Source organism: Homo sapiens, chromosome 6, assembly GCF_000001405.40.
Source record: "Homo sapiens chromosome 6, GRCh38.p14 Primary Assembly".
Lineage (NCBI taxonomy): Eukaryota > Metazoa > Chordata > Mammalia > Primates > Hominidae > Homo > Homo sapiens.
The window spans coordinates 66,849,908-66,921,996 of record NC_000006.12 but is presented as its reverse complement, the minus strand read 5'-3'; the positions used below and the strand labels follow the sequence as shown (position 1 = coordinate 66,921,996).

The 72,089-nt window shown below is 33.8% G+C and overlaps 1 long non-coding RNA gene across 1 annotated transcript; it reads right to left on the bottom strand.

The window, feature by feature from the left end:
* Window positions 1–32,285: 32,285 nt before the first annotated feature.
* LOC107986540 (uncharacterized) lies at window positions 32,286–69,737 on the bottom strand. The gene is made up of 3 exons (XR_001743881.1): window positions 69,542–69,737; window positions 67,574–67,681; window positions 32,286–32,592 (listed from the first exon to the last, which is right to left on the bottom strand). It is a non-coding gene; the product is annotated as an uncharacterized LOC107986540 (long non-coding RNA).
* Between the last annotated feature and the right edge of the window lie 2,352 nt (window positions 69,738–72,089).

The following is a 72,089-nucleotide window of genomic DNA, read 5'->3' as shown; positions in this document are numbered from 1 at the left end:
AGGGCAGAGAGCAAGCAGGTGCAGGGTCTACAGAACTCACTTTGGTGTCTTATCTACAAGGTGGCTGAGCTGGCACCATTGCAGGCAGAGCTACATTGTAAAGTGGCCATCTTGTCGAGATATTCTCCAGGTAGGAGAAAGTTTTCTCACCAGTACACTTTAGGTATTTAACTGACTATTGTTTCTTGAGGCAATCTCCTGGTAGGGGAGGTTCCCAGCCCTGGAGCTTCTAAGTAAGCACATGGTTAGATAAGCTTGCCCTGTAAGGAATGTCTGGTGAAAAGAAGGTAAAGGTTATAATTGCTCTCTAAAGATCTAAGTTAGTGGGAGAACAGGGGAAAGGAGGAGAGAAAAAATAGAAAAAATAGTAATTATTTCTCTTTCTCTTCCAAAAATGGGGTACTCAGTTACACTATTACTGAGAAAGAAAGAACAAATTAGATTTTGGCTAACTCATTCTGATTCGTATTTTAAAGACATGGTTCTCTCTCTCTTTCAAAACATGTATGCAAAATCATGTAACAAAGTACTCATATGTTTCTCTTTCTTTGTTTCTTTTGAATGTATGTTGAATTTAAAAATAATTTTGAGTTATATTAAATAGTGCATTTATGGATTTGTTTTTCATTTCTTTGCGTGTGTGTGTGTGTGTGTGTGTGTGTGTGTGTGTGTGTCACCTTATTGGGGTAAAAGGAACTTTCTTCCTACATCCCAAAGGTTTGAGAATTTGAGTCTATAAGCAAACTGACAACAGACAGATCAGCAAACTTACTAATGTGCAAGTGTATGTGAGTTATACAAATATAAAATTCAAAGAAGGGCCAGATGAGTGAAGCTTAAACACCCTCTTCATATGAGAGAGAGAAGTAGGGAATATAGACAATTTTAAAGAAAAAGTAAGTAATTTTTAGGGGACACGAGTGGGCCTGAAGATCATACAAGAGCCTGGCACAAGGTTTTTCTGGGCTCTGGAAGAGGTGGTGACAATTTATGGGAAGGTGAGTGGTGGAAGTGTGCTGAGAACAAAGATTGTCTGACACAGATAAAGCCTCTCAGGTAACAGCCCTCAGAATAATAGATGGAAAGTTTGTCTGGCTGGGTATAGTGACAATCTTTAGTTTCTTCATATTTAATTAATGTCCCCTCTTTAATGAGGTATCAGACAGGGGATGAAAGGCAATTGTGTTTCTTTTGGAAGAACTTCCTTCATTCCTATAAGGGAAATTCAGAGAGAGCCCCACCCTTCCACTGGGGAGGAAGAAAGGGAAGGTCAGAGACCTTGATTCTGAGGCAGCTTCTAAGGCCTTCCAACTTTCTTTAATTCGTAGTGTTCAGCACGACAAAGTGCCATACTTTGGGGTGTCGTTTTCTATGGGGTGTCATTTTCTGAGCCACAACAACTTTACATACTTATCAATTATTTGTTGTGAAAACACTTAAAATCTCTCTCAGCAATTTTCAAATTCACAACACATTATTATCAACTATAGTCATCATGTTGTACACTAGATCTTTTGAATTTATTCCCCTGAAATTTCACATCCTTTAACCAACATCTCCCCAATTACCCTTGTGGTCCTCAGCCACTGCTAACCACAGTTCAATTCTCTGCTTCTATGAGTTCAGCTTTTTTGGATTCCAAATATAAGTGAGATCATGCAGTATTTGTCTTTGTGTATCTGGCTTATTTCACTGACCATAATTTTATATATATAATGATTTTCAGCTTTTTAAAAGTGTGCTAAATTTGTGTATGGTTTTTATGATGGCATTATATTTTCTTACGACTATATAGCTATTACAAAGTACAAACATTTATTACCTTGAGCAAGAACGAATGTGTTATTTTTAAAATTTAATAGAAGTATTTTCCTCCACATTGTGAAATTCAACCGTTTTAAATTGGCGTTTCTCAAACTTCAATATGAATTTGAATCACTCATGTATGTTATTAAAATATAGACTCTGAGTCAGTATTTCTGAAGTAGAGCCTGAGATTTTTGCATGTTTAACAAGATGCCAGGTGATGCTAATGCAGCTGTTTATGGGCCACACTTTAAACAACAAAAGTGCTAAATAATAACAATTATTTATGAAAAGGTTTAATTTGCACTAGTATCATTTCTGTGTCAAATGTACTATATAATATAAAGATTTTAAGACCCCTTTTCTCATCTAATTCTCTCTGCAATACAATAAATATTTAGTATGTCATTATAATACTATTTTACAGATTAAGAAAATGAGGCTCAGGAACATGAGATGGTTTAAACAAAATCACAGTATAAAATGCGTACGTTGTTAGTTTATAAGAATTGGCTGTGTCCCCACCCAAATCTCATCTTGAATTGTCATCCTCGTAATTCCCATGGGTCAAGGGAGAGATCTGGTGGGAGGTGATTGGTATGGGACGGTTTCTCCAATGCTGTTCTCATGATATTGAGTGAGTTCTCATGAGATCTGATTGTTTTATAAGTGTTTGACTGTTCCTCCTTCATAAACTCACTCTCTCTCCTGAGGCCTTGTGAAGAAGGTGACTTCTTTCCCTTCTGCCATGATTGTAAGTTTCCTGAAGCCTCCCCAGCCACGTGGAATTGTGAGTCAATTAAACCTCTTTTGTTTATAAATTACCCAGTCTCAGGTAGAATCTTTATAGCCATGTGAAAACAGATTTATGTACTATTGATTTTCTAATTGTAATCTATCTCATTCTAGCAAGCAAAAATTATAAGCAAATGAAAATCATGCCACATATTAAAATGTGTTTATTTATGCCAGTATTTTTCTGGTATAATTAATATCTGGTATAATTAATCTCATGTTCCTTCATACCAGGATGGCCTTGAATAATTTTCTTCTATGTTCAAAGAATAAAAATATATTATTTCAGCCTTTAGTAGAACAATATGTGGGTATAGGTAAATATCTCATATATGTATATATACCAGATTTTATGTGTGTATACATATGGAAAAATTATTTTAAATTCTGATATATAACTTAAAATCTTCAATGACTATTGCTGTGCATAATGTAGCAAATAAGACAGAACAATGTATAAAAGAGAGGGGTGAGGGGTTAAAAGCAATCAATGCTAGATCAAGCATGCTGACTGGGCATTGTCTGAAAATAGAGATTCTGTACCTAACATTATTTTTATACATTGGAATTTTAGGATTTTTTCTAATTAATTCTTATCTACTCATTGAGGAAAATGATTTATAAAAGGAATAAGCTTTCAAAGTTAAGTGAATATGCAAGAGCAGAACGACAAATACTTGTGGAACCAAAATTAAAGGCTCACAATAGGGTTAAATTAGAGCTAAATTAGAAAGTTTAAAAATATTTGAATGGCACTATTTTTTTAATCTGGTAATAAAATGAATAGAAAGTAAGTAACAAATGTACATTAATTACTACATATCACTAGAATTAAGACTCTGATAGTGTTTGTCACATTTTTGGGGACAATACTGTCCAGCGTGACATTACTAGGCAACCTGTGTACAAATGGCATCTTACGTGAAATATGGGATCCTGGCTCCCCTTCCATTTTCTCTGCAACATCGCATATCGGTTCTAGGCATCGGAACCTGCCAAATCAGCAGGAACTATGCGTTTATTCGCAAAAGATATGTGTAAAGAAGAAGAGAAAGACAAGTGGGTTGTGTAATCAGCTTTGAAAAGTCTGAACATTTCTAGAGTGGCTGTAGCCACTCTGCAATGAAAGAGAAAATATGATTAAAATTGTCAGCAAAACTATTTTTTGTGGTAAAAGGCTTTCCTTTATTTTTTCTTAATAAAAGACAGTGCAATGAAATAAATAGTTTTAGTATTATATTAGATTTTCAAAATATGACAGTTATATTATACCATTTAAAAGTTGTGCTCCTGGAAATGGGGACTTTTGGATTACAGAATTTTCATTTTTAAAAAATTTCATTTCAGATAGAGTTTATTTTTAAAATTCATACTTTATGTTTCTGACACATGCAGTATTTGAGTTTTGTAGCAGACTTTTAGGTACTGGATAAGTAAGAAATAAGCAGATAAAGAGAACTTTATGTTTAATTTCAAACTATAGATAAACAAGTATCCATAATCAAGTGGACTTATGGACTCACCATTTGTTTATATATACATATGTAAACAAATATATATGTATGTGTATGTAGGTGTGCACATATATTTTAATGTAATTTAATATTACTAATATCATAATTTAACAAACATAAGTTCAGAAACAACTCACTTTACATTAAGATGCAATCTTCAGTATAAAAAATTAAAATATATGTATGTGATATCAGAATACAAGAATTAATGAGGATTATAAATAATAAAAGCCAGGTTTAACATCAGTTTCTAAGTCTTGAGGGGAAAAAAAAGGCTTTTTCCTCTGCTATGAAGGACCTCAACCTATAAATTAGTTCTAAAGCCAGAGAGAATTTCATCTATTTCTTGATACACTGTATAAAATAAATACTAACGCTGTTAATTGTTGAAATCAATCTGGATTTTTGTATTTTTGTATAAATTTGCTTTCTTCTAAGAACATGGATGATATAATTGCATTATAGCACTTTAGGATATTTATTTTCTTTAGAAGAGGTTCTAATCACTCTCTTAATAAGTATTCTAGTTGTTTCCAATTTTGTTCCTGAGGGGTTTTTCTAAATAACTAGCCTATTACATATTTAATTAAATATGTTGGTCCTCAATCTTTAAGTATCTTCACTAAGAATGTATTATTAAATTCTATACATTTGGTTGTACTGATACATTTCAAAAAACTTTTTATTTTAGGTAACATTTTCTTCTTAACTTTCACTAGTTCCACCAATATTCTTCTTACATTTCTGTTTGACATTAGAGATTTCAGTTGATAAGCAGTTTCCTCCTTTCAAATCAGGCAATACTCTCTTTATACATAGATGCACTTCAAATGACCAATTAAATTAAGAACTCATTCTGGGAAATTGGGTGGAACTATTATATAGTGTGGGAGGTTAATACTATGTCGTTGCTGAGAAAATGTCAGAGTTGAGCACATTGTGCTACAACCCTTATTTTGATCAGCAGCTCCGCATGCAAATCTAGGTAATGCTAATGAATATTTACAGGTGATGGGCAAAGGAACATTGGCACTGGGGTAGAAAAGAGACAAAATTGATCTTCACTGTTATTATGAAGAAAATAATACCTGCAACTTAAGGGGAATGAATATAGTGATTCATCTATTCATTCAAAAATATTTGTTTAATATATATATATGCTTCTAAATAATACATGCTTGACCAGGTAATTCTACATCTTAAATCTTAGAAAATATATAAATATTATGTAATAATATAATATGACAAAAATATAGTGTTCATACAATTTCAACCTTAAAGGGACTTTTTTTTTTTTTTTTTTTGACAGAGTCTTACTGTCTCCCAGGCTGCAGGGCAATAACACGATCTAGACTAATTGCAACCTCTGCCTTCCAGGTTCAAGTGATTCTTGTGCCTCAGCCTCCTGAGTAGCTGGAATTATTGGCGTGTGCCACCACACTCTGCTAATTTTTGTATTTTTAATAGAGATGGGGTTTCACTATGTTGGCCAGGCTAGTCTCAAACTCCTGACCTCAAGTGATTCACTCGCCTTGACCTCCCAAAGTGCTGGGATTACAGGCGTGAGCTACTGTGCCCAACGTAAAAGGGGCTTTAAAACAGCAGTCTAATTTAATAGTTTCTTAGGCAGTTGAACAACAAATACCTGAGCAACTCAATAATATTTGTTCAAAGACAGAAAAAGAGGTAAAACTAGTTTTGTCATTTGGGAATAGTCTATACTGCTTTTTTCTCACACTTATTCTCCATGTCTCTGCTTGTGTTTTCAGCATTATCAATTAAAATATTTTACCAACTTTTTTTGTTGTTTATGTCTTTGATTTTACTTGCTTAACTCTTACTCTCACTCTCTATATCATAAACTCCTGTGTAACTTCTCATTCCATTTGTTATCAAAACAGCACATTTTAATTACTTGGACATTTGAAACAAGTTTTTAGTTGAGTAATTTTTCTTTTATTAGTAATATCTTCTAATATTAGAGAAATTATGACATCATATAGGGGAAAAGTTATCTTGTTTATTCTATAAAGGCTTTACTAGAAGCTGACATAAATTTTAATAAAAAGCCTAATCTGGCCAAATTAGTCTATAGTAATCTATTCTACTAATTTTAGATATGATTACACAGGTATTGAATGACTAGTGCTCTTTTTAGCAATCAGATATTTTAATTTCTCATATGAATTTTTAACAACCATGGATGCTTGAGTGAACTCATTTAAAAATATATGAAAGAAAGAGATGCAATTTTTAATGAAATGATAGCCGGTAAAAATGATGGCACTCCTTTTATGTCTGTTATGCAAGGTTAAGTAAGACTGTCAACATATAAAAGTAATGGCCTCAGCAGATTGTGAAAATGGAATGTTAATGCAAGCTTACTCAAATTGTTAAACTAGAAGACTAAGTGCAATTAATTTGAGTGAGTTCTTACCCCAAAAGTGAATAGGATTTCTTGTTTAAAAAAAAAAAAACTGTGCTCCCTGGAGTTTATGCCAACCTTCCAGATTTTGCATATCCAACTGATCATTTTGAATGCACATGACGTGAACTTTTACCCTTACACTTTGTAAAAATATTGGCTTTTCTCAGTCCTAAATCAAGTATAAAATACATTCTTAGAGGATTCAACAAATTATAAAAGTAGCCTCATATGTTTTCCTTATTGGTCTATTTGATCTTTGGCAAAATATTATCTTCTATTAATAATTAGCAGAATTTTAACTTTCTTTGCCAAAGTTGGCATTAGAACATATAAATTATAAATACACAAGGGTGTTTTATGGAGAAGTGTGCAGAAACAAATAGAGAAGTCACATAGGAAACAAGAGAATACCCAGGAAAATAGAAAACAGAAACATTGGGCAAATGTGAAGCAATATTAGTATTAGAGGAACTCATACACCAAAGACTCATAATTCCAGGGCACATCAGTGAGATCTGATAAAAATCCTGTGTTTCAATATACAAAAAAGATGGTCCCACCATAGAATATCTCACTGTGTCTTTTTATGCAATTTTTCTTTTTAGAAATTTAACTATCCATATCGTTAATTGATAAAATCTTAGACCTAATATTTTAAATATTAGTTGAAGAACTTAATAAAAAGAGAAGAATATCTGAAGATTTTACAAGACTATATAATTCATACAATAGCCATTAAAATGTAATGAAATTCTAAACATATTTTTAATTAATTATTCTCTATTGTGTATAATTGATTTCCTCAGGAATGTGCATTAAATATATTACACATAATGTATAATCCAAATAAATATAGACTGTCTACTAATTTTTTACTCTATGTAGGCTAAGACCAGCACCAATAAAATGATACAATAATAATAACTAATGTTTGTTGATTATCCCAGATCTCAAATGTACTAACATTATAAATCTTGACAATGACTTTTGGAAGTTAAGTGGTATTATGTTCTCTGTTTTTTAGATAAAGAAAGAGAGCTATGTAAAGTTTAAGTAACATTTGCATAACTATTATAGTATTATGTCCTAGTAATGGGATATAATCACAAACTAATCCATGCAATAACTACAATATTCTCTCTCCCTCTTCACACACACACACACACACACACACACACACACACACACACATTCTCCTACACAGTGTCTCATCAAAGCAAAAAGCAAATACAATTTCAAGATTGTATTAGTCAAGATAGAATTTACTCAGAGTTTTCATAGTTTTTTTAAAGCTAAAAATAAAGAGAAAAATAACATTTCTTGTGGACAAACATTAAGAAAAATATTAAGTACTATAAATCAAATCAGAAATTAAAAAATTGTTGGTTTATTTCCATTATTCAGGGGGTGAGAATCAGGAAAGAAAGAGAGATGATTCAAAGTAAGAAGTATTAATTCTGATTTTGTACAGACAAGTAATGTTACACTTTTATGTAATTACAATACATTGACTTCCAAATAAAAGGAATGCAAAAATACTAACTGCTACATTGAATTACTTAATAAAGTTTTGAATTGTTTAGCTGTGCTGAGTGGACAAAAAATTTACTCAGAGAAAGCGGATGGCAGAATCAGAAGAAATTGCCACAAGGCAGTTTGGTAGGTCATAGCATATTATCAAATAATCATGTTGCCTTTCCAATGTTTGAAAATAACACGAGTCTGCAGAAAGCATTTTTTGTTTGTTTTTCAAAATTTTATACAAAAGCCAGAAAGACATTTGAGGTGGATATTAGGAAAACCACAAGGGGCAAAATTATTTGAAGCAGGAATAAAACACCTTTAGGAGGGTTCTTATTTCACAATATAGTTTCCTTTCCTCCAAACAACCCCAGGTTGCTGTTGTCCCCATCTGAACTGGACGATTTCCAGAGATTAAATGCTTTTCATTTATTTCCTGATAAGTCTCCCTGAAAGATTCATCTCTGAGTTTGCAGGTGCCAGCTGAAAGCAACAAAATTCCAAGCTGTGGGTAAACCTGAATTACACGGAAATCTCTTCCCTTAATCTCTGTCATCTTTGAACTAGCATTTTTGCCAAATCTGAAGAACCTGTTTCCAAAGATGGCTTCTTCCATATAGTGTAACCAGTTCTATCACATAAAAACTAAAACATGGTCTCTCATTTTCTAATATGGTGAAAAGTAAACATAATGACTATTTTGCTATGAGTTTTCAATGCACACTTTCTCTTAAGGGAGAAAAAATATTAATGTCTTAAAGTAAGCATGAATGTATTTTATATACCATAAGTAGCAGTGAAGTCTTCATTTCCTGTCGAGTTGAAATTTTATTTGACTCTGTCATTTATAAGCTAAATGATTTATAATCATTTATTTCAATTAATTATTTCTTTACTCACCAACAGTTTATTTCCCTATAACACAGATAGAAGAAAAAAACCTTTATTTTAGTTCAAAATCTTTAATAGACATACATTGAGTCAAGTTTTCAAATATGCAACTTGCATCCTTGCAGTTGCTGAGTTCCATAACCAGACATGAGTGATAGCTTTCCAATGTAGTTTTAAAAATGTGAGTTGTTCAAACTGTGGCCTCAGTTATGAGGAGTTTCCCTTGATAATTCTTTCAGATATTAAACCACACTGTTACAATGTCAAGAGATGGTTCTACAATGGATTGCTTTGAGAACAAGAGAAGGAAATGGAAAAATAGAAAATAATTCAAGAGACAAAAGCATGAAACTAAAAGATAAGGAAAACAAGAATATATAGCAGGTACAAAAAAACCTGTTAATAATTGTTATTTTATTTGTTAGTCCATAATTTATAACCACACAATAAACATCTTCTTGCAATTTAGTATGTTTCGGATCTGTAGAACACATTAGAGAAATAAATACATTAAACTGAGAGTTATTTATAAATACTAACTCTATCTTATTACATTTGGAATCAGCATATTATCATTATCACCCTACTGGCATTTAAGTATCCATGTAAACTTACAAATAATTCATCACCCGCAAAACATTCCCCAAAGAACCTATTACTAGCAGCAACTTACAGATGATTATCCTAAGTTTTAATTACTCAGGGTAGTGTCAAAATATACATCAACTTTAATTTAAATGTATATTTATTGTATAACTCGATAATTTTACTCAACTTTTTATCCCTATCTGGAAACCTCCTTATGATAAAGCACTTACTCAAACTGTGTGATCTTTTATAGCATATCCCTATAGTATTAGTTGTAGTAATTATATGTTGTTGCTAAAGATAAAAACCTATATCTCAGAGGGATAGCACAATTCATATCAGAATTTACATCAGGAAGTAGTTCTCTTCCACCTGCGTTTTCAGAATTAAGGCTTCTTCTAGCTTGTGACATTGATAATTTCAATATTCAAGCTGCCTAAATTTATTTTGCACGAAATAATGGAAGGAGCCTGCAAGTGACACTATCTCTTCTTCTCACATTCTGTCGGCTGCAACTCAACCACATGGTGATATCTAACTGAAGAGGAGGGTGACAAATGAGGGCTTTTGTTTTCAGGAAGAAGGTAAAACAATTGGTGAAGAGATATTTAATCTTTTTCTGATAATCAAAGCTCCATTTAGCTCTTTGTCATACAAATAGAATATATTTAGCCTCTCCTAAAAGGAGGGCAACCCCAAGTCACATCTAATCTTAAGATATATCAAAGTGTCAAATCCTTGCTGTTCCATATTAGGAGCCATACAAACTTTCTTTATTTCTGTTTAATTTTTCTATTGATCATGATAGAAAAAGTCACATAAATTTTATTTTCCTACCATCCTCAATTTAATATGAAAGTATACTTGATATCTTTTGGTTGATAATGAAGAAAGTGGTTAGAATTCAAATGCATTTAATTTTAGTTTATCCTCAGATCTGTTGTTAACCAACATGAAGAATCTGAATTTAATCTAAAAGCCAGCTTCTGCACACAATGAGCATCCATCATAATTTCTTAAATAATTTTTATAATAGCCATAATAACTTGCCCTTTATTTTTAAAAATTAAAAAAAGAGATAAACATGGAAAGCAGAGACTCTTCTCATTTTAACTACTTTGTTCTATAGAAAATCTAAATTTTCTTGAGAAATTTATATTGCTTAGGGAGAGAAAATTTATGTTGCTTTTATATTTAACATTTCCCCAAGCATATAATTTCTTTTTCTTTGTTCCTTGGAAACATTATGACAGGGAAAATGTTAACTGCAAAAGAGATACAACAAGAAAAGTGGAAAGGCTCACAAAATATTATTCATTAATATATGGCTTGTTTTAAAGTCATTCTTTGAAGAGAAAGAAAAACAAAAATTTTTAAACATAATGGGATTGGCTTTTTTTTTCCTTGCTGTCTTTGGCATGTGCCTGTCCCAGGACAGCCCATGCTTTTGAACCAGCATCATTTTTCTGCTTTTCCTTGAAATGATCAGGTTTTATTTTTTTTTTTTTTGTCTCATATTTTTGCTTATTTCCCTGTAGCACTTAAGGGAATTTAAATGAAGACATTATAATAATTTTCACCCTTCAAAACTCATTTCCAATAGATTCAGTACCCATTAAAATGTGATACAAATATGCCAAATGACATTTCTGTCTATTCTTTTTCTAATTTACATGAAATGTTCTTTTTTCAAAAAAAAAAATCCTTTATTCACCCGTGCCAACATTTTCAGACATAAGAAACATCAAGAAATAAACTTAAGATCATATTAAGCATTCAACTGCAAGAACCATTTTATAGTTTATTTGTTTTAAATATAATCACCCCCTTTTTCACACTAAATATTTAAAGGATGTTTCTGAATCATCTGGGACTTTCAGGTAATAATTGTAAACAATAGGTTATTTGTCTTAAAGCCTGAAAATAAGATTATTTAACTTTTACCTTAATGAAGCAGCAGTGGATGATAGAAATATTATTCTAACTGTATTTCAGAGACTTGTTCTATTTTTTTGTGAAGGATATCTGACAAAAGACTCTCATGATCAAAATGACAGAAAAATAGTTTTAATAAATTCATGTCTTTCTCTGACACAATTTACCCATATAACAAACCTGTACATGTACCCCTTAAACCTAATAAAAGTTGGAAAAGAATTGTCTTCCTCTGAAATTTAAAAATAGTACCTTAAGATTTATGGAATACCTAAAAAACATACTTTCTCCTTTGACTAATATGAGCTATACATTGATTCTATCTGAAGGTACAATACAAAAAAACTGGTAAGCTATATATAATTCTATGGAGGAGCCTACAATAGGTGAGGAGAGATGGGCATAGTAATAGGCAAATTATTATGAGCCTTATGAAATAAAGGAAAACTAGCCATATGAAAGAGAGCAGTAAATATGAAAAGTAACCCCTAAGCTTCCTCTTGAAAGATGAATTGTTTTAAATTATTTTTTTATTTTTAATTAGTAATAACTACATATATTTATGGGGTACAATAAGATATTTTTATATACGTTTGTAATGTAGAATAATTAAATCAGGTTACTTAAGAAATCCATCACCTCACATACTTATCTTTTTTTGTGGTCAAAAACATTTACTTTTTCACAATTTTGAAATATACAGTGCATTATTATTTATTATACTCACCTTTCTGTACCATAGATTACTAAACCTTATTTCTTCTGTTTATCTGAAAATTTGTACTATTTAATCAAAATCCCCCTTTCTCCCATTCACTGCACCCTGACAACCTGTGACAAACACATTCTATACTTCTATAAGTTCAACCTTTTAATAACATACAGGTCAGATTACTCATTATTAGTTTTTTGCGCCTGGCTTGTCTCACTTAATGTAATGTCCTCTAGGTTGATCCATGTTGTCTTAAATGACAGGATTTTCCCCCTTTTAAAAGCGGAATAGTATTGCATTTATATATATATATATATAATATAAAATATATATATATATATATATATATATATAAAACATTTTCTATATTCATTAATCTTATGATGTCCACCTAGGATGCTTCTAAGTTTAGCTATTATGAATGGCTAATGCTAAGGCCGTGAACATAGGACTGCAAATATCTCTTCAGTATATAGATTTTGATTCCACTTCTAAGTACATACAGAAGTGAGATTGTGGGATTCTATGGTAATTTTATTTTTAGTATTCTAAGAAATGTCTATACCGTTTTCCTTAATGGCTTTACTAATTGACATTCCCTCCAATAGTGCACAATTGTTCCCTTTTTCTAGACCCTTGACAACACTTGTTATCATTTATCTTTTCAAAAATAGCCATTCTAACAAGTGTGAAGTGATAGCTCATTGTGGTTTTAATTTGCATTTCCCTGATGATTAGTGATGAGTATTTTTTCATATATCTGTTGGCCACTTGTATGTCTTCTTTTGAGAAGTGTCTATTTAGATATTTTGCCCCTTTTTAATTCAGTTGTTTTCCTGCTGTTTAGTTTTTATATATCTTAGATAATAGCCCCTTATCAAATGTATAATTTAGAAGTATTTAGAAGTATATTCTCCCAATATATAAGTTGTCTCTATACTCTGTTAACTGTTTCCTTTGCAGTATAGAAGCTTTTTAGTTTGATGCAATACCATTTGTTTATTTTTACTTTTGTTGCCTGTGCTTTCGGAGTGATATCCAGGAAATCTTGTAGATGACACAAAGAGATGGAAAGATATCCTTGCTAATGGATTGGAAGAATTAACGTTATTACAACATCTGTAACAGCAAAATTGATCTACAGATTTAATGCAATCCCTACCAAGTTCCAATGTCATTGTTAATGCAAATAGAAAACACTATCCTTAAACTTGTTTGGCAATATAAAAATCTTCAAATAACCTAAGCAATCTTAAGCAAAAAACAAAGGAGAAGGAGTCATACTACCTGGCTTCGAAGCTATCATAAAGATATAATAATCAAAATGACATGCTGCTGGCATAACAACAGACAAACTGACCAATGGAACATGATAGAAAGTCCAGAAATAAACCCATGCATTTGTGGTCATTTATTTTCAAGAATAGTACCGAAAACACACAGCAGAGAAAGGATAATCTAATCAATACAAAGTGTTGGGAAAACTGGATATCCAGGTGAAGAAGAACAAAATTAGACCCTTATGTCATGCTATACACAAAAATGAACTCAAAATAAATTGAAGACTTAAACCTAATACCTGAAATTGCAAAGTTAATAGAAGAAAACATAGGGGAAATGCTCTGTGATGTTGGGCTGAGCAAGGTGGATAGTTTTTTACTTAACTTGATTAGAGGTAAAAAGCCGTGCCAAGAAAAGCAAGTGTTGAGAAGAGTGATAGAAAGCAATAAAAATAAAAATACATATAAACAAAATATTCTTGTGTATTAAGAATGTAAAAGATGGAGCATACCTAGGTGTGCAGACTGTGAGGAGATGTGTGACAAAGATTCGTGGATTATTAGGCCAGTACCTTTGCTGTGTCCGTCTCTCCTTTAGGCCTAAATTGTATAAATGTTAATTCTGGCTGTATTCTTCCACACATACTAGTCCTAGAGTATGGTTATTACACTCATTTCTTCATGTATACATCCTACTCCTCTAAATTAGAGATTATCACTCTGTCTTCTCTCATTGCTTTAAGCATCTTTGACTCTAGTTTAACAACTATGTATTCTTTAATATTTTAATTTATACTATGCTCTTTTTCTTAACATTTTTAAGTAGACTTTAAGGGATGATACTTAATTTGTATTGCCATAACAATATATTAAATACATACCAGTGTTTTAATAAAGTTTTTGTGGTAAAAGCATTTAGATTAATAATTTAGACCTTCTTGCTAAATTTTTGCTTTCTGATGCTAGAATACCAGTAATAGAATAGTAAGTTGAGTGATCTCCTTGTCAGAAACTGCATTCAGTTCATTGCTAGTGTAACAAATTACAACACATTTGCCAGCTTAAAACAATACCATTTTATAGTGTTACTGGTGTGGAGATCAGAAATCTGAACCAGTCTTGCTGAACTAAAATCAAGGTGCTGGATAAAATTGTATTCCTTCCTAGAAGCTCTAGGAGAGAGTACATTTTCTTGCCTTCGTTTCTAGAGGGTGCTTTATCTTTGTCTCATTACCTTTTTCTCCATTTTCAAAGCCAGCAAGTGTGGATCAAGTTTTTCCTCAAATTGCATCACTCTGATCTTGCTTCAAGTTCCACATCTCCTTTAACTCTTCAGCCTTCCTCTTCTACTTTTAAAGACACTTGTGATAATACTGGGCCCCTCAAATAAGCAAGAATGACTCCCTATCGTAAGGTCAGCTGATTAGTAATCTTAGCTAGGTCTGCAACCTTAATTCAAATTTGCCACATAACCTCATATATTCACAGGTTCTGGGGAATAGTGTGCAGATTCCTAAGATAGGACATTTTAGTGAGTTTTTAAATTTCAGGATCAATTCCAATTGATATTTGACTTCTTTCCCTCTAGAGGTATTTCCAAGAGAGTCAATCTGAGCAAAGAATAAATAAACATAATAATAAACATGTAAAGAAACACATTCATTGTAATTTTGATTTCTAATTATTTTTCCTTTTGTTTAGAATACACATATTATAATTTTTTAAAGACTTTAACATTTGTTTTTCATATGTTTCTATTGGTTTATATGTTGGTTTCTATTGGTTTCTATTGGTTTCATATGTTCTATTGATAGTGAAACTACTCAAATTTGAGAAGCATATTAACAGACTTACTTTACTCCCAAGACTAATTTCTAGATGTTTAATGATTATTTCAATTCCTCTAACTCCTATGAAGTTATTGACCTAGGTGAGTCATCTTTTTTTTATCTTATTTGAATATAATGGGTACATATACAGAAAAATATAATTTTTATTCTTAGTATAGTTGTTATTTTTTTTCTATAGCAGGGATTTATTTTTTTCTCTTCTACCCCATGTCCAAAAAATATTTCCAGGAAATCTAACATGATTGATTTGTCAAACTTAGTATTTACATAAGCTATCTGCTTAGGGACAAAATATTTTCTTGGGAAGAGCTCATCAAAATCAAATAACAATTTAAAGTATTCTTGAGAATTTGGTTCATTAGTTGGAGGTCCTTTGGTATAAAATAAATCACGTATAAAAATATTTTGAACAATTCTGAGATTAAAGGAAACATGAGAAATAGTCAAGAATAGCCTCCCTCTCCCTAAAAGAAGCAAGCTATAAGTATATTCTGGACCTGGAAGAAGTGGTCATTAGCAGTAGAAGGGGCAGGATTGCCAAAAAAAGCTGAAGAGTGTAGCCAGGATGAAGAAAAATTATCTCAGAAGGATGGTTTAAGATGCAAGAAGTCAGATTACATAAAATGGTAAATATGTATGCAAAGGGAAAATAAAATGATAATATCTAATTTGTTTAATTAGAGATGTAATAATTAAAATATTCACAATAATAGAATATATATTAGAAATTAGGAGATTTAAAGTGTTTGAAGTTCTTTGCATTTGGGGAATAAAAAACATATTATTATGAGCTCAATCTTCTCCAAATGTTCTTAATATTCATGCTACATAAAAACAATTTGAGTTACATGCATTTTGGAGAACTTGACACAATTATTCTAAAATTTAAACGGGAAATGATCTCCATGAATAACCAAGTCCACCAGAACAAAAAGAAGAGAAAAACAGACACATAGTAAGCTAATTTTATATGCAGTTTGAGAAGAGAAATTCCTCAGAGTAGTCAAATGTCTTCTGAAGAGGAAAAATTTAAGGGTCATATCCTATCTGATGTGAAGACATATTATTGAGTTATTTTCTTTAGAGTGCTTTTGGCAAAATAATAGAAAAAAGTAAGATAACATCATAGAAAACCTAGAAATAAACCCAAGCTTATGTAAGTACTTGATATGTAACTAAAGTGGTATCGAAGACTTCTTGATGAACTGAGAGAACTGTTCAATAAACGAGCTCCAAAATAATAGTTCTCTATTTAGGTAAAAGAGGACAATTAATTCCAATTATGAACCTAATAATCAGACATAAATGAATCAGCTAGAGAAGGATAAAGTCTTAAAATGTGAAAAGAAAATTATCTTAAAACTTTGTAGAACAAATGTAATGAAGAATAATTATAATTCCTTAGGTACAAATTTCTTTGACAAAACACAAAAATTGCACTAATCACAAAAGAAATGCTAATAAATGTAACTGTGTTAATACTACATATCTGTATTCATTAAATAGCATCATACAATGATGAAAATATTAGCCAAAAACTGACAGAAAGAATTTGTAACACATATAGTTATACTATAGAATATTTATACACCAAGAAAATGACATCTGCAAGTGACAAATATGGGGTAATTCTCAGAAACATAATAATGCACTTTAAGTTCAAGGAGACCATACATAGTACATCAGTTTGTAGCTTAAAATAAGCAAAAGAAACAAAACTAAATGCCTTAAGTACATATATATATGTGTATATATATATGTGTGTGTGTGTGTGTATATATGTGTATATATATGTGTGTATATACATAGTTTTTTCATGGAAACTCACAGACATAAAAGGAATTATAAAAATTCAGATTAACATTTACCTCAGCAATGAGGTAGAGGGATTGCTAGAAGATCACCCATAGCTATACAAAGGGTTTGATCATATCCTTGTTCTTGCATTGGTAGGCAGTTTCACTGGTCATTCTATTATTATGTGTTGTTTAAAATGTACATATATGTTGAAGGTATTATTACATTTGTACCAAATAAGGCCAGGCGCAGGGGCTCATGCCTGTAATCTCTGCACTTTCGAAAGTCTCAGCAGGCTGATTGCCCGAGCTCAGCAGTTTGAGACCAGCCTTGGCAACATGACAAAACCCCGTCCCTACCAAAAATACAAATATTAGCCAGACATAGTGGACTGTGCCTGTGGGTCCAGCTACTTGGGAGGCTGAGGCGCGAGAATCACGTGAGACAGGGAGGAGGAGGTTGCGGTGAGCTGAGATCGCACCACTTGCACTCCAACCCGGGAGACAGAGCAAGACCCCCTTTCAAAACAAAAATAAAGAAATTAAAAAATATATTTAAACCAAATATTTTATTTTAAAAAATAAAATAAATCTGAAGAAAGTTATGAAATTCAAGAAATAAATATATTAAATGGTACTCTTAAAGTACCTGAAAAAGTAAACCTCAGAATATTTTGATGTAAACTGCATATGGTTTATATATAGAAAAACAATATGTATAAACAAGTTCTAGCCTTTGAAATTAAGAACAAAAAATACATTATTTGAGAACCTAAGTAATGTTTAACATATTAAGATTTCTATTAATTCATTTTTCTTTTAGATTGATAGATTTATTTATTTATTTATTTATTTATTTATTTATTTATTTTTACAGTTTCTTCTTCTTGTGCTACCAATGAGTATTGTCCAAGGTAGGGATGATTTAGGGGGTCTCTTATCAAAAGCATGGAACTCACATATGATCCTTTCCACATACATTCAATGAAGAAGTCTCAGTCCCCATAGTACTCAGTTTTTGGTTGATGTATTATTCTTGCAGTATTCAATACACAAAACAAAAATTAAATAACTTTTTGCCATCTTCCACTTAAACGAGATGCATTTTATTAAAGGCATCTGATGAAAAATATGTCCAATCTCCCCATAAATGTAAGTGAAGAACATATTCTAATATTAGATTTGTTCATTTCTCATTGCCATTTGCTCAATTATATTTACATACAAACATATATACACATATGTATAACACATATACACATATAACACATATATACATATATTTGTATTTCATATATGTTAATATATAAAATGAGAAAATAGGAAATGTCAGAAAATGTTGTTCGGTCAAACTTTCAGCATTTTTATACATACCTATAGAGTTAAAACATTTTTTATTATGGAGTATGGTTTTTATCTATACTAATTGTTTTTACCAGAAATATTTTTCTTATATTAATATAAATATACCAGTTTTTCTGTTATTAGTATTGTCTTGTACATTGTACTTTATTTTGTATTTACAAACACTGTCTTTACATTTTATATGCATATGGAATAAAAATGATTTATAAGTTTATTTTGTGTGTGTTTTAAAATATAATCTAATGATTTTTGTCTTTTGATTAGAAAGTTTAATCCCCTTACATAAATGTGACTACTGATGTATTTAGATTTATTTTCACCATCTTACATAGGCAGTCTTCATATTTTTTCTATTTTTTCACTTTTGTTCATTCTTGTATTCCTTTGATGTGTTTTCAATTCTTTTCTCCTCTATCATACTCCTCTAATGTCCTGTTGTTGAGATGGAAAATGCTAGTCAACAATCTATTCACAAGTTATTGTTTCATTCTTTAAAATGTTGTAAATAAAACTTTCTGGCTTTTTAAGATCTTATATTTGTATTTAATGTTCTATAATTTCAGTAAGATGTATTTGGTTACTTTTTTAGAAATTTAACCTTTTTTTGGATTGTAATTACTGACTTTGCGTATGATTTATGGGGAAATATTAAGTTATAATTTCTCCTTATTTCCTTCCTTACTTCTGATTAGATGTACATCAGAGCTGTCACACTCTGTCTTATCTTTTACCCTTGCTTTCATTTTTCCCCATCTCTTCTCGGAGATTACTTCACACACGGCATGTGATGAGCGCCCTACATTCCTGCAGTTCAGTGGCTGTATGACCATAGGCAGCACGGCCTGCTTTTTTGCTGACCTTTGAATAATCCAATTATATTTGTTGAAAATTCATTAAAGCTTTCTTCCATTGTTTAAATATTTTCTTCAATGTTTTCAGTTATGTTTTAAATATTTGGATAATCTCTTGAATAATTTCTTGGATCAGCTTGCTTAGTTTTACCCCTCTTGTTTCTTACACATATTTTAATTCCTGTCTTTTGCTTTTTAAATGTATTTAAACTATTTACTTTATAGTGAGTGAGTGATAATTTCATTATGTGGGCCTTGGTTAGTCTCATTCTATTATTGGTCTGCTTTATGTTACTCATGGTGCTGTGCTTTCTCTGAATTTGGTCATTCTTGACTGTGAGCTTCTATTCTTTTATATTTGAGAATAAGGCCTGGTTTGATGGTAATTTTCATTTGTAATAGCTTATGTTGTTGTTCAATGGGCTCCTCCGATACAGCAATGCATTCATTATACTCTTACAAATAATCCCAGGCCAAATTGTATGAATCTGAGCTGCAGAACTGCATGAAGTCTATTTTGAGCTTGTAATTTCTCAAGGGATAATGTCTTTCTCACTCTACAGAACCAAATTCATATCAGGCAATTTTTAAAATTTTACCTTCTCAGGAGTAAGTTTATTTCTATTTCACCTTTTCACAAAGAGTAGAAACATTTTCATGCAGAATTCTATTAAACTCCAACTTAGAGTGAAACCTCTGGGTTTTTCTCCTGTCCTTTGCATAACAAGTGGCAGATAAAACAGAAACTGAAGTAACCAGGATTTTTAACCTGCTCTGAAGCAAATGAACTTGAGTGCTTTCTTACCTCTCAGGATTAGCAATTTCACTTTACATTTAGTTTCTGAGGATCCCTTAGTTTTCGCCAGCTCATCTATGCATACATAATTTTATCCAGTATGTTTAGTTGTCTGCATGTGAATTCATAAAAGTATTTCAGATCTCTAGATTTGCATAATGCCAGACATAGAAATATAGCTTGTGTTGGTGATATCAAACTTATGTATTATTATGAACCTTTTACAGCTACATTCTTTAATTTTCTCCATTGGCATACATAGTCATTTTTAATATCCACCCCCCAACATAAAAGTACAAGTGTCATAAGTCTGCATAGAATTTTAGTACTTATAACAAGAATATAGAAATAATTGTGTATACAAAAGAAAATAAATATTTGAATTTTATACTACTTAAGGAGAAATAAAATAAACCAGGAATCATTAAAGTTATCATTGTTATCCCAGGATCCTTTCTTTTCATTGATTTGCTTTCATTAACCAATATGTGGCTGATTTTTCCTCCTTTGGTTACTCTAATTATAACTGAACCAAAATGGCATCCATAATATTAGGTTGCTTAAAAATATTCAACTAGCTATTTTGTGTGCTTTATCAACAGAACTGATTTGTCACATTACAATTCGTTCAGTGATTGAAATAAAAATATCAATACTGGTGGATATTCATATTCTCTTCTCAGAGGTTTTTGAAACAGTGAAACTCCATCTTGAATAGGGACTGGGTGAAATAAGGCTGACACCTACTTGGCTGCATTCCCTGGACGCAGGAGGTTAAGACACTCTTAGTCGCAGGATGAGATAGGAGGTCGGAACAGGGTACAGGTCATAAAGTCTTTGCTGATAAAACAGGTTGCAGTAAAGAAGCTGGCCAAAACCCACCGAAACCAAGATGACCACAGTGGTGACCTCTGGTCATCCTCCCTGCTCATTATATGCTAACTGTAATGCATTAGCATGCTAGGAGGCACTCCCACCAGCGCCATGACAGTTTACCAATGCCATGGCAATGTCAGAAAGTTACCCTATATGCTCTTAAAAAGTAAAGGAATCCTCAGTTCCGGGATTTGCCCACCCCTTTCATGAATAATCCACCCCTTGTTTAGCAGATGATAATCCAGAAGTAACAATAAATATGCTTGGTCGAGCAGCCCATGCCACTGCTCTGCCTATGGCATAGCCATTCTTTTATTCCTTTACTTTCTTAATAAACTTGCTTTCACTTTACTTTATGGACTCTCCCTGAATTCTTTCTTGTGCAAGATCCATGAACCCAACCTTCTCTTGGGATCTGGATCGGGGCCTCTTTCTGGCAACAGCATGATATGCACGTGGAAATATAATAGGAATGCATATGTTACACTAATTACTCAGTAGAGAAAGCAAATAGCACACAAAGAGCAAAATATGCTAAGCTAGTCAAGCAAGGGGTCAAGTATTTGCATAAGTTTTAGTTGTCTATCTGGTCTTGGAATGGATTAGCTTTTGACAACCACAAAGCTTAATGCTATTCAGAGTAATTATTCAAACATTCCACCCTTGCTCAAAAATCAATCTTAAACAGATCTAGGCATTTTAATATTCATTAGAAGGGGTCTGTTTTGAAGTTTACATGTGGTTTCCTTTTGCCTAAACCACATTTTGTGAATTATCCCCTTTGTAACACTTTGTTTAAATTTCTCTAACTAAGATGTAGTCTTTGTTCCTTTTTTGAGACTCAGGCATAAGGAATGCATGACTAGAATTTGTAGTCTTTGTTCCATTTTGAGATGCAAGAGTACAATTACATTGATGTCCATGGATAAAAAAGAACTGGTAGCATAAAAATTTTATTTTTTTTGTTTATTTCTTTTTTCTGCTTTTTTAAAAAAGATACATATACTTGATATCTTTTTTGACTAATGGGAAGGCAAGGAAAAAAGAAACCAGAGAAACCTTCGAGATTTAGAGTTTCAGAGAATTCCCATTTGAGTTTGTTTTATACCATGAGTAAAAATATGTACAGAGAAACACATATAACATTCAACATGTACACAATGTTTCAAACAATAAATACACAATATTTGAATACTTCAAGACGAAAAATATATGAATCCTTCAGTGCAGAGAAAAAAAACAACTAAAGTATGGTTTTACATTGTGGCTAATCTCTTCAGGAAGCAGAAAGAACAAAGAAGAAAGAAGAACGATGATCAAAAGAAAAGACTCTGGAACCAGAGAACCTGGATTAAAATAGAGGCTCTATCATTTATTAACTGTGTAACTATGGGCAGCTCACTTTACTGTACTGTGTCTCAGCTTCCTCAGCTGTCAAATGGAAATAATAATTCCTACTTTTATAATAGGTCTTTGTAAAGCCTTTAGAAGGTAATTAATACATACTAGCATATAAAAGTGTTTATTATATAAATGAATAATAAGGAATGAAGCAGGAGAGGACATGAGGTAAACTTATGCATCCCCTTAATATCAAGGTTAATTTAATTCTGAAGAAAATAAAGAGCCTTTTAAGGGACTTAATTAAGAAAGTAGTATTATCAAACTTAGAAATGTTTGAAAAGTCACTTGTGACTACTTGTGACTGATGAGGTCAATAAATCAGAAGAATACATTTAAAAATATACCCTATTTTGGAGATTTTTACAGAGGAGATGAAGGACAAAATTTAAATATGTTTAGAGAAAAAAATATATGATTTAGTAATTGACTAGCCATAGGAAGTAGAAGAGAGAGGAGAGGCGGTAGTCTGAGTTGTCTAAAAGTTTTAAGTAGATGATGGTGTGATACACTTAGATGGACAAAATGAGAGTAAGAGCAAGCATAGCTTATGTTTGAAGATATGGCAGTTTACTGAGTCTCCAAATAATAAGGTAAATATTCAAAAATGTTAATTTATTCACATTTATGGGATTAAAACTTCAATATCCTTTAAATAGTTTATTGTTGAAAGATTAACATTTTTATATAAAATATTGCATACTAAATAATTTAAGCTGAACCAATTATAAGTTTAGTACATTAAACTCCATATATTTTAAAAATACATGAGTATAAAGAGATTGTTTTACTTTATTCTTATTTTAAACTATAGTAAGTTTATCTTTTTAAAGTGATTTTTATTTTGCTATACTCTCAAATTTTTTTGTCATACGTAGTAATGGCAAGTAGAAAAGTTATAGCTTGGAAATCACGATTTTTGACAAGCCAGGATAAAAATGAAGAGAACATTTAACTATAGTAAGGCTTGTGAAATGACATTTCTTTTTAAAATAAAATCAAATTCCAGTTGTAGAGGTAACCAAAAAAATAATATTGAGCTTTGATTAACATTCCAACCTCTAGGTAGCAGTATTACAAAAGATTTTCTTGTAGACCCTATGTAGACACTCTCTTTATCTTGAAGCACTCCATCTTTTTTTTTTTTTTTTTTTTTTCTGTCAAGTTTCTCTTTTCCTTTTCTTCAGGCTGAGAGTTCTTCAAAAGAATGTGTATGCAATCTGACTGTTATATCAAACACTTCTGGTAAGAGAACATGATAATTTCTGTAAACCTATGTAAAAAAGAGTATAGAAGTGTCAGGTCTGAGGTCTGAGGGAAGTCAGTGGGTGAGTGGTGGGTAGCTGGAAAAACACTTGGAAAATTGTAGACAGTTTCAACATGGCTTTACTCTCTGGGCACAAGCAAGCCATATGTACAACATTGGCCCAACCTTAAACAGCCTATATTCTTACTGCATAAGTCTATAACACAATATTTTGTATCAAAGTGGTTGGAGATATCCTCACATCATTTTATTTTTTGCTGTGAAACTGTATTTCCACCACCTTATCAGGTTCTAACTGACATCCAAGAGGAGTTGGGCAAGTGGTGGGTAGCTGAAAAAACACTCGAGGAATCACAGACAGTTTTGACATGACTTTACTTTTTCTGTTGGTGTGAGAATCATATGTACAGCTTAGGCAGGATAATTATACCTTCTACAGACAACAGTGGCTTTGAGCCAAGCACAAGCTCATGTGGGTGATTACCTAATTCGCTTCATGTGGTGTGGTTACATAATGTGCCTATGTGGCATGGTTACATAACATGCAGAGTTGTGTGCCTGCACTCCAAACCCGCTGAGTCATGTTGGACCAGATGTCTGCCTTGGCCTATTCTTGACCACAGTACATCCATTTTTCTTACTCTACCCTCTAGGCTGAGGGAGACATAGACCTGCACACACAAGTCTGACATAGAGGCCTGATACATAGGCTTTGGACTCCCAAGCTCAACACAGGCTTGATACATAAGTCTGGGCATACAAGCCCAACACACAGGCTTAACACATAAGCCTGACACATAAACTCTGGGCACACAGGCCTGATACACAGGCTTCACATACAGGCCCCAGACACACAGTTCTGACATATGTGGGCAACCACCCATGGTGACTTTATCCCAATATTGAATATTACTTTATATATTAAAGCCAGGTTTTTTGTTCCCCTATCTTTAGGGGCATTGGGGCAGGCCCCATTGGCTGTTCATGATCTACCTTCTGACAGACTACTGGGCTAGCCCGCAATGGAGGTTCTTCCTCCTTGGTATCAGACTGAGTGGGGGGTCTCTGGCCAAGATGATGGACCCAGGCCTGCATTCACAGCAGCTTCTAATTCCTTTTCCAAGCTCTGCAGCTGGCCTCCAGGTGCCCCGCTTGCCCCTGAAGGTCCCCATTTCTGGTAACTTCTCACTATATTTCTGAGCTGTGTAGCTGGGCCTCCAGACACCCAACCTGTGCCTGAAGGGCCCTTACCTGTGCTCCATCCCTCTGAGACTGGATGTGCACTTCATGTAGTGTAGTCAAAAAAGCCCATCCAACCCTTCCAGTAAAAGCTCTGCACTTCCAGATGCTTCAGCACCTTCTCCTTGCTTGCAAGGGAAGCATCTACCACCACCCAGGTTTCCACCAGATCCCATCTGAGCAGCATAGCTTGGGATCCTGTTTGTGACACCAATTGTCAGGTTCTAACTGAGGTCTGAGGGGAGTTGGTGGGCAAGTGATGGGTAGCAGGAAAATCAGTCGAGGAATCATAGACAGTTTCAACATGGCTTTACTCTCTCTCTCTCTCGGTATGGGCAAATCATATGTACAGCTTTAGCAGGGTAATTATACTTTTTACAGATAATAGTGGCTCTGAGCCAAGCATGAGCCCATATGAGTGATCGCCTAATGTGCCTCACGTGGCATGGTTACATAATGTGTGGGATTGTGCACCTGCATTCCAAACCCACTGAGTCATGCTATGACAGAAGTCTGCCTCGGCCTACTCCTGATGAAAGTGCAGCCATTTCCCTTACAGGATCTATGTGACAGCATCACTTATTTTGGATACAGTTACTGCATAGTCCTTATAGCTTTCTGTGTGTAAAGCAAAAATAAAATTTGAAGCCCCTAACTGACTAAATAGATCCCCTCTTTCAGCCAAAGGGATTTAAAGAAATCTGAAAAAGTAATTCAAGTCATGATGGGAAGGGAAGTTGTTTCGACAGGCCTAATTATACTCTCCACCCTTTAGAGTTTAGGCCCAGCTGACCAGCATAAACATTAAAATAGACATCTTAAGACTGACAAAACAGACTCTTTGTAGCAATAAGATATCATATTCCAACCTGACTCTACTATAACATCACAAGACAGATAAAAAAGGAAATCAAGATATTTTACTCCAAAATATGTTTCTTTGCCACATTTTGAAGTGGTCCTGTAAATCATCTTTGGTAAGGAAAAATTTGCCTCTATAAAGAATCTCTGTTAACATAACTAGATCTTTTCCCTTCCAGACTCTCCCAATCTGAAGAGATTAACTGAGAGTATAGCATGTTTTAAAGGTCTACATATGAAACATTTGCCATCTATTGTCTCCAAGAGTAGCCACATATGGGACTTCATGTACACATTAAGAACCTTGGTTTCCACAACCCATTATCTTAACCTAGACACTCCTTTCTATTGATTACAGGTGTTTAGAAAATAACTTCCAACCAATTGCCAATAAGAAAATACTTGAATCTCCCTGTGACTTGTAAGCCCCCACTGTTCCCCCTTACTCGCTGCTTTGAGTTATCTTGCCTTTCGGGACAGAACTAATGCATACCTCAAATGTATTGATTGATGTCTTATGTCTTCCTAAAATATATAAAACCACATTGTAACCCAACTACCTTGGCTGAGAATTGGCTTTTTAAAATCAACTATGATAAGCATAACACTAAGCAAAAATGTGGGAAAAGCATTAAAGAGGTTAATCTCTTTAGTGTAATACTTACATTCTTTTCCTTCAGTTTAAAAGAGAAAATCAAGTTTAAAAATACACACAGACACACACACACACACACAAACACTCATTAGCAATTCTGATCCAAGTAAAAATGTAAATTTCTGGAGATATTTGAACACAACAATATTTGTGGAAAAAAAAACAAAGAAAACTAATTATGTGGACCTTAAATATAATAAACAGATAAAGTAGATAATGGAGGTAGAAACCACAATAAGAAATGGAGAATGATATCTGGAAATTTAACTCCCATGAAGAAATGAAAATGAGCTTAGTACACTTGTGTATGGCAGAGTATTTCACCCAGTTTCAGTGCACAAACATACGATTTACAAAACATGAACACTACTCAACACCGTTGCTCATACTGAGTAGCTTTTCTCTTGGGGGACAGGATACATTGTAGAAAACCCAATAAGATGGAATATTAGAGCACTAGCTTGGGGAATAAATGTGCAATAGTCCTGCAAGATATTATAATTAAGCCATCAACATATGAATGCGTTTCTCCATACAAGATATTATAATTAATTTATCAATATATGAATATTTTTCTCCATAGCTCTTCACAGGAAGGCCAGAAAGGAAGGGAAGGGTGACAATCAAGTCATTAAAAACAAGAGTAAGCATAAGAAGAGAGGGGAAAAAGAAGGTAACAGAAAGAATGAATTTGCAGGCTAACATTTTAAAACTCAGGAGAGAGACAGCGGAAAAAAAAAACTATTCCCCATTTAATAAATGGTGCTGGGAAAACTGGCTAGCCATATATAGAAAGCTGAAACTGGATCCCTTCCTTACACCTTATACAAAAATTAATTCAAGATGGATTAAAGACTTAAACATTAGACCTAAAACCATAAAAACCCTAGAAGAAAACCTAGGCATTGCCATTCAGGACATAGGCATGGGAAAGGACTTCATGTCTAAAACACCAAAAGCAATGGCAACAAAAGCCAAAATTGACAAATGGGATCTAATTAAACTAAAGAGCTTCTGCACAGCAAAAGAAACTACCATCAGAGTGAACAGGCAACCTACAAAATGGGAGAAAATTTTCGCAACCTACTCATCTGACAAAGGGCTAATATCCAGAACCTACAATGAACTCAAACAAATTTACAAGAAAAAACAAACAACCCCATCAAAAAGTGGGCGAAGGACATGAACAGACACTTCTCAAAAGAAGAAATTTATGCAGCCAAAAAACACATGAAAAAATGCTCACCATCACTGGCCATCAGAGAAATGCAAATCAAAACCACAATGAGATACCATCTCACACCAGTTAGAATGGCAATCATTAAAAAGTCAGGTGCTGGAGAGGATGTGGAGAAATAGGAACACTTTTACACTGTTGGTGGGACTGTTAACAAGTTCAACCCTTGGGGAAGTCAGTGTGGCGATTCCTCAGGGATCTAGAACTAGAAATACCATTTGACCCAGCCATCCCTTTACTGGGTATATACCCAAAGGACTATAAATCATGCTGCTATAAAAACACATGCACACATTATGTTTATTGAGGCACTATTCACAATAGCAAAGACTTGGAACCAAGCCAAATGTCCAACAATGATAGACTGGATTAAGAAAATGTGGCACATATACACCATGGAATACTATGCAGCCATAAAAAATGATGAGTTCATGTCCTTTGTAGGGACATGGATGAAATTGGAAGTCATCATTCTCAGTAAACTATCGCAAGGACAAAAAACCAAACACGCCATATTCTCACTCATAGGTGGGAATTGAACAATGAGAACATATGGACACAGGAAGGGGAACATCACACTCTGGGGACGGTTGTGGGGTGGGGGGAGTGGGGAGGGACAGCTTTAGGGGATATACCTAATGCTAAATGATGAGTTAATGGGTGCAGCACACCAGCACGGCACATGTATACATATGTAACTAACCTGTACATTGTGCACATGTACCCTAAAACTTAAAGTATAATAATAATAAAAGAAAAAAAAAACTGTACCAATTTCAACAAAGCCAGTAAGTTAAATAATTTTTTGAGGGAATTAACAATTATAATGCAATGTAAGAATGGCACTTTACAAGTGTGTTTCTCAAAATTAAAAAAAAAATTATATATATAACCAAAGATGCAAGATTATGAAAAAAATACATGAATAGAGAACATGTACGTATGAATAAACAAATATAAAATTCAATTATTAGAATAAAAATAGTATTAATATTTGAGAAAAATTCTAGAGAAGATTCAGTAAAAAGAGCTTCCAGTGCATATTTAACATGTATTTCAGAAGTAAAGAATACAGAAAAGAATAGAGAAGCAACATTCAAATGTTTTTTATTTAGAATTTTCCTTAAATGAAAAAATATATTAGTTCTTAACTGGGAAAGACACACAAAGTAAAATAAACATGAATAAATATAAACAGATATTACATAGACCTATACAATTAAATAAATGACAAAACAGTAAAAACAACTAAAAAGAAAATGCAGAATTGTTGATAAATAGTAATAGATTAATAAAGATTTCTCATATTCAAAAATGCTTTACAAAAGACCTTAAAATACCAGCTTCAATCCTTAAATAATAAAAATATTAAATAATAAAAATCAATCAAGACAAATGGTATATAAATATATTTTAAGTACACCAATACAAATGTATATCTCCTCTGAAAAAGTTTTCTCACAGTATTTATCAGTAAAAATACAAATGATCAAAGAAGATGCAGTAAACCAATCCTTAATACAATATGAAACAAATCTAAGTTTAAATAATAGTGACCAATTTACAGGTGATATCAAAAAGGCAAACCTAAAACGCTCCACAGCAATAACAAGTAAGAACGAGAGGCACATTTTCAAATAATTTAAGACATGCTAAGTTTTTTTTTTCTTGATTCAGAGGAGGAGAGATACATTGAATAATTTGAAGAATAAAAATTATTTTAGGTAAATTATTAAATATCAAAATCATTGCTGTCAAAATATGTGTGTATGTGTATTTCAGCTAAAAATAAGGAAAACAATACATAGAGAATGCATTGTAAGCAAAATACAAAGCAACATTTCTAAAAATATTATCATACGGTATATAAATATTATATTATCACAGTAATTTTTAAAAGTTAATAACTATTAAGAGACAGAGAAACTGAGATTGGATAAGAAACTTTTGTTGATCTATATTACTCTTAGGTAATTATGATAAACAGAATCTAGTAAAAATATGTTTTAATTTTTAAGATAAATGAAAATAGTGCAATATCAGTGTACAACAATTTTTTTGCTTAATAATTGTGGTAAAAAATGTAACATGAGATTTACACTCTTATATTTTAAAGTGCACAATGCAGTATTGTTAAGTATAAGCACAACGTTATACTATAGATATCTATGATTTATTCATTTTGAATTAGTGACATTTTATACCCATTGAATAACCCATTCCCTCCTCCACTCAATTGCTGGCAACTACCCTTCTATTCTAAGTTTCTATGAGTTTGACTAACTCCTATACTTCATATATAAATTTTGAATGTAATTATTCAAAATTCATTCTTCTGTGACTGGCTTATTTCACTTATCATTATGTCTTCCAAATCCATCCACAGTGTTGCATATGGCAGTATTGCCTTCATTTTAAGGCTGAATAAGGAGCCAGTATATGTATATAACACATTTTCCTTTTCCATTCATCTGGCAATGTATATTTAGGTTCTCAAATCTAGATTTGTGAATAATGCTGCAATGAACATGAGAGTACAAATATCTCTTCAATATCCTTATTTCAATTTCTGTGGATATATACCCAGAATTGGAATTTCTCACTTATAAGGTAATTCTATTTTTAATTTTTGAGAGAACTCCATACTGATTTCCATAAAGGCTAAATCATTTTACATTCATACCAACATTGTGCAGGGTTCCAATTTCTTTATGTAGTGCCAACATGTTTTCTTTGTTAATTTAGCAATAATCTTCCTAACAAGTGTGAGGTGATACCTGCTTGTGATTTTAAATTGCATTTCCCTGATAAATAGTGATACTGAGCATATCTTTATATGCCTGTTTGTCTTCTGTATTTCTTCCTTGGAGAAATTTCTATTCAAGCCCTTTACCTATTTTTAAATTGTTTAACCCCTTGTCAGATGTATGGTTTTCAAGTATTTTCTCCCATTCTGAAGGTTGCTTTTTCACTCTGTTTCTTTTGTTCCGAAAATACTTTCATTTTGATATTGTTCCACTTTTCTGTTTGTACTCTTGTTGCTTTTGCTTTTGCTGTCGTATAAAATAAGTCATTGTCTAGACCAATGTCATGAAGCTTTCCTCCTGTTTTCTTCTAGGAGTTTTACAGGCATAGGCTTTATGTTCAACGTTTTAATCAATTTTGGGTTGATTTTTGTGTATGGTGTAATATAAGAGTCCAGTTTCATTCTTCTGTATGTGGATATGCAGTTTTCATATCACCATTTATTGAAGAGATTCTCCTTTACCCATTGTGTTTTTCGGGGACCATTGTAAAAAGTCAGCTAACCACATATATGTGGGTTTATTTCTCAGCTCTCTATCTGCTCTATTGGTTTTTATGTCTGTCTTTAAGTCAGTAGACTGCTTAAATACTGTAGCTTTGTAATGTATTTTAAAATCAGAAAGTTTGATGTCACTAGCTTTATTCTTCTTTCTCAAGATTGCTTTGGTTATTCAGGGTTTTTCTGGTTCCATACGAATTTTAGGATTTTTTTTAAATTTCTCTATAATAATACCATTGAGATTTTGATAGAGATTGCATTGGTTCTGTAGGCCACTTTAGGTAGAATTGACATTTAAACAATATTACATTATCTAACTTAAGAACACAGATTTTTTTTTCATTTTTCTGTTTCTTTTTCAGTGTATTTAATGGCGTTTTATAGTTTTCAGTGTACCAGATTTTTGCCTCCTTGGTTAAGTTTTTTCCTTAGTATTTTATAATTTTTTATTATATTGTAAACTGGAAGGTTTTCTTAATTAATTTTCAGACAGTTCAGTGTTGGTGTATGACAATGTAACTAATTTTTTCATGTAATTTTGCATCCCATAATTTTACTGAATTTGTTTATTAGTTTTAGCAGTTATTTTTGTAGTCTCTTTAGGGTTGTCTGCCTACAAGATCATATCATCTGTATGATCCTCTTACTTTCTGATTTGAATAACTTTTTTTTTTCTTTTGCGACGGAGTTTTGATCCTGCTGCCCAGCCTGGAGTGCAGCGGCATGATCTCGGCTCGCTGCAACCTCTGCCACCCGGTTCAAGCGATTCTCCCACCTCAGCCTCCTGAGTAGCTGGGACAACAGGTGCATGCCACCAGGCCCAGCGATTTTTTTTTCTTTTGTATTTTTAGTAGAAACAGGGTTCTGCCATGTTGACCAAGTAGGTCTGGAACTCCTGACCTCAAGTGATCCACCAACCTCAGCCTTCCAAAGTGGTGGGATTACAGGCGTGAGCCACCATGCTCAGCCTGATTTGACTTTTGTATTTTCTTCACTTATTACTCTGTACAGTTTTTTTTAGTACTACTTTAAATAGAAGTTTTAAGGCATATGAAAACTGTTAAGGACAAATGAGAACAATAGTTATTGAAAAAAAAAGTATCCTCCAAAACATTCTTCTTAATTGACTAGTATGGATTTAACCTCAATGTATAAAAATAGATAAGCAGAAACTTCTGTAAAAACATATACATTGACCAACTTAAAAATGAGATTTTTTTATTATACTTTAAATTTTAGGGTAGATGTGCACAACGTGCAGGTTAGTCACATATGTATACATGTGCCGTGTTGGCGTGCTGCACCCAGTAACTCGTCATTTAACATTAGGTATATCTCCAAATGCTATCCCTCTCCCCTCCCCCCAAAATGAGATATTTTTAATACGTCTTTGAAATGTAGAACAAAAATTTTTAAGAAAATAGAATATGTCAGTAACACGATAAAAAAGTTTGAAGCCATAGAAGTAAGGATGAGAGAAAAAGAGAAAGAGAGAGAGAGAAAAAACATGTACTGTCTTTTATAATCCAGTCTTGGATGTCCCATAGCATTGCTTCTGCTGCCTTGTATTAGATGAGGCAGTTACCAACTTCAGCCAATGTTCAGATGAAGGGAATATATACACCTATGAGAGAAAAACCAGTGTCACAGAATTTCTAAAAAAAGGACTTCTGAAATAGGATTTATATTAATATAGACATTTTGTGATTTTCAATCTATTTATAACATTTGAAATGTTTGGATGCCCCATTCTTAAATTCATTGGGGCTTACTCAACAGGTGTGTAATTTATGCATGTATATATACATGGTGCTACATACCTAACTTCCTCAACTTTTCTACATCCGTCTTAGTTTATCTTGGACTAGAAGTCTAAGTATTAACTCAATTACTTAACTATCATTAAAAACATAATTTAGGATTCCAAATGTCAATTTAAATTTCTTGCTATGTTTCTGAAGTTAAGAAATTACTTGGAGTATACTATTCAGTTGGTTTATTTTATCTTGTGGATAATAATGTGGGAAATTAGAAAGCCAAGATAGTATTATTTTGTTAAGCAGATAAATAAAAATATAAAAATCCAGTCTGAAATAAAGTAAAAAAGTAACATTTGAATAATAATGTTTACCACAATGTACAGGTTTACAGTTTGAAGATTGTAACATATTTTAGTGCCTCAGTTGTCATTTTATTCATTACAGAAATTGGCTTCGATATGTCAGCTATGACTTTATTTAAAACCATGGCCAAAACATTAATATTCCCACAAGAGAAATTTCAGTCATTATATTGATTTTTATCCTGCAGTATAATTCACCATTGTGTGCATGTTCCATTTGCTTTCTAATTTATATTAACTGCCCTATTTATTGTGGTAAGAGGTTGCTCTTATGAAGTACTTGGGTGACCTAAGAGTTTACATAATTTATTTGATAAGACTACTTAGCTGTAATATGTTGCAATTTTTTAGCCAGTCAACAGTCTATACAGAATTATATAAGCAACCATAAATAACTTATTTCTATGTGGAGATGTCTATTTCAAGATTTTAAAAAATTACTTAACATTTTAGGAGTATTACTCAAATAACTGATTTATACTGTGCCTTACTTATCTTCCAGAAAGTGTGAATATATCTGTACCCATTTTAGATAACAATATGTATTAACAAATAGTAAAAATATTATATGATGTACAAATATATAAAGCTTCCTCAATCAATACCAATCAATTGGTTCTGAACTGTTTGTCTTTTTTTCAGAATTAATATGTTAGCAATATTCATATTATGCTTTATATCACTAGTCCTCAAAAGGCAGTCTTTAGAACAGCAGCCTCAGCACCACTTGGGAGATTGTTACAAATGCAGTCTTAGATCTCCATCACACTTACTGATTCAGCATCTGTGGGGATGAGGCCTGGCAATTTGTATTTGTACAAGGCTTCCAGGTGCATGCTGTAATTTGAGAACCAACTCTATATTCATTTTCTGAGTTGACATTCATTTAGATTAAACACTGGACTTAGTTCAGATTATTTTCAAGTCGGGATAGGGACTAAGTATGTGATGAGCTCTTTCGAAGAAATCCTATAAATGAATTACAATAGAAATTCTTGGCCTCTTGCTTGAGCAATGCAACAAACTAGTGTATACCATATCTCCTATCACAAAAGGATTATTTCCCACACATAATTTAGCATTCCTAGGAAGTATTTTCAGTCAAGGTCATTACAGCTAAATAAATTAAATAGTAAACCATTACTATTTTCTCAAATAATGTTGGCAAGTCTTAGCCCTCTTAAAATCAAGACTAATTGTTTTTTGTTTTGTTTGTTATTCTTGTTGTTGTTGTTTGTTTTTGAGATGGAGTCTCGCTCTGTCACCCAGGTTGGAGTACAGTGGCGTGATCTCGGCTCACTGCAACCTCCACCTTCCAGGTTCAAGTGATTCTCATGCCTCAGCCTCCCAAGTAGCTAGGATTACAGGTGCACATCATAACCTGGTTAATTTTTGTATTTTTAGTAGAGATAGGGTTTCACCATGTTGGCCAGGGTGGTCTTGAACTCCTAACCTCAGGTGATCTGCCTGCCTCGGCCCCCCAAAGTGCTGGGATTACAGGCTGCCTTGAGTGGCTTCTAAAAACACAATCACCAAAATTCCCCAAGTTGGACCTACAAACATTGTTTGTTGACAAATTATTATGGATTTGGATGCCCTTTTTGCTGGTAGAGAATTTTATTGTCATGTGGATTCCATGTTTCTTCACTATCTTTTAGCTCTAAATGTAGGTCTGCTCTACCTGTTTACTGTTTTCTATACCATCTTCTTGCTTTGCATGTATGCAAAGTATAGTTAAAAAACTTTCCCATGGCCAGGTGTGGTGGCTTATGCCTGCCAATCCCAGCCCTTTGGGAGGCCTAGGCGGGTGGATCACCTGAGGTCAGGAGTTTGAGACCAGCTTGGCCAACATGGTGAAACTCCATCTCTACTAAAAATACAAAAATAAAAAAATAGCCAGACATGGTGATGGGCACCTGTAATCCCAGCTACTTCGGAGGCTGAGATGGGAGAATCTCTTGAACCCGGAAGGCGGAGGTTGCAGTGAGCTGAGATCATGCCACTAGACTCTATCCTGGGTGACAGAGTGAGACTGTGTCAAAAACAAACAAACAAACAAACAACAAAACCTTCCCATGTACCCTATTTACTCATAGAGAAAGCTTTAGAATACCATCATAGGTCACATAACCATGTGTAACACAAAATTTATAACTTTCCAAATGAGATTGAAACCTTTTCTGTCAATTAGTCTGACTCTACCATTTTCTTTTTTAACTTGAAATTATAAAAACCTGATTATTACATTTTTATGGCATTAATTTAATTTTTAGCATTTATAATGACTAATGAACCCATTTTTTCTCTCAAATTTAATTTCCTAATTTTTTGATAATCATTCTTTATCACATCTGAGGAGTTTAGAAATGGACATGTACATCTGTGAAGCTATGACTTTCGTGTAGTTCTATTTGACTTTCTGAGTCTCTATCTTCCTCCTATTCATAGAGTTTTCTTAAAACCTATGTATATCCTCCAAACAGCCTTTCTCTATCTTCTTTTCTGAATCCAGAGTGAATTAGGTGAATATGATGAACAGTTTGTAGCCTTTCTATATGAACAGAAAAAATGTAAAAAGCCTCGTTTGGGGCTTTACTCTTTATGATGTGAAGTTCATTATGCTTATTTCAGAGATGTTCATATTAGACCCTAAGATTTTCTGTCCCATGACTCTTGGGATTCTAAATAAGGTAAGCAAATGGAATGGCATGTTTACATTCTAATCTAAACGCTATTTTGTGGTAATAGGATTTTCTTTTAGGATGTTAAAATGTGTTGAGGAGCATGCCTGCAGAGACCACACAGTGCACAGAATGAGCCAAATCATCCCATTACATTCAATTAGGTATGGTAAGAAAGATAAACATAACAAATGAGCCTGCGGAATATGCAAACAGTTTGAAGGAAAAAAATGGAAATGAGAGAACTGCCAAATGACAAGCAAGCGCTGGTACTTTGGCAAAAGATTTAAGTGACATTTCTTTCAGACATTAATAAAGTCATAATGATGGTATTATTTAAAGAGTAGTATTAAATAGAGAACCAATCCTTCAGGTTTCTTCAAATGAGATGAATATCTCTTTCCTTGCTAGGTGTTTAAAGAATCATTTTCATATCTGTAAGTACCATTTCACGGAATGACTTATCTTCTGTGCAGTTCCTCTTAACTCAGTCATGCTCAGGTTTATTAATTACTTAGCACAAAGCAACATATATTAGTGTAAGAAAAATATAAAATAACAGAATACTGTGCTCTGCTGAATTTCACCTAAAGCTGGCTTAAGAACATTTTTTAATCATTTTACCCATAGACTAGCTGATGCCCTTTGATCAATTAATTATTCTATAATCTCTTCTCTAACTTTTAGTTATTCTAGCATTCTCTTGAAAGTTTTTTTTTCGTCCTTGATTTATGAGTATTTTCCCCCAAATTTCAAAATACTAGAAACTAAGTGCAGGTTTTTGCTGATAATAAAAGTAATACAACTAATACATCATGTGGGTTTGACTATTGAATGAACATATTCAATAATTTGAATGTACACATAAATGAACATATCATGGAATATTTCTAATATCCTTTCAGCTTTCATATTTATTTCTGAAAACAACTGACTTAAGCCAGGCATGGTGGCTCACACCTGTAATTCCAGCAATTTGGGAGGCTGAGGTGGGTGGATCTCTTGAGGTCATGAGTTTGAAACCAGCCTGGCCAACATGGTGAAACCCCATCTCTACTAAATTACAAAAAAAATTATATAAGCGTGGTGTCGTGCACCTGTAATCCCAGCTCCTTGAAAGACTGAGGTTGGAGAATCGCTTGAATGAAAAAGGCAGAGATTGCAGGGAGCCATCAGGCCACTTCATTCCAGCCTGGGCAACAGAGTGAGACTCTCTCTCAAAAAAACAAACGAAAACAACAAGAACAACAAGAAAATAATTGACATTAATAATTTCAACTGTTGTTTCTGTTAAAGTGGTTTCAAATTGCATGTAGTTTCTAATTTTTTTTCAGTATCACATTTCCACATTTCCTTATTTACAATTGGTTTGCAGCCAGTGCATTGAAAAGTGAATTCCCTTTTAAGCAGATTTGGATTATAATTCCAAAAGACACAATCCTCAATACTGAAATCCCTAAATATCAAAATTCCTAAAGATAAAAATCTCTAAAGCCGAAGCCTCTAAAATTGAAAATCTCCAATGTCTAATTAAACTTCCAAATTGTAATGACAGACTTGGCATTAGGAGTGATCAAGATTTCTAAAAGTGAATTTCAAGTTATCATCTATAAATTTTTTTCATTTCAGCCCAGTAAATGTGGCAGAAAGTCAAGATAAGTGGATTTGCCATGCAATATGGCAACATGGAAAACTTCAATTTAAAAAAGCATCATTTGTCAGCATTGGCATTCCCATCGATTGATGAAATTCCAGGAGTTTTTTTTTTTTTTTTTTTTTTTTGAGACGGAGTTTCTCTCTTTCGCCCTGGCTGGAGTGCAGTGGCGCTATTTCAGCTCACTGCAAGCTCCGCCTCCCGGGTTCACGCCATTCTCCTGCCTCAACCTCCTGAGTAGCTGGGACTACAGGCGGTAAAAATCCAAAAAAAAAAAAAAAAAAAAAAAATTAGCTGGGCGTGGTGGCGGGCGCCTGTAGTCCCAGCTACTCGGGAGGCTGAGGCAGGAGAATGGCAGGAACCAGAAGGCAGAGCTAGCAGTGAGCCGAGATAGCACCACTGCACTCCAGCCTGGGCGACAGAGCGAGACTCCATCTTAAAAAAAAAAAAAAAATTATGTTTGCCCTAAGAAGCCAGTGAAGTTACTGAACTTCAAAAATGGCAACTGTGTTGTTGTTGAATCAACAGTGTTATTTCAGCCGAATTTGTGGTCTGCATCTAAGTGCACACAAAATGGATTTCCACATGTCCAAAACAACATAAAAGCATGGCATAGAAGATGAAAAATTTTAATAAGAAATGCTCATGTTCATTTATAGCAAATCATAGAAGTATTTAGGTAAGAGTAGTGTCACATAGAAAATGAATGTGAATGAATTTTCTGAGAAAAGCTGTGTCTTTAACAAAAGCAGCTATTTCTTGTGAGGTAAAACTTCAAAATATAATTAATGCTTGTGAAAATCTACCAGCTCTTATTGACTATCTCTGTGCAACTGCTCAACTGCTCATAATCTATCACTGCAATAAACTTTTTCATATGTCAGATTTTCTTTTTAGATTTTTTCATTATTTTGAACTGTCAGCATTATTCTTTACAATTTTTATGCTAAGTATTTCACCTTTGTATCATTTCCAATACTGAAAGTATAAATTGTGTAGAGACTTTTAGAGAGTTTAATTTGTTTATGCGTTTTTTTGCAAATTTGATTCCAAGAAAGAACATTATCACATTTGCTTTGTGTGTAAGTATTCTGCATGTACCTAAAAATGTTGACACTTCCTCAGTAAAGGAAGATATGTTTTTGCTGTATATATGCATTTGTGAAAGATACAATTTGTTGGGATCTTGGCTGTTTGGGCAACTCCATATATAGTGGTGACCTACTGTGGTTTTGTATTGACCTTGTCAAAAGACCTAGGTTGTTTATCATGGTATTACAGATGACTACATTTATGAAGCTGAGTACACACAGTTACTAACCAAAGTGACATGTATTTATCCATTTCCCTTTCTGTCCTACCATCTATGAATAAGTTTTGTCTGTTCATAACTGTTGTACTCATGCAACTGTGATTAGTACACCCAAATGTTTATGCTTGCAAAAATATGTATGCTATTTTTGCCTATTTTATTGTGCAAAGTGGCAAATGATGTGTTCTGTTGTGTTTTTATATGTTTGTCAAATAAATCTCCTTTTGAAAATGTAAACACATTTATTTTAAAGATTTCTAAAAATTTTTTTTCAGAAATATATTTACAGGATTTTGATTTTTGGGGATTTCAACATGCAGAATTAACAGGTTCAGGAGTTTATCTTTTGGGATGGTGATTAGCTATCCTTTTAAATATGTACTTGTTCCCAACTTTCCTTTTACTGTTTTTAAGACTTTTAGTCTATTTAGAACTGCAACTTCAAATCAGTGGGACTGCAATCTTTCCATTGCTTTTTCTTTCTTATGTATTGTATGTTCTTTTTCAAAGCCTCTTTCAAAATGGATTATTTTTCTCCTTAGCTAACTTGGAAACCAAGAAGTGAATCCTTATGCCTAGATGTTAAGCATTTGGATTTCTTACATATTGTCACCTTTATGTATCCTGCAACCAGCTGCAGCATTGCTTAGGTAGCCCCTCCAAAATACCTGTTTTGTTAATTATTGCCCATGGTACCTTTTTACTCTGTCTAGATCCATTCAATATTTATTGGGTACATACTACAGTCCTTGCCCTCTTGAGGTCTTATGCTGTTCAAACCTAAGTATTTTGTCACCAGTTCCCATCACCAGAAGCGTGCTGTCTAATACAAATATAAAATAAGCCTAAAAATGAGAGCTTGATATCATTTGGCTCTGCATCCCCACCCAAATCTCATGTTGAATTATAATCCCTAGTGTTGGAGGTGGGGCTGGGTGGGAGGTGATTGGATCATGAGAGTGTTTTCTAATGGTTTAGCACCGTTAGTGCTGTCTCAAAAGATCTGATTGTTTAAAGGTGTGTGGCACCTTCCCCTTCACTCTGTCTCTCTCCTGTCCCACCGTGTGAAGATGTGCCTCCTTCCACTTTTGCTTTCTGGCATGAGTAATAATTTCCTGAGGCCACACCAGCCATGCTACCTGTAAAGCCTGCAAAACCATTAGCCAATTAAGCCTGTTTATAAATTATGCAGTCTCAGGTAGTTATTTATAGTAGGGTAAGAATGAACTAATGAAGATAATTGGTACCAGGAATGGGGTATTGTTATAAAAATACCTGAAAATGTGGAAGTGGTTTTGAAACTGAGTAAGAGCTGAGGTTGAAACTGTTTGAAGGGCTCACAAGAATATGGGAAGATGAGGGAAAATTTGGAACTTCCTAGAGATTTGTTAAATGGCTGTGACCAAAATACTGATAGTGATATGGACAGTGAAGTCCAGGCCTAGGTGGTCTCAGATAGAGATGAGGAACTTATTGCAAACTGAGTAAAGTTCACTCTTATTATGCTTTAGCAAAGAGACTGGCAACATTTTGCTCCTGCTCTAGGGATCTATGGAACTTTGAACTTGGGAGAGATGATTTAGAGTATCTGGCAGAAGAAACATTCTAATCAGCAAAGCACTCAAGATGTGGCCTGGCTGCTTCTAACAGTGTATGTTTATATTCATGAGCAAATAGATTTTCTAATATTGAAACTTATATTTAAAGGGAAAGCAGCACATAAAAGTTTGGAATATTTCCAGTCTGACCATGTGGTAGAAATGAAAAACCTATTTTCTAAGGAGGAATTCAAGGCAGCTGTAGAAATTTTCATAAGAAAAGAGAAGCCAAATGTTAATAGCCGATACAATGGGCTAAATGACTTGAAGGCATTTCAGATACCTTCATTGCAGCTCCTCCCATCACAAACCTGGAGGCCTAGGAGAAAAGAATGGTTTTGAGGGACAGACCCAGGGCCCTACTACACTGTGCAGCCTTGGGGCATTGCACCCTGCATTATGGCCATTCTAGCTCCAGATCCACCTCCAGCTATGGCTAAAAGGGACCAAGGTATAGCTCAGGCCTTTGCTTCAGATGTTGCAAGCCCTAAGCCTTGGCAGCTTCCATGTAGTGTTAAGCCTTCAGGTGTGCAGAGGGCAAAAGTTGAGGCTTGGAAGCTTCTGTCTAGATTTCAGAGGATATATGGAAATGCCTGGATGTCCAGGCAGAAGTCTGCTGAGGGGGTGGAGCCCTCATCATGAATCTCTACTAGGGCAGTGCAGAGGAGATATGTGGGGTTGGAGCCCCCACACAGAGTCCCCACTGGGGCACTGCCTAGTGGAGCTGTGAGAGAGGGCCACTGTTCTCCAGACCCCAGAATGGTAGGCCCACCATCTTGCACTTGGAAAAGCCACAGGCACTCAATGACAGCCCAGGAGAACAGCTGAGGGGGCTGTACCCTGCAGAGCCAAAGGGGCAGGGCTGCCTAAGGCCTTGGGAACCCACCCCTTGCATCAGTGTTGCCTGGATGTCAGACATGGTGTCAAAGGAGATTATTTTGGAGTTTTGAGAATTAATGACTGTTCTTCTGGGTTTTGGACTTGCATCGGGCCTGTAGCTCCTCTGCTTTGGTTAATTTCTTCCTTTTAGAGAAGGAGCATGTACCACATTCCTGTACCCCCATTGTATCTTGAAAATAACTACATTGTTTTTATTTTACAAGGTCATAGGCAGAAGGGACTTGCTTTTTCTCAGATTAGACTTTGGAATTGAACTTTTGCGTTAATGCTGGAATGAGTGAAGACTTTGGGGGACTGCTGGGAAGGCATGATTGCCTTTTGAAATGTGAGAAGAACGTGAGACTTGGGAGGGACCAAGGGGAAATAATATGGTTTGGTTCTGTGTCCCAACCCAAATATGATGTTGAATTATAATCCCCAGTGTTGGAGGTGGGGCCTGGTGGGAAGTGACTGGATCATGAGGGTGGTTTTTAATGGTTTAGCACCATCCCCCTAGTGTTGTCTCATAATAAGAGTTCTCATGAGATCTGGTTGCTTAAGAGTGTGTGGCACCTTCCTCTTCATACTCTCTCTCTCTCGCTCTGCCATGTGAAGACATGCCTGCCTCCCCTTTTGCTTTCTGCCATGATTGAATGTTTCCTGAGGCCTCACCAGCCTGAAAAAATTGTGTATGAATTAAACCTATTTTATTTATAAATTACCCAGTCTCAGGTAGTTCTTTATGGAAATGTGAGAATGGGCTAATAGAGAGCCATAGGTGTAATTAAACATTTTATAATAGCCACATTAAAAAATAAAAATCAACAGTTAAAATTTGTTTTAATTATATATTTTATTTTGCTATGTATGTCAAAAATGTATCTGATGTGTCACAAGTATTCTTATTTTCACTACATTTTAAGTTTGCAAATAGAGAAATGGGCTAGTAGCCTGTATGTTAGGCAGAGCAGTTCTAGAAAATGGAATTCTTCTCAACACCTTTCCTGACTAAGTTTATTTTAGTATAATCATTCCTTTTTTTTTCTTTCTCACAGCAATGTTTGAATAAAATAGAGGAAAACATAAAAGTCAAGGAGCAAACAACTGAAACTAGAATTTGCTTAAATTTTATTTTACCCTTCTGGTAGACTAGCCATTTAAATAATCTGAATTCTACTGTCCTTAATTTACTTTTTCTTCAAAACCTATGTACATGGTTAAAAAATGAATGCTAATTCAAAACATCTAACCAAACCCATGAATTCCTGTCCTAAATCCATTTCACTTTTGCTTCACACTCACTAGTATCAACAAATTGCAATTCATTCAGTTGTTTCTTCTGGCACCTACTTTCCTATTTTTAATATATAATCTACTGACTTTTATAAATGTTTTATTTCATATATCATTTATTGATTTCCAAACACAGACCATGAGAATGTTGTATTCTTAAAACTGTCCCCCTCCACATCCACACTTTCAAACTTTATCTTTCTCTCTTGTCTTTCCTCTCCAAGCTCCTATTATATTTATATCACAGTTTCCAGTTGAATCTATACATTACTTGGACCATGTAAATGTTGTTCACAACTGAGCAAATACAGTATATTTACATTCTTTTTTTGAGCATCTAATGATTTTCTCTAGAAAAAATAATTGCTCACTATTTTTTTTGTCTTTACATCTGATAATATATCTATTTTTTTCTCCAGTTTTCCAGTCTGGCTGGGAGCCTTATAGTCTCCACTCAATATAGCAAAACACATTAAATAACATAACTTCCTTTTATTTTGCTTGAAATATCTTATATTCTTAAATATTCTCTCCAGTTACTCCAATCTGGGTTGGATATTCTTAGAATCAGCTTCACAGATCTTTTTGGGAGTGCCTTAAATCTCTCTTCTGTATTGGATATTTTGTATTGTATGGATTTGTGGACACTGTGTTGGCTCAACCTTAATTTGCTATGTTGTTTAGAAAAAGCACATGCTTGTAGTAGTGTCCTGAACATTAGTGTTTTGGTGCTATATTAGTTTTGAGAACCCAGATGCTGAAATTATTTTATTTTTAGAAATAAGACATTTTAAAAATGCGGATGGGTATATACCAAAAATGGTGAATGAGTCTTGTTCAGCCTCCCATTCTCAAAATGTGGCAGAATACAATTCTTATCTTCTGAGAGAGAAGGGCTAAGGGAGAGAAGGATAAAGCTCTTAGTGTATGAAAAAAGTAGGCAACATTTTCTCAGGTGGAAGGCAGATACATTGTGATTTCTAATGTTCTCATGTTTCTCCTGGCTCATCTGGAAAATGAATGAAACCAGCACTAAATAACCTGTATTTCTTAGAATCTCTCTTTAGCCATAGCAATTAAATAGCCAACGGCCCAAGAATCATCTCCACTTGTCTTTCTAACCAGAACAGACAAACACCATTATGTGACTCTAACAAGCACCTGGGACCATAAAGATTAGGGATATATAGCCAGAACTATATATGTCTAGAATTTCTAGACAGAATTCTGAAGACTTACCCTAACAACTTTAAATTTCATGGGATTTAAGTTTTTGAATTACACTTAACATATTATTGTGAAGATTTTACACAATTATCTTCACAATTCAATGCTTTTGGGAGGTTAAGTATAGAAACCTATGTTGGAAAGAATTTTTCTTCTGAAGTTGAAAGCATTTATCTATTGTTCTCTCACTTCCAGCATCACTGTTGTAATATCTGATGGTATTTGGATCCTAGTTCCCTTTTGTGTAACTTTCCTCCAGTTCCTGAAAGGCTTTAGAACTTTCTTTTTATCCCCAGTCCTCTGAAAGGTATTGATGACTGACTGAGACATCTTTTTCATTCATCGTGCTAGGAATTCAGTGGGCTTTTTAAATTCAGAAACTTACGAGCTGAGCTGAAATGATTTTCCTTACTTCATTTACCTCATCTACTTTCTGGAAAATTTTTTCAACATTCTACTAAAATTTTATTTTCTCCTATTATTTTTTAAAACTTTAATAGACTTTTAATTCTCTGGTTATTCATTTGAAAGAATTGCTATTCTTTCACTAAACCAGTATTTTTTTCATTTATAGTTACTTTAAAATATTTTCTTTGTTACATGTGGCATCTAAATTTCCTCCAGTCTTCATTTGCTTATCTTCATTTTAGAGACTCTCCCTCAGTGTGTGAAGTTCAATGTATATATAGCCATGTATAAAAGAAAAACACTAAAAAATTAAGTAGAGATCATAGATGCATGAGCTGCACTTTTTGAGAAGTGTAGGGTAATAGGCCAGGATACAGATATTTTCTTGGAAGCCCTTAGATATTACTGCAGAATTTCTCTCTTGGTCAGCTTTTTAGAGAGGAATTATCTAACATTTTGCCTAACAAGTATAAATAGGTTGGTATTATTCTGGAAGATGAGTTAGAGAAATGGTATGCAGGTTTTAACTTATTTCTCTTAACTTTGGTAAAGAGTAGCCCCCAACCTCATCCATTTTAACGCATATGAGTCTATAAACTCTTGCATTTAGTTTTTGCAGAAAATAAAACTCCATCCTCCTACTTGGGTGGGAGACAGATGGTTGCCTGCTTGGTTTGGAGAGAGAGGTGAGAGTCTAAATATTCTCTATACTTTATTTTCAAGCAGTTATTCTGCTTTTATTCTCATTTTTCACAATCTAAGTATCTAGTAATTCTGTTTTTTGGGGACTTTCAAAATCTGCTTGATTTTAGTTGGCTTCCTTGACATTAGCATCTTCTTTTACTGGCATATAGCTTTCAGCATCCCTTACTCTGAAAATATCAGCATTTGCCTATTTGAATTTCATCTTACAAATTGTGTTGGTTTTCTTGTCTTCTATAGTCTCTTCCCTGTGCTTCGTGGATTTCATTTTTATCTATTTATACACGATTTGATTTATACCATGATTGATTATAATTTTTTATGAACCTTCTAAGAAAACAGAGATAAATTATTTCAGCTATTCATGTTTAAGCAGGAGTCTCAAGTTCTTCAAATTGAAAATGACAGCTACTTATTAAGATTGTGAAAAGACTAAATGAGGCTAAATGAGACATATGTGCAAATCTCCTAATACTGTTTTGTCACCTAGTTAGTTAACACCCTATCTTTAAATTTTAATGTATACAGTCTCTACTAAAGTAGACTAAAATTATTTCTCAAGTCAGGGACCATAATTCCTCTTTATTTTGTTTGCACTCATTTTTATATACTTAATAAATTGAAAATATTCAATAAATACTTAACCATTGAAAATATGTGTTTCAGAAGTTCAAAATGTGACTTATTTTCACACAGATATATAACTTAAAAATAAATTATCTCTCTACTAAGTAAAAATCTTTGTTCTTACTTAGCTTTATAATCTAGTCCTAAAAGATTATTACAGCCAAAATTAACTCACTAATTTGTGCAATTCTTTTCAAATGGAGCTATAATGGTAGTTTGTTTTACATAAATACAGTATAAAAATGACTTTTCCCACAAAAGCATTTCTCAAAAAAATTGACCACTGCATTTTCTATATTAAAACATTCAAATACTTGTTATGAGGTTTGCGATTATAAGACGTGTGTGTGTGTGTGTGTGTGTGTGTGTGTGTTATATTATGTAATTCACTAAAGATTTGTTGAATTTATTTATTCATGTTGTGGTGATTTTTAAATTCTTTTATTTTGATAGTAGAATTATTTTCTGTTGTGACATAATCAAGTACAACCTCACCCAGAGCAGTGTTTTGCACACAGCACACATCAGATTAGTGAAGAAGAAAGAAACCTCAACTAGATGGTACAGTAGGAGATTCCAACTTTTATTTTGCAAAGAGCAACAATTCAGTAGCTTTCCATTACCAAAAATAACTATGGACGAGCTTAGGAGTCCACTTAAGTCACAGAAATACAGCAAAGGAAAAACACAATAATAGCTGTACAAAATAGGTAGGAAGAGAAATTTCATTTTGCCTGCATCACCCCATCCCTTGAGCCAGTACAACTCAGCATAAAAGGGGAACTCCCTAACTCTTGTGGGCCCTTTACAGATGAAACAAATAAACAAAAAAGACTGCTGGATGTAAATCCAGGTTCCCCAGCTTTTTGGGACTCTACCAGAACCAACAGCACCAGTTATATCCAACCCAGATCTCTTTAGTGGGTGAATAGGACAAGAGGAGCATAGCAGAATTAGAGAGGGAGGGAGAGAGAAAGGGAAAAAAATAAGGGTAAATTAGGTATATTACCTCTGTTTTGATAATAATTTGGTCATTATTTTAGAAGAGTGACCCCACAGTTTTGTGTGCTGGAAAATAAAATAAAGAAGTCTTGTTTTTCAAAAAATAGCTTTTACTGGGGAGTCGCCAAGATGGCTGAATAGGAATAGCTCTGGTCTGCAGCTCTCAGCGTGATTGACACAGAAGATGGGTGAGTTCTGCATTTCCAACTGAGATACCTGATTCATATCATTGGGACTGGTTGGACAGTGGCTGCAGCCCACAGAGGGTCAGCTGAAGCAGGGTGAGTCCCTGACTGCTTTGTAGCCTAACTGGGAGACAGCTCCCAGTAGGGGCCAACAGACACCTCATACAGTTGGCTGGCCCTCTGGGATGAAGCTTCCAGAGGAAGGATCAGGCAGCAAGATTTGCTATTCTGCAATATCTGCTGTTCTGCAGCCTCCACTGGTGATACCCAAGCAAACAGGGTCTGGAGTGGAACTCCAGCAAACTCCAACAGACCTGCAGCTGAGGGACCTGACAAACTAACAAACAGAAAAGAATAGCATCAACATCAGCAAAAAGGTCATGTACATCAAAACCCTATCTGTAGGTCACCAACATCAAACACCAAAGGTAGATACAACCACAAAGATGGGGAGAAACCGGAGCAGAAAAGTGGATAATTCTAAAAATCGAGCACCTCTTCTCCTCCAAAGGATCACAGCTTCTTGCCAGCAATGGAACAAAACTGGACAAAGAATGACTTTGACACGTTGACAGAAGTAGGCTTCAGAAGGTAGGTAATAACAAACTTCTCTGAGCTAAAGAGGATGTTCGAACCCATCACAAGGAAGCTAAAACCTTGAAAAAAGATTAGACAATTGGCTAACTAGAATAAACAGTGTAGAGAAGATCTTAAATGACCTGATGGAGCTGAAAACCATAGCACGAGAACTTCGTGATGCATGCACAAGCTTCAATAGCCGATTCAATCAAGTGGAAGAAAGAGTATCAGTGATTGAAGATCAAATTAATGAAATAAAGCAAGAAGAAAAGGTTAGAGAAAAAAGAGTAAAAAGAAATGAATAAAGCCTCCGAGAAATATGGAACTATGTGAAAAGACCAAATCTATGTTTGATTGGTGTACCTGAAAGTGATGGGGAGAATGGAACCAAGTTGGAAAACACTCTTCAGGTTATTATCCAGGAGAACTTCCCCAACCTAGCAAGGCAGGCCAACATTCAAATTCGGGAAAAACAGAGAACACCACAAAGATACTCCTCGAGAAGAGCAACCCCAAGACACATAATTGTCAGATGCACCAAGGTTGAAATGAAGGGAAAATGTATTAAGGGCAGCCAGAAAGAAGGTCAGGTTACCCAGAAAGGGAAGCCCATCAGACTAACAGCAGATCTCTCAGCGGAAACCCTACAAGCCAGAAGAGAGTGGGCGCCAATATTCAACATTCTTGAAGAAAAGAATTTGCAACCCATAATTTCATATCCAGCCAAACTAAGCTTCATAAGTGAAGGAGAAATAAAATCTTTCACAGACAAGCAAATGCTGAGAAATTTTGTCACCACCAGGCCTGGCTTACAAGAGCTCCTGAAGGAAGCACTAAACATGGAAAGAAACAACTGGTACCAGCCACTGCAAAAACATGCCAAATTGTAAAGACCATCCATGCTATGAAGAAACTGCATCAATTAACGGGCAAAGTAACCAGCGAACATCATAATGAAAGGAACAAATTCACACAAACAATATTAAACTTCAATGTAAATGGGCTAAATGCCCCAATTAAAAGACACGGACTGGCAAATTGGATAAAGAGTCAAGACCCAACAGTGTGCGGTATTCAGGAGACCTGTCTCACGTGCAAAGATGCATTTAAGCTCAAAATAAAGGGTTGGGGGAAGATCTACCAAGAAAATGGAAAGCAAAAAAAAAAAAAAAAAAAAAGCAGGGGTTGCAATCCTAGTCTCTGATAAAACAGACTTTAAACCAACAAAGATCAAAGAGACAAAGAAAGCCATTACATAATGGTAAAGGGATAAATTCAACAAGAAGAGCTACCTATCCTAAATATATATGCACCCAATACAGGAGCACCAAGATTCATAAAGCAAGTCCTTAGAGACCTACAAAGAGATTTAGACTCCCACACAATAACAGTGGGAGACTTTAACACCCCAATGTCAATATTAGACAGATCAATGAGACAGAAGGTTAACAAGGATATCCAGGACCAGAACTTAGCTCTGCAACAAGAAGACCTAATAGACATCTACAGAAGTCTCCACCCCAAATCAACAGAATATACATTCTTCTCAGCCCACATCACACTTATTCTGAAATTGACCACATAATTGGAAGTAAAGCACTCATCAGCAAATGTAGAAGAACAGAAATCACAATAAACTGTCTCTCAGACCACAGTGCGATCAAATTAGAACTCAGGATTAAGAAACTCACTCAAAACAGCACAACTACATGGAAACTGAACAACCTGCTCCTAAATGACTACAGGGTACATAATGAAATAAAGGCAGAAATAAAGATATTCTTTGAAACCAATGAGAACAAAGACACAACATACCAGAATCTCTGGGATACATTTAAAGCAGTAGGTAGAAGGAAATTTATAGCACTAAATGCCCACAAGAGAAAACAGGAAAGATCTAAAATCGACACCATAACATCACAACTAAAAGAACTAGAGAAACAAGAGCAAACAAATTCAAAAGCTAGCAGAAGGCAAGAAATAATTAAGATCAGAGCAGAACTGAAGAGAGAGCGCCAAAAAATCCCTTCAAATTATCAATGAATCCAGGAGTTGCTTTTTTGAAAAGATCAACAAAATTGGTAGACTGCTAGCAAGACTAATAAAGAAGAAAAGAGAGAAGAATCAAATAGAGGCAATAAAAAATAATAAAGGGGATATCACCACCGATCCCACAGAAATACAAACTACCATCAGAGAATACTATAAACACCTCTATACAAATATACTATAAAATCTACAAGAAATGGATAAATTCCTGGACAAATACATTCTCCCAAGACTAAATCAGAAAGAAGTTGAATCCCTGAATAGACCAATAACAGGCTCTGAAATTGAGGCAATAATTTATAGCCTACCAACGAAAAAAGTCCAGGACCAGATGGATTCGTGGCCAAATTCCACCAGAGGTACAAAGAGGAGCTGGTACCATTCCTTCTGAAACTATTCCAATCAATAGAAAAAGAGGGAATCCTCCCTAACTCATTTTAGGAGGCCAACATCATCGTGATACCATAGCCTGGCAGAGACACAACAAAAAAAGAGAATTTTAGATCAATATACCTGATGAACATTGATGCAAAAATCCTCAATAAAATACTGGCAAACCGAATGCAGCAGCACATCAAAACACTTATCCAACACCATCAAGTCGGCTTCATCCCTGGGACACAAGTCTGGTTCAAGATACGCAAATCAATAAATATAATCCGTCACATAAACAGAACCAAAGACAAAAACGACATAATTATCTCAATAGATGCAGAAAGGGCCTTCAAGAAAATTCAACAGCCCTTCATGCTAAAAACTCTCAATAAACTACATATTGATGGAATGTATCTCAAAATAATAAGAGCTATTTATGGCAAACCAAGAGCCAATATCATACTTAATGGGCAAAAACTGGAAGCATTCCCTTTGAAAACCAGCACAAGACAAGGATGCCCTCTCTCACCACTCCTATTCAACATAGTTTTGGAAGTTCTGGCCAGGGCAATCAGACAACAGAAAGAAATAAAGTGTATTCGATTAGGAAATGAGGAAGTCAAATTGTCCCTGTTTGCAGATGACATGATTATATATTTAGAAAACCCCATCGTCTTAGCCCCAAATCTCCTTAAGCTGATAAGCAACTTCAGCAAAGTCTCAGGATATAAAATCAATGTGCAAAAATCACAAGCTTTCCTATACACCATTAACAGACAAACAGAGAGCCAAACCATGAGTGAACCCCCATTCATAATTCTTACGAAGAGAATAAAATACCTAGGAATCCAACTTACAAGGGATGTGAAGGACCTCTTCAGGGAGAACTACAAACCACTGCTCAATGAAATAAAAGAGGAAAAAAACAAATGGAAGAATATTCCATGCTCATGGATAGGAAGAATGAATATTGTGAAAATGGCCATACTGCCCAAAGTAATTTATAGATTCAATGCCATCCCCATCAAGCTACCAATGACTTTCATCACAAAATTGGAAAAAAACTACTTTAAAGTTCATATGGAACCAAAAAAGAGCACACATTGCCAAGACAATCTAAGCCAAAAGAGAAAAAGCTGGAGGCATCACGCTACCTGACTTGTATACTACAAGGCTACAGTAACCAAAACAGCATGGTACTGGTACCAAAACAGACGTATAGACCAATGTAACAGAACAGAAGCCTCAGAAATAATGCCACATATCTACAACCATCTGATCTTTGACAAACCTGACAAAAACAAGAAATGGGGAAATGATTCCCCCATTAATAAATGGTGCTGGGAAAACCTGCTAGCCATATGTAGAAAGCTGAAACTGGATGCCTTCCTTACACCTTATACAAAAATTAATTCCAGATGGATTAAAGACTTAAATGTTAGGTCTAACACCATAAAAACCCTAGAAGAAAACCTAGGCCATACCATTCAGGACATAGACATGGGCAAGGACTTCATGTCTAAAACATCAAAAGCAATGGCAACAAAAGCCAACATTGACAAATGGGATCTAATTAAAGAGCTTCTCCACCGCAAAAGAAACTACCATCAGAGTGAACAGGAAACCTACAAAATGGGAGAAAATTTTTGCAATCTACCCATCTGACAAAGGGCTAATATCCAGAATCTACAAAAAACTCAGACAAATTTACAAGAAAATAACAAACAACTCCATCAAAATGTGGGCAAATGATATGAACAGACACTTCTCAAAAGAAGACGTCTATGCAGCCAACAGACACATGAAAAAAGGTGCATCATCACTGGTCATCAGAGAAATGCAAATCAAAACCACAGTGAGATACCATCTCATGCCAGTTAGAATGGCAATCATTAAAACGTCAGGAAACAACAGATGCTGTAGAGAATGTGGAGAAGTAGGAAAGCTTTCACACTGTTGGTGGGAGGGTAAATTGGTTCAACCATTGTGGAAGACACTGTAGCGATTCCTCAAGGATCTAGGACTACAATTACCATTTGACCCAGCAATCCCATTACTGGATATATACCCAAAGGATTATAAATCATGTTACTATAAAGACACATGCACATGTATTTTTATTACAGCACTATTCACGAACTAACCCAAATGTTCATCAATGATAGACTGGATTAAGAAAATGTGGCACACATGCACCGTGGAATACTATGCAGCCATAAAAAAGGATGAGTTCATGTACTGTACAGGGACATGGATGAAGCTGGAAACCATCATTCTTAGCAAGCTATCACAAAGACAGAAAACCATACTCCATGTGTCCTTACTCATAGGTGGGAATTGAAAAATCAGATCACTTGGACACAGGGTGGGGAACATCACACACTGTTGTGTGTGATGGGTTGTGGGGCTGGGGGAGGGATAGCATTAGGAGAAATACCTAATGTAAATGAAGGGTTGATGGGTGCAGCAAACCAGCATGGCACATGTTTACCTATGTATCAAACCTGCACATTGTGCACATGTACCCTAGAACTTAAAGTATAATTTAAAAAAATAGCTTTTACTTTTATCAAACATACATACTTTAAAAATCAAGTAGACTTGATAAGGCTAGTATAAAAACCCTGACTAGCCCTACATTATCATTTTCTTCTCAGAATCAATCACTTTCAGTCCCTTTAACCAAGTTTGGTAGTGACATACTTTCTTTCAATATTTAGTTCATCTTCAGGCAAGAGTGGGAAAAGGATAGGATAGTCCCTTGTACAGTGGAGAAAGATAGTCTTTTCAATGGTGTCAGGCACACTGGACATCTACATTCAAAAGAATGAAGCTGGGCTCTTCCCTTACACCATATACAAAAATTAACTCAAAATGAATGAAGGACTTAAATGTAAGACCTGAAATCATAAACATTCTAAGGGAAATAATAGAAAAAGAATTCATTGATCTTGGCCTTGGCAGTTATTTTGCAGACATAATTCCAAAAGCACAGTCAACAAAAGCAAAAATAAACAAGTGGGACAACATGAAACTAAAAAGTTTCTGCAGAGCAAAGGAAACCATCAACAAAGTGAAAAGCCACCCCATAGAATAGGAGAAAATAAATTGCACACCGTATATCCAATGTACATTAATATTCAAAATACACAACTCAATAACAACAAAAACAAAAACAAGTAACCTGATTAGAACGTGGGCAAAAGACTTGAACACATATTTCTCCAAACACTGCAAATGTCTAATGGGTATGTGAAAAGGTGCTCAGCATCACTAATCATGAGGGAAATGCAAATCAAAACTATATGAGCTATAACTTCATACTTGGTAGGCTGGCTATTGTCAGAAAGTAAAATGATAACTATTGACAATGTCGAAAAAAAAGACACCTTGTACACTGTTGGTAGAATTATAAATTGCTACAGGCATTATGAAAAATGATATGGAATTTCCTTAAAAAACTAAAAAATAGGGCTAAGTTAAGATCCAGCAATCCCACTTCTGGGTACATATCCAACAGAATTGAAATCAATATGCAGAGGAAATGTTTGCACACCCATATTCATTGCAGCATCATTCACAATAGCTAAGATATGGAAACAACTCAAGTGTTGTTGGATGAATAGGTAAAGAAAAGATGACATATACATTGAGTAGAAATATTTTAAGTGTCTGTCAATGGATGAATGAATAAAAAAAGATTTTATGTGTGTGTGTTTCTGCGTGCATGTTTGCATATGTGTGTACAATAGAATATTATTTAGCCTTTAAAAAGCCTTTCATAGATGAAGAAATCCAGCAGTTGTTAAATGTTTTCAGTCAGAAATACATATTTCCAGCACAAATAATAATTTTTAAAACTATTCCAGTATTATGTATTGCTGCATGTCAGTTGGAGTGAAATTTTCAGAGACAACATCTCTAAGGAATTCTAATGATATGTCACAGACGGAATAGGTGAATACAAAATGACTCATTTTGGAAAAATAAAGGTTAGAAGGTTCAAAACTGGCTATGCTGATGAGAAACACAATGATTCTTCTGTGCTTGCAATGGGCCTGAAAATAAAAAAGAAACTTATGTTCTTGAATCTTGGTATTAAAAATACCTCTAAACATATTAATTTACATGTAATTTTAAATGTTTATGTGTAATATCTATTATGCTTAACTATTGCTATAAAAGTTTAATTCTCTAAAGGATTCTTTTATCAAGCCAGACAAAAAGCTCTTTTGTAAAGTCTTCTCATTGTGAAAATGGGACCTGTCTCATACTTGAAACATGTTATATTTAGGTGTTTGTCTTAATCTATCTTTCTCTAATACCTTCTATTCATGTAGATTTTCTTAATAATTGTATTTTATTAAGGGAATGACTCCTGCAAAGATTAACTTAAATATTAAATTTTATTGATAATAAAAACATGATAACCCCACTCATGCCATTTATTAATAATTTTCCTCTTTCTAGAGCAAAGTGTCAAATCGTATAAAGGATTTTACATTTTCAATTATCACCAGAATGTTCTCTTATTTGTTTCTAACAAAGATGGAAAACAATATCTGATTGTATTAGAACATATCTGATCTGGTAACTGAATGCACAAGATTCATGTTAATTTCCCTTTGCTGTTCATACTTTAGACCCAGAAAATTGTTGCATTTTTAAAAGGATAAAAATATGAATCTTATCAGATATATTTTAGCTTCCATATCTAGTCACTTCAAATGCTAGATATATTTTGCTACAGATCTGTCTTATGTAATATGTATAACATTAACATGATCTTAGACACTTATTTGTGGCAACTAAGCTTATGGTCTGATAACTTTGGTCAGTGAGTATACATTGATTTAAATTAAATATAAAACCCACATGAGAAAATATAGTTTTATGTCTGGCTTCAGTCACAAGGCCTGAACAATCTGACAAGAAAATTCTTATTATAGTTATTTATGGAACTATTACATTGAAAAATATATTGTCTATTCAAGAAAGCACAAAATACTACAGTTTTTTAATGTGGGATGTTTGTACTCTTATTTTATTTTACTTATATTATTTTCTGAGTGGAATTAACAATCTTAATTCTTAAAACTACACAATAAAATTTATCAATGACAGATTTCTACTCTTCTAAAGCATTCAGTCCTCATCACTCCCATTTAGAAATATTACGTGTGATCTTTATTTCAATATAATTAATCAGAATCTGTATTGTTACCAGTTTGCCTCCCATATTTAATCAAAAGAGCCTTGAAGATGGGTTTTTACCTTGTTACCAATCTGATCATTGAGTCACCCAATATGCACATCACCTACTTGGGGTTAAATAAATACTAAATGACTCAGCAAATGAAAGAAGTTTGAATCCATTAAGGTCTGGACATCAGGGCTTTATTTATTATGTTTGCTAGTATATAAAGAAAATTGTGCTTCTTATTCCCAGATCAGGTTTTCCTCACTGAATAGTGGACAGGGTGGACACAAAATGTGGTAAGTATATTCATGTAGAAGATGACAATATGTATCCTTTCATATGGTTCAAACACAAAAAATAAACACACACACCACTTTTTGGTATTAAGTATATTGGTAACATGATATGTTGATTCAAAATATATAACTAATTCTATATTAGATTGAATTCAATATATACCACATTTACTAACCAGATCTGGAATAATTTACAAGTGTTATGTAAATTAGGTTGTAAAGATCACTTGTAACACAAGAAACTTCACAATTTAAACTTACGACTCAAAAGGTCAGTTAGTCAATTACTTGTTTTTCCCCTAGAACCATGTTTGTTGCTTAAGTACAGGATTTTGGCACATAGTATTAATAATTTATGTTTCCTTTCTTCTATAATCTTGAACTAAATTAAAACAGCAAATAGGGATAGACAGAGTGGTATGAAAAAATGAGGATCTAAGCCTAACAAAATGTTCATGGAAGGCAAATGTTAAATATTAACTTTATTATGATTAATTTGGAAAACTAAGCAGTCAATTCCAATAAACAAGTGTTATGAATATAAATGATAAAGGAGACACACACATGTGCATGCACATACACACACACATAATTTAGGTCTTAAGGTATTTAATCTCATATTTATCAAGTTTTTGCTCACTTTGCTAGGCCATTCTATAACAGTAGTAATACATATACATTTTACTATTAACTAACCACAATTTTATTATTAAAATATTAACTTTATATAATAATAGCTAATGCCTTCTTCTTAATTTAATATGTGTGACTGTACATAAGTAGCAAATCTGTGTTCTTATATTTGTTTTTTAAATGATTCAGCCCTTAACAATGATCCAAGGAAACCTCAAAAAGTGTGAGCTGCTGTTGTCTGTATTCACAGGGCATGTCATTTTGCAAATATTTAAGGAGCACTAAGCTGTATCATTTCCTAGTATTTAATGACTGAGAGGTAAAGGTCAAATTTGTCTCTCTGAGTATTAGCTTTCTCTGGTACTCTAGAGTTCTGAAACTCTGATAGTGATAAAATATAGATAATTTTATTAAAAAGACTGTTCAACTCACTGGTAGTACTGTATGGTTCTGCCTTCTTAAACAGTAACATCTTAAATGTTCTTTTGATGGAGTTAGTCCTACAGGGTTATTTTTCACAGTTTGTTTCTCATTTCATCAAAAATAAAATAAGATAAAATTTCCAAAAATTTCAATGTAGTTATTGCTGAACTTGATATTCCAAGATTACATATGTGTGTGTGTATATATATATGTGTGTGTGTGTGTGTATGTGTGTGTGTATTATACATATGTATATATAAAAAATTTAACAGAAAGCCTATTATTGTTCCACACCAAAGGTTAGTTTCAACAACTCATTCTACGTATTCTAAGAATTATATTATTATTCTGAGTCATATATCTAAATTTAAACAATCTTTCTATAAATATAACATGTTTTATTCATAAAAATCAATTGTTTTATTCACTTCGTATAAGAAATACAATAGTAAGCCCCTATTTGCATTCTCTTTCTTGTTCCCACAGAATGGGAATTTTTAATATTCTATTTCCCAAATTTAATATTCTTTCACTTCTCTCCCACAGTATGTTCCCCCTGTAAGAGTCAAAATGTTAATGACATCCCCATTCTGTTTCATTCATCTGCATGTTTGTCATGCCAGTACCATAGGGTTTTAAGTACCATAGCTTTGCTATATATTTTGAAATCAGGCAGTGTAATACTTCCAGCTTTGTTCTTCTTTCTCAAGGTTACTTCAGCAATTCAGAATCTTTTGTGGTTCCATATAAATTTTAGATTTTCTCTTCTATTTTTGCTAAAAATGCCCTTGGAATTTTGATAAGTATTATATTGAATCTGTATACTGCTTTAAGTCATACAGACATATTAAAAATATGAAATCTTCCAATCCATTATCACATGATAGCTTCCCATTTATTTGTGTCTTTAAAATTTCCGTCATCCAGAGCGAGACTCCATCTCAAAAAAAAAAATTCTGTCATCAATGTTTTATAGTTTTCGGTGTACAGATCTTTCATTTTCTGGGTTATGTTTATTCCCAAGCACATTATTATTTTTGATGCTATGGTAAACGGAATTGTTTCCTTATTTCCATTTTTGGATAGTTCATTATTCATGTATACAAAAGCAACTAAATTGTGTATGTTGATTTTGTTTACTGTCAATTTGCTGAACTTGTTTATTAGTTCTAATAAGTTTTTTGTGGTGTCTTTAGGGATTTTTATATATAAGATTCCGTCAACTGAAAAAAGAGCAATTTTATTTCTTTCTTTTCAATTTGGAGTTCTTTTATTTATTTTCCTTGCCTAATTGCCCTGACTAGCGCTTTCAGTACTATGTTGAATAGAAGTGGCAACAGAAGGCATCCTTCTCTTGTTCATAATCTTAGAAGAAAAGCTTTCTATAAAGACACATGCACACGTATGTTTATTGCGGCATTATTCACAATAGCAAAGACTTGGAACCAACCCAAATGTCCAACAATGATAGACTGGATTAAGAAAATGTGGCACATATACACCATGGAATACTATGCAGCCATAAAAAATGATGAGTTCATGTCCTTTGTAGGGACATGGATGAAATTGGAAAACATCATTCTCAGTAAACTATCGCAAGAACAAAAAACCAAACACCGCATATTCTCACTCATAGGTGGGAATTGAACAATGAGATCACATGGACACAGGAAGGGGAATATCACACTCTGGGGACTGTTGTGGGGTGGGGGGAGGGGGGAGGGATAGCATTGGGAGATATACCTAATGCTAGATGACGAGTTAGTGGGTGCAGTGCACCAGCATGGCACATGTATACATATGTAACTAACCTGCACAATGTGCACATGTACCCTAAAACTTAAAGTATAATAAGAAAAAAAAAAAAGAAAAGCTTTCTAATGTGTAGCTAAATTTGGATTGCTTGTATTTTGTTGGAGATTTCTGCATCTATGTTCAACAGGAATATTGGCCTGTGGTTTCCATTTCTTATGGTGGCTTTATCTGACTTTTGTATCAGGGTAATGATAGCCTCATAAAATTAGCTGGGAAATGTTCCCTCCATTTCAACTTTTTAGAAGAGTTTCAGAAGTGGTGCCATGAATTTAGTTTTAAATCGTTGATAGAATTAACCACTGAAGGCATCTGATACTGGATTATCCTTGTTGGAAGGTTTTTGATTACCAATTCTATATCCTTTCTCATTATTCATCTGTTCATATGGTCAACTTATCTTCAACAGAGATGTTAAGAAAATACAATGGGGAGAAGATAGTTTCTGTAATAAGTTGTGCTGGGAAAATGATATAAACGTTCAATAGAGTAAAATTGGATCATTATGTCAGACACAAAAATCCACTCAAAGTGGACTAAATACTTAAATTTAAGATCTGAAAGTATAAAACTCTAGGAAAACAGAAGAAAAACTTCCTGAAATTGGTGTAAGCAATGATTTGCTGCATTTGACAAAAAATGTACATGCAACAAACACAAAAATAGACAAGTGAGACAACATCAAATTTTGCAGAAAAGCTTCTTTAAGGCAAAGAAAAAAGGTCAACACTAGTTGGGTGTGGAGCGCATGCCTGTAATCTCAGCTGCTCAGAAGTTGAGGCAGGAGGATTGCTTGAGCCCAGGAGTTCCAGGCTGAAGTGAGCCATGATAACACTACTGCACTCCAACCTGGGTGACAAGTAAGATTCTGTCTCTGTGAAAAGGCAACATATTTAAAGAACACATATTTGCAAACCATCTATTTAACAAGGGGTTAATATCCAAAGAGTGTAAGAATCTCCTATGTCTCAAAGCAGAATAAACAACCTAATTAAAAAATGAGCAAAGGACTTGAATAGGCATTTCTTCAAAGAAGACATACAAACAGTTGCCAGGTATATGAAAGGTGCTCAATACTACAACTAATTAGGAAATGCAGATCAAAACAACGATGAGATATCACCTCACACTTGTTAGGATGGCTATGATAAAAATAAGTAACTACAAGTGTTGGCAACTATGGGGAGGAAGAAAACAAAAGCAGAGTTGATGGAAATGTAGAATGCTTCAGGCACCATGGAAAACAGTATGCAGGATCCTTTAATAGTAATTGCATTAAAAATAGAATTGCTACATGATGAAGCAATCCCACTTCAGGAAATATATCCAAAATAATTTAAATAAGGTTTTGGAAGAGACATCTGCACCCCAATTTTCATGGAGGCATCATTCATAATTACCAAGATAAGGAAATAATCTACATGTCTATCAATAGACAAATAGATAAAGTAAATGTGTTTCAAATATTATTCAGCCTTAAAAAAGGAAGAAAATCTTACTGTTTGTGACAACATGAATGGACCAAAACATTATGCTAAGCGAAATAAGCCAGTTATAAAAGGATTTCATGATTCCACAAATATAAAGTATCTGGAATAGCCAAACTCATTGAAGCAGAGAATACAATGGAGCTTGCCAGGGGCTTGAGATGGGAGAAAATAGGAGATTGTTCCTCATTTGTTATACAGTTTCAATGGTGCAAAATGAATAAGCTCTAGGGATCGATGTACAACATAGTTATCTGCAGTTAACAAAATGGTATTGTTCACTTTAAAACTTATTAAGAGGATAGATCTCATGTTAAGTGATTTTACCAAAAACAAAAACAAAGAAAAACCCCACCAAAGGACAACATAACTCAAGGAAATTTTTGGAGATGATGGATATGTTTAGAATCTTGATTGTAGTATTCGTGTCATGAGTTTATACATATATTGAAATTCATCAAAATTTAGACACTAAACATGTACGATTTTGTATATCAATTATACCTCAATAAAGGTTAAAGCAATAAATACCCAAAATATTTGACTGCTTGTTTTTAAATGTTTTATGTACTTAACATTCTTTATTTTCCCCTTAATGTATTGGTTTTATTTAGCAGGCCTTGATGTGGTCCTATAGACAATTTTGAAAATGCACTTTAAAACGGAACCTTTAAGTTTGACAAAAATATGAGAGAGGTTGCATTCAATGGGATTTGATTTGTGAAGAATTCACCTCCCCCTTTCCAATGGCATACATGTGCAAACTTCTATTGTTGCTATGATGCCAAACATATTGGAAATGTTTAAATTACTGACTGTGAGGGTTCTTTACAACTGGAAAAAAATCATTATTTGATTTTTTATCCATAGTAATGCAAAAAAATATGTTAAACACATTTTCTCTTACTTCTCCTCCTCCTTGTTTTTTTCTTTATTTCTCCTCCTCCTTCTTCTTCCTTTTAGGACTAGCAAGATGATTTAATCAGCTCTAATCCATTTTTGTTGGCTATCCTCTAACTCACTGGCCTAATTATGAATTCCTTCATAGTACAAAATGTTTCTTTTTGTTTTGATTTTTTAAAATACAAAAGCCACTTTATGTTAATTCAATTATTTTGGTCTGTTGTTTTCTATTTTTTTAAATGAAAGTTTCCTGTTCGTGTATGCATGCCAAGTATAAAAAAAATCAAGATCTGATCAAATTATTCTGTTGTTTTAAGTGCCTTACAGCATTACATTTGTTTCCTTGGAATTCATGTTGTGTACAGTCCTAGTGCCATTATCTTGTTTCTCTGCGCTTGGTCCAAGGGTTGGGTGAGATCCACAAACTTTCACTCAGATTTCATTATAGCATTGATATCTGAGAAAAAAAAAACCCTTAACTTTCTTCTGATGTTTTTAAGCTTGGAGAATATAGCTGCTGACATTCATCATGTTCACAGTACTGATCAAGTTTGCATTTAGTATCAAGGCCACCATAGACAAATAGAGCTTATAAATGGATAAAGAACCTAACTAGCATTCTTGAGGTCCAGGGATTCAATATCTTCCAAATCCAAGCCCACATCTAGTCTTCCCAGATAAAAGCTGAAAAAAAAAATGTTTTCATTGATTTTTTTCTTAAACATAAGTTAGAATTATTTCAATTGAAATTATAATAGTCCAAGAGGTATTTTAAGATTAATATTCTCTTCAGATTTCTATTGCTATCTTTCTCTTTCTGATACTTTCTTTAATGTAATAATAAAGGTAACTAGTTTGCAGTCAAAATTGGTTCTATCTTGAGAAATATTTTGTCTCATTAAGACAAACTTACATATCTGCAATGGTCCCATATGTGTTAGCTTTATATTTAATCTAAAAAAAAATCCTGATTTCCCTTATTTTCAAATCTTTGGCAGGCCACTCATTATTGCTGCCAGGCATTCCTACACACTCTTTCTTATGTTCGTCCAATTCACAGTTCTAAATGTGTACTTTAACAGCGTACAGCACAAATCTTCTATCCACTCTTTATGGAAGTTCTCTAAATACTTTATGGAATCTATCATGTTCCCGTAAGCTACATTTTATTCATGGTGAAATTACCATTTGTTCCTCATTTACAAGATATCAAAAATCTCAGTTACATTCATTGCCTTCTTGGAGTTACATTCCAGATTGTCAGTTTTTCTTTTAAAATATTACATGAAATTTACTAAAGACCACAATTTAGGTTTAGGATGGAAAGTGACAATAACATCTGTCAGGTGTACTTAGTTTATACACATTTTGTCAAACTAAACATATTATCTCATATGTAGAAAAGTCCTGATGCTGGACAAATATTCAGATATCTCCACAGTTAGGTTTGAGATATCCCTGCAAATTCTTTATTTTTTTATTTTGTATTTTTGAGATGGAATCTTGCTCTGTTGCCCAGGCTGGTGTGCAGTGGCACAGTCTCGGCTCACTGCAACCTCTGCCTCCTGAGTTCAAATGATTCTTCTGCCTCAGCCTCCCGAGTAGCTGCAATTACAGGCATGCACCACCCCCAGTCCTTAATTTCTGCATTTTTAGTAGAAACGGGGTTTCACCATGTTGGCCAGACTGGTCTCACACTCCTGACCTCAAGTGATCCAACTGCCTCAGCCTCCCAAAGTTCTAGGAATACAGGCATGAGCCACTGCGCCCAGCCCAAGTTACCCCTGTAAATCTTTTACTATGAGTTGGATAACTCAGAGTCAGTAAACTTTGATAAAACTAAAGGAAGCAGTATAAATACTTTCCAATTAAATTTTTAAAAAAATTATTTGCATTAGACACTTTCTGTTTCCCTGGGTTGGGAGGTCTGTTCTTCTCTAACCTCCCTGCTTTCTAACTCCAACCAGTCACAAACTCAGCCCAATCAAACCTTCATCAGGATAGTCATGTTTTCGGTGTAAGATTGACTGCCTATCTAAGCTGCTACAACTCCAGCAATAACTGGAAGTTTTTACCTTCAAATATATGACTTTTATTTCTAAAGATTAAATTTTCAAAATGGTCTTGATTTGGTTTTAAATCAATGAAATGCTAGTGAAATCATGATGGAGTGTATTTAGATGAAGTTTTAGAAAAAGATCATTTTCTTCCACTGTGCGTCTAATAAAAACCATTTAATAAATTCTTTCCTTGACTGGCTGACAGGGTCATCTTCCAGAAGATTGGGAACATAACAAGGAAACTTCAATTTTTACTTAATTTTGACAAAAAGACCATCCTGCCTACAGAGAAATAGTGATGAGAAATGTAGGGAAAAAATGTATCAACTTCATGAGTATAGTTGGAAGTACATTCTTCTCTGCAGAAAAGCAGATTTTAATATTTAAGAAGATAATGAAATAATTCTGTGGTAATATAATATAACAACTTAGAAAATTTTAAGAGATTGAAGACAATATAGGACACTGACAAAAACCACCCAATTCTGGACATGCCACTTATGAATGATATAAACTTTTGCATTATCTGTAACAGAAGGATAATAATTGTGCATATCCAAGGCTTTGTTAAGAAGCTTGAATGAATTAAAATATATAAAATGCTTAGACAAGCACCTAGCAAAGGATCTGATTGAGACATTTTAATAATAAAATTCTGTAAATTTAATAAATGATAAGTAGAAGAAAAAGGAGCACTATAAAAACAAGTGATGTAGCAGCTCAGATAATTTTCCAATAAGGATTAATGTATTTCATAATAGGTAAAGAAGGGATACTTAACTATGGACAAATACGTGTATAGAATGAAAATATCATAGTCCCAGTGTGTATACTACAAAAATAAATTGGCACTAGTAAAATACATCAAAAAGAGCAAGAACATTTATGAATATGGATATACTCAACATTTTAGGCAAATCTTAAAGAAACAAAAAGAACTACTAAATATAATATATTTGCTTTTTCTCTATCAATGAGAACAATTTGCAAACTGAAAAGTGTTTGAGATGTATAGCTGTGAAACCTCTTCTCTGTGACAAGTGAAGAAAAACATTAAATCAATTGAAATCTCTAGATACTGAGGATTAAAAATGTGATGTGATAAATAATTTAAAGTGTGATTGTGCAATCATTGTTGGCTATCATCTATGAAGTGTTACAAACAACAGGTTAAGGGCCAGAATTTAGAAACATGTAAATGATACTACACTTTTATAAACGGGAAAATAATATATTTTGGAACCTACAGGCAAAGTGCAGTAAAAGTTGTCGCTGGCAAAATTTGGATACCAAATATAAGCCAAAGAGTTTGTAAGCAAATTTGTAGTTGACAAAGAGCCAGGCTTACAAAATTCTAAACCCAGTCTTTCAAGTTTCTTGTTTTGTAATTCTGGTCAAGCTATCTCACTCTCCTGATTTACGAGTTTTCTCGTCTAAAATGGAAAAGATTATGTCAGACACTATTTGATGTCTATTTTAACTAGAATATTTTTTAAACTTATAACTGTGTGATTCTGCCATTGGCACTGGCAAAACCTCCCAAACAAAACATGTTTTGTTGTGTACATATTTGTGTGTACAAATAAAAGATGATAAAAATTAAAAGTAGCTTTGTTAAATAAAAATAAATCTAGACGGATGACATCAGGAAGACAGTGGAATATGAGGCTCCTGACTTTCCCACCTCCCACAAAGTTACAGAATAAACATTTCACACATGAATCAATTCCCTCTGAGAAAAAGCTAGAACTAGTTGAGAAATGCCTACATGTCAGGCAACTGTGAAAATGGACACGTAGAAATGGATAGGAAAAGATAAGACACATTGGCTCACAGACCCCTCCCTGGCACAGCACCTTATGATCAGAAAGGAATTACCATCTCCTAGTTTCTCCTTGAGGAATGAAGGGATTGGGTCATGCATATAGCACCCCAACTTCTGTATCTTCACTTTCTTGCCCAGAAGGTTTGAATATTAAATTACGTTGCATTTGGGACAAAACAGACTCTGCATTTCCAAGTCTCCCTAATCTAATGTGAACAAAAATATGGTTTTTAATAAGTACACAAGCACTTCCAGCAGCTATAACCCTCAGGATCACTGCAAAGAGAACAGGCTAAAATCCCCAGCTACCAGTTTTTCCCTGGAAGGGAATCTTCTGCGTATTTTTCCAGATGCTGCCCGAGTGTAGGCTTCTAAGGAGCTAGAAGCAGAGAGACAATGGGGCAAATAAACAGTGGGCCTCTGAGAGTCTGAATGGAAAAGTGGGCACTTTCTTTTCTTTATTCCCCAGCTAACTCCAGTGATAAATTCAGGTCTTTATATTTTCCCAGGAAGGAGGGTGTGCATTCATTGAGTGCCCCAACTTTTAAAACTGCCACCAGAGATACTGGTTTCTAAATGACCTAGCTCTGGGAGTTGAAGTGGTTCTCGATTCCCAAGTCTCTCTAAATCACAGAGATAAGGAGGTGGCTTAAAAATGGGTTCACTTACAGCTGCCATCCTCCAGTGTCAGAGTGTGGGGTCTGAGTGAGAGTGCAAGCATATGTTGCAGATTTTCTCCCATGCTTACTGGAGAGCCTACTGTAGAGAAAACTCTAACTCAGCTTTTCCTTAAAGATCCAAAGAATTAAAAGACATACCTAACATGCTAACTTTTACAGCTACATCTTGAGGAGCTGAGTTTTATCTCACCTGTTTCGGGGGTACTGACAGAACTTGGCACACCTTAATATCTTGGGGACCCTTAAGGACAGAGGCAATGGTTTGGACAAGCACAAAGGTTTGAGAGGTATCTAGAACTTCTAGTTGGACAAAATTGGTGAAGTTCTCCTTCTACAGGAAGACAGACTGACAAGACTGGGAAAGGGGGATTGGCTTATCCAATGAGCAGAAACCATAACAAACAGTTAAAAAAAAATGAAGCCATAATGTTCCAATTAAAATAACAAGATAAATCTCCAAAACACAACCTCTATTAAGTAAAGATATGAGATTTACCCAATAGAAAATTCAAAGGAATTTTCATACAGATGTTCACTGAGACCAGGAAAGCAGTGCATGAACAAACTGATAATTTTAACAACAAAAAAAGAAAATATAAAAATGTACCAAACAGAAATCATAGAGCTAAAGAATACAATACTTACACTAACACATTCAATAGAGTGAATCAGATGCAGATTAGATAAATTGGAAAAAAAGACCAACAAACTAAAAAACAGGTAATTAGAAGTCAGTCAACCTGAGGAGCAAAAAGAAGGGAATCTTCATGAAATTATCAGTACATTTTTTAGGAGAAACTTTGAAGAACAGAAAGAAGTAGAATGATATATTCAAAATGTTGAAATAAAAGATTTCAAATGAATAATCCTATAATTAGCAAACCTGTCCTTCAAAAAATAAACCTTTTAGACAAATGAAAGCTGGGGGAGTTCATAATATTTATGCCTGCCTTAGAAAACATGCTAAAAGAGGTTCTTTAAGTTGACATAAAAGGTTTCTAAACACCACCACAGAAACATAAGAAATTTCGACACTCATTGGCGAAGGTAAAAATATAGGCAAAAAAAGAATATTTTATTACTATAATAGTAGTAAGTTAATTAATTATAATCCCACTAAGAAGTTAAAAAATAAAAGTATTAAAAGCAAGTATAACTACATTATGTTAATAGAAGCAAAATGTAAATAGTTGTGACAACAATAGCAAATAAAGTGGAGAGACGAAACTTAAAATTATAGATTTCTTGGATACAAGAAATTTAAGTTGTTACCAACTTAAAATATACTGTTACAACTATAAGATTTTCTACGTAGGTTCCTTGGCAAACACAAAAATAACTGTAGCCATTATACAAAGGAAAAATATAGGTATGAAACCATTGCAATATATATATATATATACATATCTAAAAATAAAATAGGAAGAAAGAAAGCAAGATAGAAAAAGAGAGACAAAAGAACCACAAGACAAACAGAAAACAGTTAACAAAAATGCCAAAGGTAAATTCTTTCTTATTCAAGAATCACTTTAAGTGTAAACGAAGCAAACTCCCAAATCAAAAGATATAAATTGTCTTAATGAATAGTAAACAAGATCCACCTATATGTTGTCTATAACAAACTCAGTTTAGATTCAAGGGTACATCCTGGTTGAGAGTAAGAGATGAAAAAAGATACTTTATTCAAGTGGTAACCAAAAGAAAGGAGAAGGTCAGTGTGCAGATGGGTGGGAAAATTAGAAAAATAAAAGTAGTGGCTATACTTATGTCAGACAAAATAGACTTCAAGTCAAAAACAGTCTTTAGAAACAAAAAAGATGATTACATTATGATAAAAGGATCAATTCAATAGGAAGATATAACATATGTGTATATATACACTAAATATCAGAACAGGCATATATATATATATATAACGTTTCACACAATAGCAAAAATATCTACATTCTTCTCAAGTACATACAAAATATTCTTCAGTATAGGTCACATAAAAGATTACAAAATAGGACTTAACATATTTAAGAGCAAAATTGTACCAAGAATCTTCTTTGACCACAATGGAATAAAACCAAAAATTGGTAATAGTAAGAAAATGAGAAAACTCACAAAAACATGGAAATGAAACAACATACTCTTGAGCAATCACTGGGTACAGCACAGGTCAAATGGGAATTTAAAAACTATCATGAGGCAAACTAAAATAGAATTGAACAAACTTATGGGATGTTGTACTAGCCAGGGTTCTCCAGAAGAACAAAACCAATGGGATATAAGTGTATATGAAAGGGAGTTTATTAGGGAGAATTGGCTCACAGGATTATAAGGTGATAGGCTGCGAGCAAGCTGGGGAAAGTGAGAAGCCAGCAGGGGCTTATTCCAAGTCCAAAAGCCTCAAAACCAGGAAAGCTGAAAACTCAGCTGCCAGCCTGAGGCTGAATGCCTGAGAGTCCCCAAGAAACCGCTGGAGCAAGTTCCAGTGTCCAAAGGCCCAAGAACCTGGAATCTGATGTCCAAGGGCAAGAGGAGCAGAAGCAAGGATCTGGCATGGAAAGAAGAAAGGGAACCAGAAACTCAGCAAGCAAAGTTGTCCCACCTTATTTGTCTGCCTTGTTCTAGATATACTGGCAGCCTATTGGATGGTGCCCAATCAGACTGAGGTTGGGTCTTCCTCTCCCAGTCCACTGACTCAAATGTCAATTTCCTGTGGCAAACAGACACAGAAATAATACTCAAATGTCAATCTCCTCCTCACAAACATACCCAGAAACAAGATTTTACCAGCCATTTAGGCATGCCTCAATTCAATCAAGTTGACACCCATGAAGTTGACAGCAAGCTGACACTTAATCATAACAGATATAGTAAAAGCAGTCATGAGGGAAGTTTATAGCAATAAATTCCTAAATTAAAAAGCAGAAATATCTCAAATAAACCATCTAACTTTACACTTCACAAAACTAGACAAAAAACAAACTAAAGCAAAGTTAGTAGAAAGAAGGGAATAACAGATCACAGTAAAAATAAATGAAATAGAGAATAGAAGAACTACAGAAAAAAATAAAAAATACCAAAGTTTTTTTTAATAAACAAAATCAACAAACTCTTAGCTAGTTTGTCAAAGAAAAAAGAGAAAAGATTCAAATAAAATCAGAAATAAAAGAGGAGACGTTACAAATAATGACTCAGAAACTGAAAAAGATCATAAGTGATTATAAACAATTATATGTAAATAAAGTAGATAAACTAGAAGAAATTCTTAGAAACATGCAACTTATCAAGACTGAATCAACAAATAGAAAGGCTCAATAGACCAAAAACAACAAAGACTTGAAATAATAATCAAAAGTCACCCAGTGAAAAAAAAAACTCAGGACCACACAGCTACACAGCTGAATTCTATCAAATATTCAAAGAATGATTACCAATCTTTTATGAACTCTTTAAAAAAATAGAAGTAAAGGTAATATCTCCAGCATCGCCTTGATACCAGGTCAGACAAACACAAATATAAGAAGAGAAAGCATCAGAACAATATCTCTTATGAGCATAGATGCAGAAGCCCTAAAAAAATATTAGCCAACCAAATTTAATGTCACATAAAAAAGATTATACAAAATTACAAACAGGGATTGATCTTGAAGTGCCAAGTTGTTAAAAATAGGCAAATTCAATTGACATGATATAGCCCATTAACAGAATAAAAAGATAAAAATCACACAATCATTCAATAGCTGCAGAAAAAAAATGACAAAATTTGACATTTGTTAATTATAAACACATTTAATTAAATGTGTATAGAAATAAATTTTCTCAACTTAATAAAAACCATTTATAAAAAGCCTACAACTAATATCATAAACAATGGAGCAGAACTCAAATCCTTTTACATAAGATCTGGTATGAGGCCAGGATACCCATCTCCTCATAGTACTAGAAGTACCATTAAACATAGTACTAGAAGTACCAGCAAAAGCATTCAGACAAGAAAAGGAAATAGAAGCAATCCAAATTATAAGGAAAGAAATAATTATCCTTGTTGTAGGTGCTATAATCCTATGTATCACATGTCCCTAAAGACTCCACAAGAAACTGTCAGAACTAATCACTGAATTAAGTAAAATAGCAGGATACAAAATCAACATGCAAATATAAGTTGTATTTTTATGTTAATAATAATCTACCCCAAAAAAAGGAACTTAAAAAATCCCATTTATGATAGCATCTTTAGCCAAGCAAGTGAAAAATCTATATACTGAGAATTTAAAAACTTCAATGAATAAAATTGAATCAGACACAATAAATTGAGAGATATCCTGGATTTGTGAATTAGGAGACTACCTAAAGTGATCTTCAGATTCCATGCAATTGCTTTCAAAATCTCAATGGCATTTTTCACAGAAATAGAAAGACAATCCTAAAATTCATTCAGAACCACAAAATACTGTGAAGAGCCAAAGCACTCTTAACGGAAAAGAAAAACACAACAAAAAAGCTGGAGGCATTACACTTTCTTATTTCAAATTATACAAAAATATAGTAGTCAAAATAGTATGATACTCACATAAAAAGCAGACACATAGACCAATGGAACAGAATAAAGAGCTCCAAAATAAACTCAGTGTATACAGCCAATAATTTTATGAGGCCATGAAAATGACAAAATGGTTAAAGGATTTTGTGTTTTCTTCAATAAATTTTGATACAAAAACTGGATAGCCGCATACAGAAGCCTAAAGTTGGACCTTTGTTTTACACCATACACACGAATCAACTCAAAGTGGATTAAATAACAAAATATAAAATCTTACATCATAACACTCCTGAAAGAAAACAGGGAAGAACTCCCTGATGTGGATCTTGGCAATAGTTCCGTGGATATGAAACCAAAAACACAGCCAACATAAGCAAAGTGTCAGTGGGACATCAAGCTAAAATGTTCAATCCACCACTTGAAAAGGCAGTTTAGAAATTGAGAAAAGATAATGCAAACCACATATCTAAAAAGGGTTTAATTTAAAAAATATATGAGTAACTCATAAAATTAATTGTAAAAAAACAAATACAGTCATGCACTGCATAATGACATTTCAGTAAAATGATGAATAGCATGTATGGTGGTGGTCCCATAAAATTATAACACCATATTTTTACTGTACCTCTTCTATGTTTAGGTATATTTAGATACACACATACATACCTTTGTATTAAAATTGCCTATAGTATTCAATACAGTAATATACGATACAGGTTTGCAGCCAAGAGTAATAGGAGTTTACTAGGCTATAACATCTAGGTTTCTATAAGTACGCTTTATGATTTTTGCACAAAGGTGAAATTGCCTAACGATGCATTTCTCAGTATATATTCATGTCATTAAGCAATGCAAGACTGCAACCCAAGTAAAAGAATGGTCAATGGACCCGAATCAACATTTTTTCACAGAAGACATACAAATGGCTAACAGAAATATGAAAAGGTGCCCAGTATCACTAATCGTTAGGGAATTGCAAAGCAAAACCACAGTGAGGCATCGGTTTCACACCTGTTAGAATAGTCATTATCAAAAAGAAAAAGATAAACCATGTTGGTGAGATGTGAAGAAAAGGGAACCTTTGAGAATGTAAATTGGTATAGTCATTATGGAAAACAGTATGTAGTTTCCTAAAAAAACCATAATTTCTGTATGACCTATATAACTTTTTGCTGCATATATACCCAAAATAAATGAAATTAGTATCTCAAAGAGATATCTACATTCACTTGTTTGTTGAAGCATCATTTACAATAGCCAACATAAGGAAGCAATCATAGTGTCCATCAGTGGATAAGTGGATAAAGAAATTATATATAACAGAGGTATTAAAATTGCCTACAGTATTCAATATAGCAATATGCTATACAGGTTTGTAGTCAGGAGCAACAGGAGTGTAGTAGGCTGTACCATCTAGGTGTCTGTAAGTACACTCTATAATTTTTGTACTATATATATATATATATATATATATATATATATATATATATATAGGCAATTTCTATATATATCGCCATGTATGACAATATGGATGAGCCTAGAGGACATTATACTAAATGAAATAAGCCAGATTTGGAAACAAAAATGCTATATCATCTTACTTATGCATAGAACATTAAAAAGTTGAATACATAGAAAATAGACTAGTGTTTATCAGGGGCGGAGAAAGGGAGAAAGTGAGGGAGATGTAAGTCACAAGGTATAAATTTGCAGCTACATATGATGAATCATTCTAGAGATCTAATGTATAGCAGGAGGTCTATAATTAATATTCTATTATATATTAAAATTTTGCTAAGAGAGTAGAAATTAGGTGCTCTTACCACACACAAGAGGTAACTATGAAAGGTAATGAATATGTTAGTTTGCTTACCTGTGTTAAACTTTTTACTGTGTATATGTTTATCAAAACATCATGTCATACCCCTTATGTATATACAATATATATTTGTAAAAGACACATTTGAAAAATATAATTCGACTTAGGAAAAAAGAGCTTCTTTAAATAGATTATTACATTTGAAATAATGTTTTGTATAAGTGGAGGGGGACTATACCAATAGGAAGAGGAGAACTACTGAAATTAAGAGCATGCTCCTGATTATGAGATTTGCAAGGATCTCAAAGTCAGGCACAAAAGGACTTCCCTGTGTAAGGAAGAGTAAACGAAGCTAGAAAAAAAAGAGGTGTAAGAAAATAGAAAGAGTAAATGCAGTTTATGTTGTACATACATAAGTACATACAGAGTACAGTTGAGCAGTGAATGTTTTACCTTGAGGTCAGCCTATTTTCTCCAGAAGGAGTCTTAAGGAGCTTTTTTACATGCTGGCTCAAGCTGAAGGTGGGTCAAAGTTCAGGGGCTTGGGGGACAAAGAGAAGCTTAACCACAATTTGATCAAGTCAGATTTTTTCAATAGCTCACTGGTGACACATAGTTCAGCTAATTATTTATGAGTGGAAGACTCAAAATTTGAAAGGGTTCTGCCTGGCCTTGTCATAGTAATAAACAAGGAGAGAATCCATGAGTAACATGGGAAGTAGTCCTTCTATAGTAAGCCTTTTCCTGGAACACAACATG